Source organism: Zea mays, chromosome 3, assembly GCF_902167145.1.
Source record: "Zea mays cultivar B73 chromosome 3, Zm-B73-REFERENCE-NAM-5.0, whole genome shotgun sequence".
Lineage (NCBI taxonomy): Eukaryota > Viridiplantae > Streptophyta > Magnoliopsida > Poales > Poaceae > Zea > Zea mays.
Genome location: NC_050098.1, coordinates 215,954,179 through 216,025,441, shown reverse-complemented (window position 1 = coordinate 216,025,441; position 71,263 = coordinate 215,954,179). Strand labels below are relative to the sequence as shown.

The window sequence follows — 71,263 nt, the reverse complement described above, 5'->3', positions numbered from 1 at the left end:
TCCCGGTGATGGTGTCATACCAACGTTTGTCATGCTGATGTGCTTGAAGAAGACGGTCCCGAACCTCTGCCAGGAAATTGTCTCGGTCTTGTAGCAGGTCTTCCAGGGCTTGGGACTGTGCTGTGCCCTGCTGATATGGTACTAGTGCTGGAGGTTCACGTCCGTAGACCAATTTGAATGGTGTAGTCTGCAGTGCTGAGTGGAAGGACGTATTATAACAATATTCCGCCCAGGGAAGCCAATCGAGCCAGGAACTGGGTCGATCTCCTGTGATGCAGCGTAAGTACATATCAATTGTGCGATTGACGACCTCCGACTGACCATCTGTTTGGGGGTGTAACGCAGTGCTTAACCGGAGTTTGCTGCCAGCCAATTTGAATAAGTCCTTCCATAGATGGCTAGTGAAAACTGGGTCCCGATCACTCACAATGGATGATGGGATTCCATGAAGACGCACAATTTCTGCAAAGAAAACCCTGGCAACAGAAGCTGCGGTGTAGGGGTGACTGAGTGCAATGAAATGGGTGTATTTGGAGAATCGATCCACCACTGTCAGGATTACAAATTTTCCATGAACTCGCGGCAATCCTTCAACAAAGTCCATTGAGATATCGGCCCACGCCTGTGAGGGAATGTCCAATGCCTGTAAGAGGCCTGCTGGGTGCAGATGCTCTGTTTTGTTGTGTTGACATCTTGTACAGGCCTTAACAAAGTCTCGAACTCGAGATTTGTCCTATGGGATATAGAAGTCAGCCCTTAGTCTGTTAAGTGTCTTCTGACCCTCTTCATGCCCCGCATTGTGCACCATTTGCAGCAGATCTGGTAGACAATTTGAGGATGGGGGTACATAAATGCGTTTACCATGGAGAATGAGACCATCCAGGAATCACCACGGAGGGGGTAGTGTCCCGTCTTGAATCTGTGTGTGCATAGTCTGGCAGCCAGCATCCTGGGCAGTGTCCAAGTGAAGGTCATCATAAAGTGCAAAAGTTGGTCCTGATAGTGCTGCAGTGAAGGGGCTGTCAGCATCTCGCCGTGATATGGCGTCAGCTACTGTGTTGAGATGGCTGAATAGAGAAGTCAAATCCAAGGATTTTACTAATTCACTGGTGCTGCGGGATTGTCGAGAGACGCTGGTCTAGGAGGTACTTGAGGGTATAGGGGTCTGTCCGGATGATGAAGTGGCGACCCCACAAATATGGTCGCTAGTGTCGCATTGCTTGTACAAGGCCAATGAGCTCTCTTTCATAAGCTGCCAGTTTGAGATGTCTTGATGCAAAAGGGCAGCTAAAGAATGCAATGGCTCCTGTGCCCTGGTGAAGAACTGCCCCAAAGCCTGCGTAGGACGCGTCACAATCTACCACAAACTCCTTAGTAAATGCTGGCAGCTGTAGAACAGGGGCTGCTGTTAAAGCAGTTTTGAGGGCTGCAAATGCGGTATCTGCGGCATCAGTCCATTTGAATAATTCTTTGCATAAGAGCTGTGTGAGGGGTGCTGCGATTGTGCCGAAATTGTGTATGAACGTGACTGTGGCCAGGTGGTTATTGCCTGTACCTTGTCAGGGTCCATAGCCACCCCTTGTGCTGATATCACATGCCCCAAATATGCAATGGAGCTAGCCCCAAATATGCATTTGGAGCGTTTGGCAAATAGACTATGGACACAAAGGGTGTCGAGGACTGCTGCAACATGACGTAAGTGCTCTGTCCAAGTGTTGCTGAAAATCAGTATGTCATCGAAAAATACTAGCACAAACTTCTGCAAGAATGGCCTGAGTACTTCATTCATCAAGCCTTGAAATGCTGATGGGGCATTGGGCAATCCAAAAGGCATCACCAGGAACTCGAAATGATCATGATGGGTGCGGAAGGCTGTTTTTTCCACATCTCCTGAATGTACTCGTACCTGATGATATCCAGACCGGAGATCCAACTTGGTGAAGTATTGTCCTTTACCGTGCAGTCATTTAAGGCTCTGTAATCGATACAAAAGCGCCAAGAATTATCTGCCTTTTTCACTAAAAGGACTGGGGCAGAGAATGCAGATGTACTGGGTCGGATAATTCCTTGTGCGTGTATAGCAGTGCACTGACGTTCCAATTCATCTTTCTGCAGTTGTGGATACCTGTATGGTCTAACAACCACTGGTTGTGTCCCTAGTTTCAGATGAACCCTGTGATCGCAATGGCGGGCTGGAGGAAGGCCCTGTGATTCTTGAAATACTGATTCGAAGGACTGCAATAGTTGCTCCATCATCTGAGGGTTCACCACCTGTAGTGAACGAGTGGCTGGTTCATGGATGTCATTGCGTGGTGATCCAAGTCCTTTCCAAAAGACCCGCCGGCCTCCATGCCAGAATGCCATACGGAGGTTGTCAAAGTTCCATAGGATTGGACCCAGCGTCCGGAGGAAGTTAACCCCTAGGATGACGTTGAAATTGTCAAATTGAATGGCGTAGCAGGGGATTGCAAAATGCTCTTGTCCGATGACGACTGGAATGCCCTCTATGAATCCCTTGTAGATCACTTTTTCACCATTAGCGACAGTCACCTGACGGCTTGGGCTTGGTCCCAGGATGATGTCCAGTCGCTTCAATGAGGCTAGGTCGAGGAAATTGTGTGTGGAGTCCGAATCTAGCAGTGCTGTCAGGTGATGGCCATGTATAGAGATCACGATCTGCATTGTGTCTTCTGTCCGAGTTCCAATTAATGCATGGAGTGAAATCGCCGGTTCCAATGCTGATGGGCCTTCTTCTTCGGCAGTCATGTCCTCATCATAATATGAGACCTCAAGATAGAAGAGACGCTGACAGCGGTGCCCTCGAACTTATTGCTCGTCACAATTGTAGCAGAGGCCTTGCTTGCGACGCTCGGCCATCTCCGTGGGTGTCAGACGTTTGAATCTCTGTGTCGACTGCTAGGGGGGTTGAGCTGGCTGACTGATCTAGAACATGTGTTCCCGGAGCTGCAGGGCGGGGTGTGGGCTGTGGCTGCTTTTGTTTCGCTGGCAGAGGTCCCCATTGCAAGCTCTGTGATCGGCACTCGTATGCCCGTGCTGTTGCGAGTGCCGTATTGAGGTTAGGTGGATTGAGCAGCTCCACGTTGATGTTAATCCGGTCAGGGAGTCCCGCTGTAAACAGCTGCACTTGCTGTTCCGACGCTAGGGGAGCCACATGGCAGAGCAGGGCCATGAAGCGATCTTGGTAGTCTTCCACAGTCGTCCGGAAGGATAGCCGAGCCAATTCGCCGAGGGTGTTCTGTCGGAGGGCAGGACCAAACCGCTGGCGGCAAAAAATCTTGAAGCGTGGCCAGGACAGGGAAGGCTCCTCGCGCTCCAACAGATGGTACCATTGTTGTGCTGCGCACGTCAGGTGATAGGAGGCTAACCAGACCTTATCTTCAACCGTGCGCTGGCCGCGAAAGTACTGTTCGCATCGATTGAGCCATCCTAGCGGATCCTCTTTGTTGTCGAAGAGAGATAGTTCTAGGTTGTGGAATTGTGGAGTACGGGGCAACGGCGGCACGTGGCAGTCGGTCGTGGAAGTGAGGTGGCGAAGATGGGCAGCGGTGAAGGTGATGGTGGATGGGGACGGTGGATGTGGTAGGGGCTGCGAGGGCGGTGGTCGGCGGCGAGGTAGTTCTTGGCGGCGTGTCGCCGAATCCTGGCATCCCATACGGAAAACCTGGAGGGTTGTAGGATGAGGCCCCTTCCATGGCAGCCATCCGAGCCGTTAGGGATGACATCTGTTGCACCATCTGATGATGGAACTCCGCCATCATCTGCTTCAGATCCGCCATCTCGCTAGTCTGGGAGGCTGTCGGCGGAAGATCCGCTTCCACGTCCGTGACGGTGGGTGCTGGCGGCGCCTCTGAGCCCGGCATCTCCGATACCAGGTTGGTATGGTGTGTGCTGCACAGGTTGTATTGATGGGAAACTGGAGGCCTGAGCGTGGTGGTTCGTCGTCTGGAGGATGGTCCAGGTGCCGTGGCTAGCAGAGATGAGAGACAGGTATGTGTACAAGGGGGCAGGAAGCAATCTTTTCTTTATTACTTCTTTGCCTACTCGGCAGATTACAAAAGTGTTGCTTATATAGGCCTATAGCCAACTGAAATCTCCTAACAAATAGGCTGATCTAGGCCCTGTTTGGAAGCACCCAATTTCTAAGAAACTGGTTTATAGAAATTGAGGTGGTTCCAAACATACTACTATACTAGTTTATGACTCAGTTTATAGAAATTCTCAGTTTATTAAAAACCAAGAAGTTGGCCTCTACTAGCTAAAAGATAAAAACTGGGTTGCTTCCAAACAGGGCCCTAATCAGCTTGAACCCCTATCTTAACAAACTATCCTATAACAGACTTATCCCTTCAGGCGTCCTGGGGCTTGCCATCCTTATCCCTTCTCTTGTAGGTCCTTCCGGTAATAACAGGCTCCCTGCAGGGAGGGGGTGGGGATGGACAATGGAATATTTGGCTGGATACCATGTTGGATAGAATGGAATCCTAACCCTAATTGGGTAGGGGGTGTATTGATATATAGTGGCAGTACATAGGTTGGGCCAACCCCATTACAATAGAGATAAGCACACAGTCATCTAACAGTTAGGTCTGTAGCAGACGAGGCTGTACTGTGGTGTTCAGATGGAGCTCCAAGCTGCTAGTCGGGTTAATCCAGTAGTGCCTCTTTGTTGTTCGTTTTATCTGTTTGTGGTCAATGTGGTGTACCTCTTGTAAGAATATATGTTTGAACTAGTTTGTGTTTTTTTTCTACAACTACATAGCTCTCCTATGTATTTGAGAGAAAAAATGAAACCGTGAGCAAGGTCTGTCATTGAAGACTTAGTCAGAATAAAACCTTCCTTGGATTGTTGAATGGAGGGAGTATTTAGCTGTTTAGCATGCTATTATTTCCCTAATATTTCCCATTTTTTCACTTGTAGCCTTGTAGTCGAACAGAAGCCTGCATATTTGATCATCGGAAGTTTCTTATAGCCTGCAACGATCATCGCCATCTCTTCCAACCCCAAGGAGATAAATATGTTGAACTGCTCAGGAAAATGAAGATAAAAAAGATGAAGGCCGATATCAGAAAGGTGTCACATGATGCATGGAGAAAAGACAGAGAGGCTGAGGAGAAATGGTTAGAGAACTGTGGGGAAGATGAGGAGTTCTTGAAACGGGAGGGCAAGAGGCTAAACAGAGATCTTTTACGAATTGCACCTGTTTATATAGGAGGCTCCTCTGAAAATGAAAAGTCATATCGTGGTTGGGAATCTGTTGCTGGGCTAAGTGATGTTATTCAGAGCATGAAGGAGGTGGTGATGTTACCTCTTCTCTACCCTGAGTTCTTTAGTTCTCTAGGTCTTACTCCTCCAAGAGGTGTTCTGCTGCATGGCCACCCTGGTACTGGTAAGACACTTGTTGTAAGGGCACTCATAGGGGCATGTTCTCAAGGTAACAGAAGAATTGCTTATTTTGCTCGAAAAGGTGCTGATTGTTTGGGTAAGTATGTTGGTGATGCTGAGAGACAGTTAAGACTTCTTTTCCAGGTAGCTGAACGATGCCAGCCTTCTATCATATTTTTTGATGAGATAGATGGTTTAGCACCTTGTAGATCCAGACAACAAGACCAAACACATAATTCAGTTGTGGCAACCTTGCTCTCGTTGCTTGATGGTTTGAAATCACGAGGCTCAGTCGTAGTGATTGGGGCTACAAATCGTCCTGATGCTATTGATCCTGCCCTTAGGAGACCAGGAAGGTTTGATCGTGAGATATACTTTCCACTACCAACCTTCGAGGATAGATCTGCTATTCTGTCACTGCATACAAAAAAATGGCCAAGTCCTATTTCAGGTGCATTCCTGTCATTTGTTGCTAGCCAAACTGTTGGATATGCTGGTGCTGATCTGCAGGCAATTTGCACACAAGCGGCAATAAATGCTTTGAAAAGGACATGCCCATTACATCAAATTTTACAATATGCCGAGAAAGGAGTTCCTCATGGGCGAGTTCCTCTACCAACAGTTCTTGTCGAGGATAAAGATTGGCTAGCTGCTCTTGCAGCTGCTCCGCCACCTTGTTCAAAAAGGGAAGCAGGGATTGCTTCAAATGATTTGGTTTCCACTCCTCTAGATTCCTGTTTTGTACCAAGCCTTTTTAAACCATTGGTACACCTTCTTATTTCTATGTATTTGGATGAGCGTGTATGGTTACCTCCATCCCTTCTTAAGGCATGTTGCTCTATAAAGGAAGTGGTATTCTCATCCATGGAAAAGAATACTGTACCCCACACTTTATGGCCAACTTATCTTAGTTCTTTGATCCAACAAAAAGATATTGCAGATAGAATTGGAACAATCTTGTCAAGCTGTGGCCTTATATCTGCACAACTAGGAAATCGTGGTTCAATGTTGCTGAGTGATGTTAAAACACAGGAGAATTTTTGTGGCAGCAGATTAAATCCCACTGGTTTGCATATGAAAGGAGGGCTGCCACATAAGTTATCAGGCTTTCGAGTTTTAGTTGCTGGAGCACCAAGATCAGGCCAACAACACCTAATTCGTTGTGTTCTTCATGGTTTTATGGGCCAGATTGTAATACACAAGCTTGACCTTGCAACTATGGTGCAGGAAGGAAATGGTGATATCCTTAGTGGTCTGACACACATTCTCTGTAAGTTACTGTGTTTCCCTTAGTTTCATTTACTTTGAAAATATTTACTACCAAAACAAAAATTGACTCGTAATTTATATTTTTCATGCAAATCTGGTGATAATACTTTCCACCTTAAATTTTTTGTTTATTTTCTTTATGCTGTCTATGCACGTGAATATATCTGACGTACGAATGTGAAAATGAATGTCTATGAAAAAGAATCTTCATACAACCAAGTACAACTCAATTTAGTGAATGTCTATGAAAAGAATCTTCATACAGGAACCAAGTACAACTCAATTTAAGCTTTAGTTTAGATGAAGTTGGAGATACATTTTGTTGTTGTAAAAGCTGATTGTCTAAGGACCTACAATTAGATGAAGTTGGAGATGCATGCATACTATTTATTTATTCTGTTTACCTGAGCTTCCTCTTATTCTTGGAGAGTCTATTGCAGAGTTGAAATGACTTGCATTCATTATCTTTTTCCATGCGTTTGGGTTTAGTTACTGTGTATCTCGTCTATAAATTTTAACGAAACTTCACATATGCTTTGAAGATTCATCCCCCACACAAGTCATGATGTTTTCATTGGTTTAGTTGAATTATGACCTATATTCCTATATCTAGGGTCATGTGGCTCCTGCACGCTAGCTTTACAATGGTTTTGGTATGCTGCCACATATATGTTCCCAACACTGACAGGCTTATTTTAGTTGAAGTATGTTAACTGCACCACATGAGAAACGTCAACATTGTACGGCTGTTGATATAGTGGTGATACATTAGTTAAATTCATACAACACAGTAACATATTGAACCTAAGCCTTTTTATTGTCACAAACAACGAAAGTGATTTTTTTCTTTTTCCTTTCCTAAGCATTCAAAATATCTGACACACATGATCTGAAAATTGTTGCAACACATAAATTATGATTCTTTATGGAATGAATGAAAGAAAGACCGACCTATTTCAGACTTAGTTTAGCTTAACCAGTGTCCTATTTCAGCCATACTGTCGGTTTACAAGCAAGTGCGATTGATATAATTGTGACACGCTGATTTAAATTTATGCCAACACATTGAACTGCAGATCCTTTTATGGATGTTATCTGCCATTCCTATTTTTTTTTTCTCGAAAACGCATGAGGACTGCGTCTCATTATATTAAGTGCCATTCCTTTTTTAATTGATTGGAAATAATTTATTGACTCTATGTTACTCTTATGCTAAAATTCTTAATTTCTTATGAGTTTATTGATATTGTCTTTTGTTTCCCCCTTCTCTTGATCAGTGAAATGTCTAAACCTTGGAAGATGCATCATCTACATGCCTAGAATTGATCTGTGGGCAGTTGATAAGGCCCATAATCAAATAGAAGATAATATGCTCAATACTGGGTCAGGTCGTTTAGCATCCTCCACCGCTGATCACAAAAAATGTTCAGAAGTTTGGAATGCATTGATTGAGCAAATGGATTCATTGTTAGCTTCTGTATCAATAAGTGTTCTGGTAAGTCTGATATACCCCACACCACATGTTTCTTCGTTGTTTTTGTGTAATTTAGTGTCCTTTTTTCCCTGTAAAATGTAAAAAAAGAATTATTCATGGTGAGCTGATAGGAAAAATACTTTATTAACATGTTGGTGATTAGCATCGACTGAATATTACCACTGCAATTTTTTTTTTGCAATATAATCACCTACTACATCCCGATAAAGATCCGTTTCTAGTTCCCTTCTCAGTCAAAGTATCTAAAATTTGACCAAGTTTATAGAAAAAGTATCAATATTTATGACACCAAATAATTATATTATGATTGCATGAGGAATTTAATGACACTTATTTGGTATCATAAATATTGATATTTTTTTAATATAAACTTGGTCAAACTCAATGTTTTTACTAGGTGCTTGCTAGGGTTGCATTCTTTTCAGGATGGAGGCAGTAGTTTGTAATTTGTTCTTTTTGTTTGAGGTATATGATAATTATCTTGGCAGCTATTTTTCCATCTAAGGTTCTGTTTGGTTATGCATTTTCAGCACATAATGAGTTCACAATGTGAACACATAGTGTTGCTAACCGTTTGGCTATACTACTCGGCGATCCATTACAACATAAACCAACCAAACAAAATGTGCTTTTAGTTGCACCATAATAGCTACACTGTCAGCAGGTCACTTTCTTGTTGCACCTCCCACATTTGAACCAAACAGCACCTAAAAGGTATCTATGCAAATGTTTTATCTTCTTGTTTTAGGCAAATTTTGGTACCTATTGTAATACTGATGACATGTGATCATGGATTGTTTCTCATGAATACTAAGGGCTTTTGATTCTGTGGAAAGTGATTTTATGAGAGAGATGGTTAGTGATTCTCTAGGAAAAACTCTATTGTGGAAGTGATTCTATGGAAGAAGTGAATCAGGATAAGCTAATTTTTTTCGGTTCCCGCGCCCTTAGTTCATTTCAGAATCAGCCTAGAATCACTTTACTTCTATGTAAAGTTGTAACTATAACTATCAAGCTCTGCCAAACAGGCTGTGCATATTTTCTTTTTGAACAAATTCTGTTTTCTCACCTCTATGGCAGCATTGATACCTACATTTCCAAAAAAAAGAAAAGAAAAGATAACATCGGATGACAAGCTAACATTTTGTTTTATAGTCCACCAGTGACATGAGGTTTCAAGATCTTCCCAGTGGAGTAAGAGGTTTCTTCAGCACACATGTTGTGGATCAGTGCCTTGTTTCTTCAGAACATACAATACCTAGATTTTCTGTGAATATTGACAACCACTCTAATTGGGATGAGATGGTTGATTCATGTGCTTTGCAGTTATCACATGACTTGATTCGACATCATGTTCAATTTTTGCATGATGAATCTCATAAGAATGATAATCATCAACAAAAAGAAGTGTTTGCTTCCATGAATATTAGTGCAGAAGGTGAACTTAAGTCCAGTGAGAATGAGCGACCCTTGTGTGGAGTTGCTTCTAAGGAGAATCCAATTCAGCTGGCTGCAGGCAGAGCTCAGCAAGAGCCTCCACCATCCAATGTGGAAGATAAAGTAGAAAATGATCAATTTTTTTTTGAAGGCATAGTTCAAAGAAATCCTTCTAGTAGACTTGTAAAAGGCAGCGAGTCATTTGCTATTGTTGCTTTTGGAATTCAGATACTGCAGCATCCTCAGTTCTCAAAACTTTGTTGGGCTACGTCAAAGCTACGGGAAGGCCCCTGCACTGATATAAATGGACCATGGAAAGGCTGGCCATTTAATTCCTGTTTGTTGCAGAGCAGCACCTTACCTGGTAAATCACTAAATGGAGGGGACAATGTTGTAAAGGGAAAGGAAAAGTCTGTCTGTGTGAGAGGGCTGGTTGCTGTTGGCTTATTAGCTTATAGAGGTGTCTATGGGTCTGTTATTGAAGTTTGTGCTGAGGTGAGAAAGGTGTTGGGACTGTTAGTCGGACAGATTCAAACTAAAATTTTGGAAAAGAGAAATCAATTCCGGTATTTTCGAATCCTATCTCAAGTAGCTTATCTAGATGATATTGTGAACAGTTGGGCATACACCTACCAAAGGTCGGCCAGAGCTTTATGTTTTTTTTTATTTCTGTTGATTCTGTCACTCCTTTCTTACTGCTTAAAATCAGCAAAAAAATATTGGTGCATGATGCTGATGTAGATGATTGGCGCAATTGTGTTAACATTTTTATTTATTTATTCCAATCTACAGAACACATGTTGATACCCGGACAGGAACATCCCGCATGAAGAGTTCAAGTGCCAAAGAATGTCAAAGGACCAAGTATGCTGCAGGAACCAATGTACAAGTTGCTCCTGTTGCCATCCCTGCTGAGGTTCAAGACATTCCAGCCCAACACACTCAGGATCATGAAGTTGTTCCTGGTCCTACTGAGGTGCAAGGCAATCCGGTTAAGCATACTGCAGAACAACCTGGAAGCTATTCGATGGACTGTGACCTTGATAATCATGTGAACTCTGTTTCCAGCAAGGATGCAGTAGAACACGATCATGTCCATTCAGCTTTACCTGATGTGCATAGGGGCAATACACATGCAGATACAGTAACAAATGACGGAGAACCTATTGGAGCAAACAACAATGGGAAAGTGTCCAGGTTAACCTACGGTGAAGATAAATTCAGACCAGGTATTCAAAGATCTGAAAACCACACAGAATCTATGGAAGGTTTAAGCTGTTTGCAAAGGGCAGGAGATTCCGTTGGATCCCCAGCAAGTATTAACAATACAGAATTACCAAAGAACAATGTTTCTTCTGAAGCTCATATTGATGATAATGAGTTGAGGAGAAATGATCTTGTGAATGATGTTGAATCAAATTCGATCGATGGTAAACATGACACCATGATGAATCTTTCAGTTCCAAAAATTTCATGTCTCTACAAATGTTGTTCTCCATGTTTCCAATCTATTTATAAGATGGTTCATGGTATTATTTCAAATACTCTAAGGCCTAATCTGCATTGCTTAACAGCTGATGATATGCATGACATTCTGTCATCATGGTGCTTGAATCTATTAGGGTCTGTTAGAAAGTTGTACAGCTCACATGATGAGGCCAGCTGCACAGAAGTTTTTGTTAGAATGTCCAATAAAGAAACCCACTTAGAGCATTGTGCTTGTCAGAGTGATATCTATCTTTCAAGAGAATGTGTATGCCACTTGGAAAGCAATGGGGATGTTGAAACTGCAAATACTGATTGTCATCCTCTATCAGGACAAAGCTTAAGTTTTTTCTTTAAAGATGGTGTATGGATGCCGTTGGATCTCACTGCGGAAACAAAACTTCATTGCAGCTTCAGGAGATTCTGTGTTTGCTCGATATTAGGAACAGTTTCTATGCTCAGCTAGATCCTCAGTTCATGATATTGTCTGATGCAGTTGCAAAAGTACATATAGTACTCTAATGCTCTAAGTGTGGCTCCAGTTGTGCACATAACACAACATCATCAGGATGTCTTTGGTTGATTGGAACTTCTCATCCTTGATGCAACTTTTGGGCAAGCTTTTATTGCACATAAATTGCCTCTACCTGTTATGGTCATTAGTGGAAAACTGGCTGTTGTAGTTGCTTCGTAGACTGAATATTTAAAAAGAAGCTAAGATATTAGTCTTCATTTTTTTTCCAACGAAGTTACCCATGTAGGTTGGACTGTTGTTGCTGCTGGAAATTTCACGGTTAGATGATGACTGAGTGACTGACGCCATTTCAGTTCTCATTGTAATATGTATTATGGCCCAATTAAGCATCAAGTTGAAACATGATTGAATCTTATACTCACATTTTGTGTTGTACCTCTATTCTGGTCAGTGGTATGCTTTCTAATGGACAACTGACATTCAGCATGATAAATCTTTATAGGTTATATAAGAACACACTGTTTAGATGAGGTTGGAATTATATTTTTGTACCTGCTTATAGGAGTGTGAACTGTGAACAAGTTTTTAGTAGAGGCCATTGGCAATAGAAATAAATTTCTAATTGCTGTTGGTTGTTGTTATTGTATTGTGACTTGGCATGACCTTTAGAGTTTTACCTCTAAGATTTATCTCTTTTTTTTTGGAAAAGTATACAGATAAGGCAGTGAACTAAGCTGAAATTTATTTAGATGTTTAAAGGTTTAGCATATTATTGAATAATTCATATATTATTTGTTCTACTACATTATCTACACACATAATTATCTCTACATTTGCAACGTAAATCGCAGTAGTGTTTGCTAATGCTACGTTTGAGGACATTTTTTTTATATTTTTGAGGGATACACAATAAAGTCTAAAGTGATTTAGAAAATGCCGCGCTAGGGGCGGTCAATCTCTACTTAGCTTCTCGGTTTCAATTTATAATTCATTTAACCTTAAGTTTGATCGACCCGTCTTATTAAATTTTTTTCATAATTATTGTTAATTTTTACTGTGATGTTGTTTAGCATATAATATACTTAAACTTTGTTTTTTTTCTTGTTTTTTTTTCAAAAAAATTGAATAAGACGAGTCAAGCATGGCAAAAAAAATCAAAACAAATTATAATTTGGGACGGAGGGAGTAGATGTTATCTAGCCAGTTGTACCATTTCCATGCAGTAATACGATGTCTCCGCTCGGAGTCTACTTGACTTCGCTAAATTAAGAAATATAAATTTGGTAACATTTTTGTATTTGTAAGCATTATGATATAATTAATTATAATGCATCACTAACATGAATAAACTAGCGAGAATGAACAACTACATCATGTTGTATAATCACTTTACGTCGTCGATATCTGCGAGTACTTCAATGAATGCATATGAGTTTTGCCTGCATACTATAAAGGGTATGGAGCCACATCGTATCCCTGCTTGGACAACGTACGATGCTAAATGTATACAAGTACGGTCGGACCATAAAATCACGACATAACTTCAAATTCAAAAGAATGATGCAATATGCATGACATGTCGAAACAATACTTTACCTTATATAATACAAACTTCAATCAATACTTCAACTTCATTACAAGATGTGAATCAGCCACATATACCATACTCGAGCCATCGTCATCATTAGTAGATAATTGAGCATCAATATAATATAATCATATAAAACCTCATCATAGGGTTTAATTATTGCATTAAATACTTCTGAATATTAGAGTGTAGGCTATAAAAACCACAAGTTAAAATGGTAGCAAAAAACAACTACATTTACTTGCCTTCACCTGAGGAGCCAACAAGCACTAGGAATAATATAAACCACTACCACATGTTGTAGAGCATACAACTTAGTACAAATGTTCCATAAAACAAATACAAACAATGCATATGACGTTTCTATGGCACCAAACCAAAATTCGATGAGAAATTGCACAAATCTAAATGATGACAACAACACTACTACTTTTTTTATATATAATTTAGTTATGATGCCCAAAAATTCCCAACTTTTTAAATCAGAAAGAAAACGTAAAAAACAACTTTCTAGTTATAAAAATGTCGAGGAAAATGATTAAGATTGATTAATCTTGAGGTGAACTAAGATCTGACAATCCGAAAGAGTCTGCAGAACAGTCCTATTAAAACAAACATAACTCGAGCTCCAAAATTCACATGAATACAATTATCGGGGACCATAATTAGGGGTACCCCCAAGACTCCTAATCTTAGCTGGTAACCCCATCAGCACAAAGCTGCAAAGGCCTGATGGGTGCAATTAAGTCAAGGCTCGGTCCACTCAAGGGACACGATCTCGCCTCGCCCGAGCCCAGCCTCGGGCAAGGGCAGCCGACCCCGGAGGATTCACGTCTCGCCCGAGGGCCCCCTCAAGCAACGGACACACCTTTGGCTCGCCCGAGGCCCAGTCTTTGCCAAGAAGCAACCTTGGCCGGAACGCCACACCGACCGACCGTATCGCAGAAGCATTTAATGCAAGGATGGCCTGACACCTTATCCTGACGCGCGCCCCTCAGTCGACAGAGCCGAAGTGACCGCAGTCACTTCGCCGCTCCACTGACCAGCCTGACATGAGGACAGCGCCGCATGCGTCGCTTCGACTGCTGTGCCACTCGACAGAGTGAGGCTGACAGCAGCCAAGTCTGGTCTCAGGCGCCATAGGAAGCTCCGCCTCGCCCGACCCTAGGGCTCGGACTCGGGCTCGGCCCCGGAAGACGACGAACTCCGCCGCGCCCGATCCCAGGGCTCGGACTCGGCCTCGGCCCCGGAAGACGACGAACTCCGCCGCGCCCGACCCCAGGGCTCGGACTCGGCCTCGGCCCCGGAAGACGACGAACTCCGCCTCGCCCGACCCCAGGGCTCGGACTCGGCCTCGGCTCCGGAAGACGACGAACTCCGCCTAGTCCAACCCTAGGGCTCGGACTCAGCCCTGGCCTCAGCCGACGGTCTCCGCCTCGCCCGACCCGGGGCTCAGACTCGACCTCGACCACGGAAGTCAGACTCGACCTCGACCTCGGAGGAGCCTCCGCCTCGCCCGACCCAGGGCTCGGACCGACCACGTCACAGGGGGGCCATCATTACCCTACCCCTAGCTAGCTCAGGCTACGGGGAACAAGACCGGCGTCCCATCTGGCTCGCCCCGGTAAACAAGTAATGATGGCGCCCCGCGTGCTCCGTGACGACGGCGGCTCTCAGCCCCTTACGGAAGCAAGGAGACGTCAGCAAGGACTCTACAGCCCCAACAGCTGTCCTTCCGCAAGGCTCCAGCGCTCCTCCAACGGCCACGACATCACATGAACAGGGTGCCAAAACCTCTCCGGCTGCCACGACGGCATGTACTTAGGGCACTAGCGCCTCTCTGCTAGACACGTTAGCACACTGCTACACCTCCCATTGTACACCTGGGCCCTCTCCTTATGCCTATAAAAGGAAGGCCCAGGGCACTCGCAAGGAAGGTTGGCCGCACGGAGAGGACGGGACGGCGCGTGCAAGCCTCTCGCTCCCTCCCACGCAGACGCTTGTAACCCCCTACTGCAAGCGCACCCGACCTGGGCGCGGGACAACACGAAGGCCGCGGGTTTCCCCTTTACGCCTGTCTCCCTCTGGTTTCCTTCCTTCGCGCTCCGTCTCGCGCCGACCCATCTGGGCTGGGGCACACGACGACAGTTTACTCGTCGGTCCAAGGACCCCCCGGGGTCGAAGCGCCGACAGTTGGCGCGCCAGGTAGGGCCTGCTGCGTGTTGACGAACAGCTTCCCGTCAAGCTCCAGATGGGCAGTCTCCAGCAACCTCTCCAGCCCGGGACGATGCTCCGTTTCGGGAGTCTCGAGTTCATGTCCCTCGACGACAGCTACGACATGATACTCCTTCCCCCGCCGCGCGACAGCGACAATGGCGGCCGACAACCCGCCCGCCGGCGGCGGAATCGACGACGCCTTCCCCACGTGGCGGAAGAACAACATTCGGGTTTGTCCCGTCGCCTCCCCCACCGACGGAGGAGGAGGCGGCACCTTGTCGGCTGTCGAGCGAGTCGACGGCGCCGACGCCCCAACGAGGGACACGTCGAGCGTCGACCTCGCGTCTGAGACGAAGACGAGCGCCGTTTCCCCGCAACACGCCAACTCCAAGCGGACGGACGACGCCAGCACGCTCACAAAGGACTTGCTGGGCGTCACCCTCGTACCCGAGACGACGGTGCAATCTGCCCCTGACGCGACTCCGTCACCGCCCATCGACCAGGAGGTACCGACCGATTCCCATCTCGTACCTTTTGGATTCAGCCTCGACCCACAAAGCGACTTCGCTTCGGTGGAAGCCTTCATAGAGGCGTGTCCAAACCCTCCAGGGTACGGTGTGCGGTCACCCTGGGACCGGCTGACAGCCGTCTCGACCTACGGGCCCTCGGGTTCCGAGGAAGATGACGAGCCCGACTTTAGTTGGGATTTCTCCGGACTTGGTAACCCCAGTGCCATGCGGGACTTCTTGACCGTGTGCGGCTACTGCCTTTCCGACTGTTCCGACGGTAGTCGCAGCTTCGGCGACGAGGACTGCGACCCAAGTCGTGAATGTTTCCACGTCGATCTAGGGGGTCCCGGCGAAGGCAACCATCTTGGTATACCGGAAAACGGTGATCCCCCTAGGCCTGCGCCTCGCGTTGACATCCTTCGGGAGCTAGCTGTGGTCCCAATCGCTGCGGGGGGTCAGGACTCATAGCTCGAGCAAATCCGCGAGATGCAGGCCAGGCTCGACGAGGGAGCAGGAACACTTGAGCCGTTCCGCCGGGACATCGGGCAGGAATGGGCAGGCCAAGTTCCGGCCGAAGAAGCGTGTCATCTACCCCAGGGCATCCAACACCGCATCGCCGACGATGTCAGGGCAAGGCCGCCACCGGCTTCCAGTGGGGTCGGCCAGAACCTGGCTGCAGCAGCGATACTTCTCCGCGCGATGCCAGAGCCATCAACTACCGAAGGCGGCGTATCCAGGGAGAGCTCAAGAATCTCCTGGAGGATGCCGCGGTCCGACGGGCCGAAAGCTCTGCCTCCCGAAGGCAGGGGTACCCCTCGGAGCATCGCGCCGCGACTTCCCGATTCATGCGGGAAGCCTCGGTCCACACCGGGCGCACGCGCAACACAGCGCATGCGGCCCCGGGTCGCCTCGGCAACGAGCACCACCACCGCAACCGTCGAACCCACCTCGACGAGAGGGTGCGCCGAGGCTACCACCCCAGGCGTGGGGATGCTACGACAGCGGGGAGGATCGGAGTCCCTTGCCCGAACCACCCGGTCCGCAGGCTTTCAGCCGGGCCATATGACGGGCGCTGTTCCCGACTCGGTTCCGAACCCCGACTACTATCACGAAGTACTCGGGGGAGACGAGGCCGGAACTGTGGCTCGCGGACTACCGGCTGGCCTGCCACCTGGGTGGAACGGACGATGACAACCTCATCATCCGCAACCTCCCCCTGTTCCTCTCTGACACCGCTCGAGCCTGGCTGGAGCATTTGCCTCCGGGGCAGATCTCCAACTGGGACGACCTGGTCCAAGCCTTCGCCGACAACTTCCAAGGCATGTACGTGCGCCCTGGGAACTCCTGGGATCTCCGAAGCTGCCGCCAGCAGCCGGGAGAGTCTCTCCGGGACTACATCCGGCGATTCTCGAAGCAGCGCACCGAGCTGCCCAACGTCACCGACTCGGATGTCATCGGCGCATTCCTCGCCGGCACCACATGCCGCGACCTGGTGAGCAAGCTGGGTCGCAAGACCCCCACTAGGGCGAGCGAGCTGAAGGACATCGCCACCAAGTTCGCCTCTGGCCAGGAGGCGGTTGAGGCCATCTTCCGGAAGGACAAGCAGCCCCAGGGCCGCCCGCCGAAAGATGTCCCCGAGGCGTCTACTCAGCGCGGCACCAAGAAGAAGGGCAAGAAGAAGTCGCAAGCGAAACGCGACGCCGCCGACGCGGACCTTGTCACCGCCGCTGAGTACAAGAACCCTCGGAAACCTCCCGGAGGCGCCAATCTCTTCGACAAGATGCTCAAGGAGCCGTACCCCTATCATCAGGGGCCCATCAAGCACACCCTTGAGGAGTGCGCTATGCTTCGGCGCCACTTTCACAAGGCCGGGCCACCTGCGGAAGGTGGCAGGGCCCACAACAACGACAAGAGGGAGGATCACAAGGCAGAGGAGTTCCCCGAGGTCCACGACTGCTTCATGATCTACGGTGGGCAAGTGGCAAACGCCTCGGCTCGGCACCGCAAGCAAGAGCGTCGGGAGGTCTGCTCGGTAAAGGTGGCGGCGCCAGTCTACCTAGACTGGTCCGACAAGCCCATCACCTTCGACCAGGGCGACCACCCCGACCGCGTGCCGAGCCCGGGGAAATACCCGCTCGTTGTCGACCCCGTCATCGGCAACGTCAGGCTCACCAAGGTCCTCATGGATGGAGGCAGCAGCCTCAACATCATCTACGCCGAGACCCTCGGGCTCCTGCGGATCGATCTGTCCTCGGTCCGGGCAGGCGCGACGCCTTTTCATGGGATCATTCCCGAGAAGCGCGTCCAGCCCCTCAGACAACTCGATCTGCCCGTCTGCTTTGGGACTCCCTCCAACTTCAGAAGGGAAACCCTCACGTTCGAGGTGGTCGGGTTCCGAGGAACCTACCATGCAGTGCTGGGGAGGCCATGCTACGCCAAGTTCATGGCCGTCCGCAACTACACCTACCTCAAGCTCAAGATGCCGGGCCCCAACGGGGTCATCATTGTCGGCCCCACGTACCGACACGCGTACGAATGCGACGTGGAGTGCGTGGAGTACGCCGAGGCCCTCGCCGAATCCGAGGCCCTCATCGCCGACCTGGAGAGCCTCTCCAAGGAGGCGCTAGACGTGAAGCGCCATGCCGGCAACTTCGAGCCAGCAGAGACGGTTAAGTCCGTCCCTCTCGATCCCAGCAACGACGCCTCCAAGCAGATCCGGATCGGCTCTGAGCTCGACCCCAAATAGGAAGCAGTGCTCGTCGACTTTCTCCGCGCAAACGCCGACGTTTTCGCGTGGAGTCCCTCGGACATGCCCGACATACCGAGGGATGTCGCTGAGCACTCGCTGGATATCCGAGCTGGAGCCCGACCCGTGAAGCAGCCTCTGCGCCGATTCGACGAAGAAAAGCGCAGAGCCATAGGCGAGGAGATCCACAAGCTGATGGCTGCAGGGTTCATCAAAGAGGTATTCCATCCCGAATGGCTTGCCAACCCTGTGCTTGTGAGAAAGAAAGGAGGGAAATGGCGGATGTGTGTAGACTACACTGGTCTAAACAAAGCATGTCCAAAAGTTCCCTACCCTCTGCCTCGCATCGATCAAATCGTGGATTCCACTGCTGGGTGCGAAACCCTGTCTTTCCTCGATGCCTACTCGGGGTATCATCAAATCAAGATGAAAGAGTCCGACCAGCTCGCGACTTCTTTCATCACACCTTTTGGCATGTATTGCTACATTACTATGCCGTTTGGTTTGAGGAATGCGGGTGCGACATACCAAAGGTGCATGAACCACGTGTTCGGCGAACACATTGGTCGAACGGTCGAGGCTTACGTCGATGACATCGTAGTCAAGACGAGGAAAGCCTCCGACCTCCTTTCCGACCTTGAAGCGACATTCCGGTGTCTCAAGGCGAAAGGCGTAAAACTCAATCCTGAGAAGTGCGTCTTCGGAGTCCCCCGAGGCATGCTCTTGGGGTTCATCGTCTCCGAGCGGGGCATCGAGGCCAACCCAGAGAAAATCGCGGCCATCACCAACATGGAGCCCATCAAGGACTTGAAAGGCGTACAGAGGGTCATGGGATGCCTCGCGGCTCTGAGCCACTTCATCTCGCGCCTCGGCGAAAGAGGCCTACCTCTGTACCGCCTCTTAAGGAAGGCCGAGTGCTTCACTTGGACCCCTGAGGCCGAGGAAGCCCTCGGGAACCTGAAGGCGCTCCTCACGAACGCGCCCATCTTGGTGCCCCCCGATGCCGGAGAAGCCCTCTTGATCTACGTCGCCACTACCACTCAGGTGGTCAGCGCCGCGATCGTGGTTGAGAGACGAGAAGAGGGGCATGCATTGCCCGTCCAGAGGCCAGTCTACTTCATCAGTGAGGTACTGTCCGAGACCAGGATCCGCTACCCACAAATTCAGAAGCTGCTATACGCGGTGATCCTGACGCGGCGGAAGTTGCGACACTACTTCAAGTCTCATCCGGTGACTGTGGTGTCATCCTTCCCCCTGGGGGAGATCATCCAGTGCCGAGAGGCCTCAGGTAGGATTGCAAAGTGGGCGGTGGAAATCATGGGCGAGACAATCTCGTTCGCCCCTCGGAAGGCCATCAAGTCCCAAGTCTTGGCGGACTTTGTGGCTGAATGGGTCGACACCCAGCTTCCAACGGCTCCGATCCAACCGGAACTCTGGACCATGTTTTTCAACGGGTCACTGATGAAGACAAGGGGCAGGCGCAGGCCTGCTCTTCATCTCGCCCCTCGGTAAGCACCTACGCTACGTGCTGCGCCTCGACTTCCCGGCGTCCAACAATGTGGCCGAGTATGAGGCTTTGGTCAACGGGTTGCGCATCGCCATCGAGCTAGGGGTCCGACGCCTCGACGCTCGCGGTGACTCGTAGCTCATCATTGACCAAGTCATGAAGAACTCCCACTGTTGCGACCCAAAGATGGAAGCCTACTGCGATGAGGTTCGGCGCCTGGAGGACAAGTTCTACAGGCTCGAGCTCAACCACATCGCCCGACGATACAACGAGACTACGGACGAGCTGGCTAAGATAGCCTCGGGGCGAACAACGGTTCCCCCGGACGTCTTCTCCCGAGACCTACATCAGCCCTCAATCAAGACCGACGACACGTCCGAGCCCGAGAAGGCCTCGGCCCAGCCCGAGGCACCCTCGGCTCAGCCCGAGGCGCCCTCGGCTTAGCCCGAGGCACCCTCGGCCCTCGAAGGTGAGGCACTGCGCGTCGAGGAAGAGTGGAGCGGGGTCACGCCTAATCGAAACTGGCAGACCCCGTACCTGCAATATCTCCACCGAGGAGAGCTGCCCCTCGACCGAGCCGAGGCTCGACGACTGGCGCGGCGCGCCAAGTCGTTCGTCTTGCTGGGGGACGAGAAGGAGCTCTACCACCGCAGCCCCTCAGGCATCCTCCAGCGATGCATATCCGTCGCCGAAGGCCAGGAGCTCTTACAAGAAATACACTCGGGGGCTTGCGGTCACCACGCAGCGCCCCGGGCCCTTGTTGGAAATGCCTTCTGACAAGGTTTCTATTGACCGACCGCGGTGGCCGACGCCACTAGAATTGTCCGCACCTGCCAAGGGTGTCAATTCTACGCAAAACAGACCCACCTGCCCGCTCAGGCCTGCAGACAATACCCATCACCTGGCCGTTTGCTATGTGGGGCCTGGACCTCGTCGGTCCCTTGCAGAAGGCACCCGGGGGCTACACGCACCTGCTGGTCGCCATCGACAAATTCTCCAAGTGGATCGAGGTCCGACCCCTACACAACATCAGGTCCGAACAAGCGGTGGCATTCTTCACCAACATCATCCATCGTTTTGGGGTCCTGAACTCGATCATCACCGACAACGGCACCCAGTTCACCGGCAGAAAGTTCCTGGACTTCTGCGAGGATCACCACATCCGGGTGGACTGGGCCGCCGTGGCTCACCCCATGACGAATGGGCAAGTAGAGCGTGCCAACGACATGATTCTGCAAGGACTCAAGCCACGGATCTACAACGACCTCAACAACTTCGACAAGCGATGGATGAAGGAGCTCCCCTCGGTGGTCTGGAGTCTGAGGACAACGCCGAGCCGAGCCACGGGCTTCACACCGTTCTTTCTAGTCTATGGGGTCGAGACCATCTTGCCCACGGACTTAGAATACGGTTCCCCGAGGACGAGGGCCTACGACGACCAAAGCAATCGAGCTAACCGAGAAGACTCACTAGACCAGCTGGAAGAGGCTCGGGACATGGCCTCACTACACTTGGCGCGGTATCAGCAGTCCCTGCGACGCTACCACGCCCGAGGGGTTCGGTCCCGAGACCTCCAGGTGGGCGACTTGGTGCTTCAGCTGCGACAAGACGCCCGAGGGCGGCACAAGCTCACGCCTCCCTGGGAAGGGCCGTTCGTCATCGCCAAGTTTCTGAAGCCCGGGACATACAAGCTGGCCAATAGTCAAGGCGAGGTCTACAGCAACACTTGGAACATTCGACAGCTACGTCGCTTCTACCCTTAAGATGCTTTCAAGTCGTTCGTACACCTCGTTCACACACAAAGTCTAATCATCAAGGAAGGGTCAGCCTTGCCTCGGCAAAGCCCGACCCTCCCTCGGGGGCTAGAAGGGGGGGAACCCCCTCCACGTCAAATTTTTCCTCGGAAAAGTTCTTTTCTGCCAGAACGTCTTTCGTGCTTTTCGACTACTTCGAAAGTGGGATCCTGAAAACGACGGAGTACATGTAAGCAGCCAAGGCTGACCGAGCCGAGGGACTCCTACGCCTCCGAGATACGGATACCTCACTCATCACCTTCTGCGATAAGTAACTCACGCTCGGATAAGTGATTCCGCGGACCGAACAAGTCTTCACGCTCGAAAACTCTTCTGCCGAAACGATTTTTTGGGCCTTCTCGACTATATCGATAGCAGAATCCTACAAACAAGTAAGAGTACACGTAAGCGGCAAGGCCGACCGAGCCGAGGGACTCCTACGCCTCCGGGATACGGATACCTCACTCATCACCTTCCGTGAAAAGTAACTCTTGCTCGGACAAACAATTCTGTTACCGACAAATAAGTCCGGATACTCGAAACAAGAGGAAAAGAAACACAACTTTACAACACGACGACAGTATGTTTGGGCCTCGGCGGCCGCAGAAAACATACGCACACTACAAGATAAACCGATCCTGCAGGCTCGGACCTTGACGGAGGGGGAGCAGCAGCACCCTCGGCGTCAACTACACCTTCGACGAAGTCCGACCGAGCCTCGGACGGCAACACGGTCGGAGGATCTCTGCTCCGAAGGACGACATCAGCACCGCGCCCGGGCCATCGCCGCCAGGGTCTTCTCTAGGAACCCGGCCCGAGCACACGGCTCGGCCGGCCACCCCGAAGCCTCAGCCAGCTGTCCCCCGAGGACATCAGCCCAACTCATGGCCTTGGCAACTTGACTCCGGCGCTGGTCCTGCCAGTGGACGGCCCGGCCACGCTCCGGCCAACGAAGTCTTCTTTTCGAGCCAACTCTGCCTCTGTCCACATTGACACCGCTGCCTTCGGCTTCGGCTCATCGAAGAGCGGCCGAGGGTTCCTTTAACTAAGCAAGAGAAGCCTCGGGCGGCAAGGTCGACCGAGCAGAGGGACTCCTACGCCTCCGGGATACGGATACCTCACTCGTCACCTTCGCACGAGGCAACTCACACTTGGTTAAGCGGTTCAGTTGGCCGACAGGCGAGTCCTAGTGCCCGAAATGAGGAAAAAACACGGCTCCGTGCCAAAAATATATACATGTTCAGGCTCCGACAGCCACAGTGAACAAGACACCGGCACTCAAGGTGCCATTACAAACGGAACTCCGGTTCCGTCCCCGCAGGTAAGAACAACCTCCACACCGGAGGGCCTGCGGGGCGACAAGCTCCGGGCGACTCGCCAGCGACCTCTGCAACAGCAGCCATGGTCCCAGGACGGACGCAGCCACCGGAAGGCTCTCGTTCGCGTCCCCACTCAAGGGACACGAACCAGATATTAAAGCCAAAGAGCTGGGGGTCGGTCCGTAGGCGGCGCTGACGACCTCGGCGGTGGGGAAGCTTTCTCCAGCTGCCACCACGTCAGCACCGACGGCGGCGTCCGCCTGTCCACCAACGCCGCACCAGCAAGCGCGGGCCGCTCCAAAGCGCACCGGCAGGTCCTCGCTCCCGTCCTTGCCACGAAAGCGAGGACAGAGGACGGAATGTTGCACCTAGCTGGGCAGCAACAATTCGCCTTCCCCGGCATGGCTGGAGGACGCCTCCTCCGCAGAGCTGGAGGATGGTTTCCACCACCAGAAGCTGGAAGAAGAGGTGGCCAGCCGACCCGTGCGGGAGGTAGAGCCCCGGCTCACCTCGCTCTCCGCCCCAGCAAGGATGATGAAGATCCTTGAAGCTGAGGGCGGGACCAAGATCGCAGCCCGGCTCGCTTCTCCCCACCACCGAACTGGTGGTCACCGTCTTGGGTGACCACCGGTGAGGGGATGCGGCCGGGCTGCCTGATGAAAATCCTTGAAGACGAACGATGGCTGAAAGGTACCAACTTCCGCGAAGTTGCGTTCCTCCAACGACAAGGCGGAAGAACTGCGAGTGTTCCCCATCCGGGGGCTCGGAAGGTGGAAAGACGCGATGCATAAGGGGAGCGCGAAGACATGGTTGCCTTTCAAGGGGGCCACCCTCCTTTTAAAGGCAACTCTCCCCACTTGCGTGCTCAGCCATCGCGGGCTGAGTCTTCTCCAACACGCTCCAAGGTTCTCCCCCTACGACACGGGGGCTGGGTCCCACGCGTCATGCAAGCTGGCCTAGGGCAGAAGAAGCCGAACCGCCGCGCGTGGTGCGCGCAACTGCCCAGCGGTTACGAGCATTCCTCCACTTTCGCCCAGACCAGCGAGCGAAAGGGCGGACCGCCTTGCAGGCGGCATGAAACCGCACCAAGGGGGCGCACCCTTTCGACTTCAACGCGTCCAGCATGGAGGCCCAGGCCCACACATCATGTAACCGGCGCGCCGGTTGCTACGTGCAAGAAACTGCACCGCCACTCGCGCCACTACCGTGCCTCCTCGACTGCGGAACCAGTACCGCGACTCGAGGCAACCCTGCGCATGACCCAACAGTGCCAACTAGGCACATCGGTCACGGGCCAGTCAGCTGCGGGAGAAGGCGCGACGGGCGATACGGCCAGAAATGGGCCGACAGTAATGGCAGTGGCAGGCGGGCGGAAGCAGCAGTCAAGTTGTCAGCCAAGCTCACGTCCCCTCCTGGGACAGCGGGAGAACCCTCTCCCACGGCGTGAAGACGACGCGCCCGTGTTCCATTCCTCGAATGGCTCGCGCACGCGCAACGGCTGCCCCGCGAACCACTCGTCCCGTTGCATTAACTCTGCGGCAGGACAGGCGGCACCTTTGGCAGGAGAAGCAGGCGACGCTTCGCTTCCGCCATAATGACCGCGTCAAAAAAGGTGTGCCACGTCATTCGATTTCGTATCCTTTTCCTCTTCCTCTTTCTCTCTCTTACAACAGGGACCGGGAAAGGGGATACCCCGAAAGGGATCCTTCTCCGCGAAGGAAACGGGCCCCGAGCCCCCCTACTAATCAGAGGTTCGAAGGCTGGCCCCTCGGAAGGGTTCAACAGCCGCCTCAGAGCACTCGAGCTCCGCGCCCACTACTGGTCAGAGGTTCGAAGGTCGGCCCCTCGAAAGGGTTCAACGGCCGCCTCAGGCCACTCGGGCTCCGCGCCCATTACTGATCAGGGGTTCGTAGGCTGACCCCTGAAGGGTTCGACAGCCGCCTCAGACGCAGAGCGAGGGATGACCCTGGGTACGTTCGATACATAACCAAGGCTCGGGCTACGCTCCCGAGGTACCCTAGGACATTTCCGAGACCGACGGGAACGATTTTGTAACGGAATCCCACCAGAGGGAGGCATCGAGCCCTCGGACCCCGTCAAAAGGGGACCGGGTCTGGCAAATCACCTGCAGGTACTTTTGGAGCGCACCTCCGGGCCACTAGCCGACCCCTAACAAATGGGGCACGAGCATCCACTCGGATTACCCGTTAGCAACTCACTGCAGACACCATGTTCGGCGCCCTCCGAGGGCAACATGGCGCTTTCCCCCCTCCTCCTTGCGGAAAGGCGACGCAGGGGCGTATGAAAAAAAGTCGAGTCTGTCCTTGACCGTCCTCTCGCTCTGTGCGGGGGCTCGGGGGCTGCTCTCGCAAACTCGGCTCCGGCCAAACCGTTGACAACGTCAACATACCAGCCCGAGAACTTGGGACTCGACTGTGCACCCGGGCTACGGCCAGTTCGCATGAGGGAACAACCAGACCGACCGAAGCATCGCGAAACGCATTAAGACCTCGAAGGAGTCAAACCACTCCTCCGAGGCCTCGAGGGCTACACCCGGCAGGTGCGCTCGCGCGCACCCACCGAAACGAAATGCAACCGAGAAAGGCCGGTCCCCTTGCAAAAAAGTGCGACAAAAGCCTCCAAGCGAGTATTAACACTCCCTTTGAGGCTCGGGGCTACTGTCGGGGACCATAATTAGGGGTACCCCCAAGACTCCTAATCTCAGCTGGTAACCCCCATCAGCACAAAGCTGCAAAGGCCTGATGGGTGCGATTAAGTCAAGGCTCGGTCCACTCAAGGGACACGATCTCGCCTCGCCCGAGCCCAGCCTTGGGCAAGGGCCGCCGACCCCGGAGGATTCACGTCTCGCCCGAGGGCCCCCTCAAGCAACGAACACACCTTTGGCTCGCCCGAGGCCCAGTCTTCGCCAAGAAGCAACCTTGGCCAGATCGCCACACCGACCGACCGTATCGCAGAAGCATTTAATGCAAGGATGGCCTGACACCTTATCCTGACGCGCACCCCTCAGTCGACAAAGCTGAAGTGACCGCAGTCACTTCGCCGCTCCACTGACCAGCCTGACAAGAGGACAGCGCCGCCTGAGTCGCTCCGACTGCTGTGCCACTCGACAGAGTGAGGCTGACAGCAGCCAAGTCTGGTCTCAGGCATCATAGGAAGCTCCGCCTCGCCCGACCCCAGGGCTCGGACTCGGGCTCGGCCTCGGAAGACGACAAACTCTGCCTCACCCGATCCTAGGGCTCGGACTCGGCCTCGGCCCCGGAAGACGACGAACTCCGCCTCGCCCGACCCCAGGGCTCGGACTCGGCCTCGGCCCCGGAAGACGACGAACTCCGCCTCGCCCGACCCCAGGGCTCGGACTCGGCCTCGACTCCGGAAGACGATGAACTCCGCCTAGTCCAACCCCAGGGCTCGGACTCAGCCCTGGCCTCAGCCGACGGTCTCCGCCTCGCCCGACCCGGGGCTCGGACTCGACCTCGACCACGGAAGACAGACTCGACCTCGACCTCGGAGGAGCCTCCGCCTCGCCCGACCCAGGGCTCGTACCGACCACGTCACAGGGGGGCCATCATTACCCTACCCCTAGCTAGCTCAGGCTACGGGGAACAAGACCGACGTCCCATCTGGCTCGCCCTGGTAAACAAGTAATGATGGCGCCCCGCGTGCTTCATGATGATGGCGGCTCTCAGCCCCTTACGGAAGCAAGGAGACATCAGCAAGGACTCTACAGCCCCGACAGCTGTCCTTCCGCAAGGCTCCAGCGCTCCTCCGACGGCCACGACATCACATGAACAGGGTGCCAAAACCTCTCCGACTGCCACGATGGCATGTACTTAGGGCACTAGCTCCTCTCTGCTAGACACGTTAGCACACTGCTACACCTCCCATTGTACACCTGGGCCCTCTCCTTACGCCTATAAAAGGAAGGCCCAGGGCACTCGCAAGGAAGGTTGGCCGCACGGAGAGGACGGGACGACGCGTGCAAGCCTCTCGCTCCCTCCCACGCGGACGCTTGTAACCTCCTACTGCAAGCACACCCGACCTAGGCGCGGGACAACATGAAGGCCGCAAGTTTTCCCTTTACGCCTGTCTCCCTCTGGTTTCCCCTCTTCGCGCTCCGTCTCGCGCCGACCCATCTGGGCTGGGGCACGCGGCGACAGTTTACTCGTCGGTCCAGGGACCCCCCGAGGTCGAAACGCCGACAACAATCTTTACCAATCTGGAAATATTAAGAAATCGTCTATAACTTCTTTTGCTAACCAGAGGTCCAATTCCGTCAATAGGATTGCCTAAATACTAAGAGAACAAATTCTGCACATAATTACGAGACTGAAAATCGTCCCAATTAAACTCCAATTCCTCTCTGATCTGATGTCCGATCGAGGAGTTATTTACGGTCATGAAAAGATCTATAAATTATCTATGACTCATGGAATGGCTTAGTGAAAGAGAAATAGGGTCAAACCTTTTCCTAAATGATTTTGGTGGTTGAATTGCCCAACACAAATAATTGGACTAACAAGTTTGCTCTAGATTATAAGTTCTACAGGTGCCAAAGGTTCAACACAAACCAATAAAAAGTCCAAGAAAGGGTTCAAAAGGAAAGGAGCAAATGAAACCGAAGACTGCCCTGGTCTGGCGCACCGGACTGTCCGGTGTGCCACCGGACAGTGTCCGGTGCACCAAGGTGGATCAGCTCGAACTCGCCACCTTCGGGTTTCTAGAAATGCCACTCCGCTATAATTCCCCGGACTGTCCGGTGTGGCTCCGGACTGTCCGGTGTGCCAAGCGGAGCAACGGTCGCCAGCTCAACGTTCGATTTCAACGGTCGGCTGACACAGCTACAGTGCACGGACAGTTCGCGCAGAGTCAGAGCAGGCGCCAGAAGGCGCACTAGACAGTGAACAGTACCTGTCCGGTGCACCACTAGACTGTCTGGTGGCCCCACCTGTCAGAGCTCCAACGGTCGAACCCTAACGGTTGGGTGACGTGGCTGGCGCACCAGACAGTGTCCGGTGGCGCACCGGACTATCCGGTGCGCCCATCGACAGACAACCTCCCAACGGCCACTTTGGTGGTTGGGGCTATAAATACCCCAACCACCACACTTCAAGGCATCCTAGTTTTCAGACTTAACATTCAATACAAGAGCTAGTGCAATCAATACAAGACACAAATCAAATAGAATCAAAGCCTCTCCAAGTCCCATTTCCACTCCAAGCAAATAGTGACTAGAGAGAGTTTTTGCTCGTGTTCTTTGAGCTCTTGTTCTTGGATCGCTTTTCTTCTTCCCCATTTCTTGTTCTCAACACCTTTGTAATCAAAGCAAGAGACACCAAGTTGTGATGGTCCTTGTGAGGGGTCTAAGTGACCCGTTGATTAAGGAGAAGAGCTCACTCGGTCTAGGTGACCGTTTGAGAGAGGGAAAGGGTTGAAAGAGACCCGGTCTTTGTGACCACCTCAACGGGGAGTAGGTTTGCAAGAATCGAACCTCGGTAAAACAAATCACCGTGTCACATTCTTCATTTGCTTGTGATTTGTTTTCACCCTCTCTTTCGGACTCGCCTTTATTTCTAACGCTAACCCGACTTGTAGATTGTGCTTAAAGTTTATAAATTTCAGATTTGCCTATTCACCCTCGCTCTAGGCGACTTTCAATTAGTATCAGAGCCAGTACTTCATTAGAGTCTAACCACTCGAAGTGATGTCGGGAGCATCCGCCAAGAGGGAGATTGGGACCGGCGGCGACAAGCCCGCTACAAGCCACGGGAAGGCTCCATCGGGGGAGTCCGACAACAAGATAAAGGGACCCCTTCACACAACAAGTCGCATCGGAGCGGCGAGAAGAAAAAGAAAATGAAGAAGGTGGTCTACTACGAGACCGATTCTTCATCACCTTCTACATTCGGCTCCGACGCGCCGTCCATCACTTCTAAGCGCCATGAGCGCAAGAAGTATAGTAAGATTCCCCTACGCTATCCTCGCATTTCTAAACACACTCCTTTACTTTCTGTTCCATTAGGCAAACCACTAGTCTTTGAGGGTGAAGATTATTCTATGTGGAGTGCTAGAATGAAAGGTCATCTAACCTCACTCCACAAAAGCATATGGGATGTTGTTGAGTATGGAGCGCAGGTACCACAGGTGGGGGATAAGGACTATGACTCGGATGAGGCCGACCAAATACGGCACTTTAACTCCCAAGCAACAACTATACTCCTCGCCTCTTTAAGTCGAGAGGAGTATAACAAAGTGCATAGGTTAGAGACCGCCAAGGATATTTGGGATGTTCTCAAGATAGCGCACGAAGGAGATGAGGTGACAAGGATCACCAAGCGAGAGATGATCGAGGGGGAGCTCGGTCGATTCATGCTCAACCAAGGGGAGGAGCCACAAGCCATGTACAACCGGCTCAAGACCTTGGTGAACCAAGTGCGCAACCTCGGGAGCACAAAATGGGATGACCATGAAATGGTCAAGGTTATTCTAAGATCACTTGTTTTTCTTAATCCTACACAAGTACAATTAATTCGTGGTGATCCTAGATACAAGATAATATCTCCCGAGGAAGTTATAGGAAAGTTTGTGAGCTTTGAATTGATGATCAAAGGCTCCAAACAAATCATCGAGCGAGGCGCCACCTCCACACCCGAGGTGCAACCCGTCGCCTTCAAAGCGACGGAGGAGAAGAAAGAAGAGTCTACGTCAAGTAGGCTCCCCATCGATGCCTCCAAGCTCGACAACAAGGAGATGGCGCTCATCATCAAGAGCTTTCGCCAAATCCTCAAGCAAAGGAAGGGGAGAGACTACAAATCCTGTTCCAAGAAGGTTTGCTACAACTGTGGTAAGCCTGATCACTTTATTGCTAAATGTACATTATCTAGTGATAGTGACAGAGGCGACGACAAGAAGGGAAAGAGGAGAGAAAAGAACAGATACTACAAGAAGAAAGGCGGCGATGCCCATGTATGCCGGGAGTGGGACTCCGATGAGAGCTCCACCGACTCCTCCTCCGACGCCGTCAACATCGCTGTCAACAAAGGTCTCCTCTTCCCCAACATCGGCCACAAGTGCCTCATGGCAAAGGACGACAAAAAGAAGGTAAAATCTAGAGCCTCCACTAAATATGCAACATCTAGTGATGATGATAACTCTAGTGATGATGAAGATAGTTTGCTTGCTCTTTTTGCCAACCTAAATATGCAAAAAAAAAGAAAAATTAAATGAATTGATAGGTGCCATTCATGAGAAGGATGAACTCTTGGATAGCCAAGAGGACTTCCTTATTAAGAAAAACAAGAAGCATGTTAAGGTTAAAAATGCTTATGCTCAGGAAGTAGAAAAATGTGAAAAATTAACTAGTGAGCTTAGCATTTGCCATGACACTATTTTCAACCTTAGAAATGAGAATGCTAAATTAATTGCTAAGGTTGAGAACTTAAATGTTAGTGATGAATCTCTTGTCAACCTTAAAAATGATAATGCTAGTTTACTTGCTAAGATTGACAAATTAAATGAATCAATTTCTAGCCTTAAAACTGAGAATGATAAATTAATTGCTAAGGCTAAGAATTTAAATGTTTGCAATGATATTGTTTCCAATCTTAGAAATGAAAATGCCATGTTACATGCTAAGATTGATGAATTAAATGTTTGCAAACCCTCTACATCCACCGTTGCTCATGTTTCTATTTGAACTAGATGTAGAGATATTAATGTTGATGTTATTCATGATCACCTAGCTTTAATTAAACAACAAAATGATCACATAGCACAACTAACTAGCAAAATTAATGAGCATGACTTAGAAAATGAAAAATTTAAATTTGCTAGAAGTATGCTCTATAATGGGAGACACCCTGGGATTAAGGATGGCATTGGCTTCCAACAGGGAGACAATGTCAAGCTTAATACCCCTAAAAGATTGTCTAATTTTGTTAAGGGTAAGGCTCCCATGGCTCAGGATAACGAGGGCTATATTTTATATCCTGCTGGTTATCCCGAGCATAAGATTAGGAGAATTCATTCTAGGAAGTCTCACTCTGGCTCTCATCATGCTTTTATGTATAAGAGTGAGGCATCTAGTTCTAGGCAATTCACTCATGTTAAATTGCCTAAAAAGAAATCTCCTATTGCATCAAATGAACCTAATATTTCATTTAAGACTTTTGATGCTTCTTATGTTTTAACTAACAAATCAGGCAAAGTAGTTGCCAAATATGTTGGGGGCAAACACAAGGGCACCAAGACTTGTGTTTGGGTACCCAAGGTGCTTGTTTCTAATGTCAAAGGACCCAAGACCGTTTAGGTACCTAAGAACAAGGACTAAACTTGTTTTGTATGTTTATGCATCCGGGGGCTCAAGTTGGATCATTGATAGCGGGTGCACAAACCACATGACAGGGGAGAAAAGGATGTTCTCCTCCTACAAGAAAAACGATGATCCCCAAAGAGCTATCACATTCGGGGATGGAAATCAAGGTTTGGTCAAAGGACTTGGTAAAATTGCTATATCACCTGACCATTCTATTTCCAATGTTTTTCTTGTAGATTCTTTAGATTACAACTTGCTTTCAGTTTCTCAATTATGCAAAATGGGCTACAATTGTCTTTTTACGATACAGGTGTTACTGTCTTTAGAAGAAGTGATGATTCAGTAGCATTTAAGGGAGTATTAGAGGGTCAGCTATACTTAGTTGATTTCAATAGAGCTGAACTCGATACTTGCTTAATTGCTAAGACTAATATTGGTTGGCACTGGCATTGCCGACTAGCCCATGTTGGGATGAAGAATCTTCACAAACTTCTAAAGGGAGAACACATTTTGGGACTAACCAATGTTCATTTTGAGAAAGACAGGGTTTGTAGCGCATGTCAAGCAGGGAAGCAAGTTGGTGTTCATCATCCACACAAGAACATCATGACGACCGACAGACCGCTTGAGCTACTCCACATGGACCTATTTGGCCCGATAGCTTACATAAGCATCGGCGGGAGTAAGTACTGTCTAGTTATTGTGGATGATTATTCTCGCTTCACTTGGGTGTTCTTTTTGCAGGATAAATCTCAAACCCAAGAGACCTTAAAGGGATTCTTGAGATGGGCTCAAAATGAGTTCACCTTAAGGATAAAAAAGATTAGAAGCGACAATGGGACGGAGTTCAAGAACTCACAAATAGAAGGCTTTCTTGAGGACGAGGGCATCAAGCATGAGTTCTCTTCTCCCTACACACCTCAACAAATGGTGTAGTGGAGAGGAAGAATAGAACTCTACTTGACATGGCGAGGACCATGCTTGATGAGTACAAAACTTCGGACCGGTTTTGGGCGGAAGCAATCAATACCTCTTGCTACGCCATCAACCGACTCTACCTTCACCGAATCCTCAAGAAGACATCCTATGAACTCCTCACCGGTAAAAATCCCAATGTTTCATATTTTAGAGTCTTTGGTAGCAAATGTTTTATTCTTGTTAAAATAGGAAGAAAATCTAAATTTGCTCCTAAGGCTGTAGAAGGCTTTTTACTTAGTTATGACTCAAACACAAGGGCATATAGAGTCTTCAACAAATCCACTGGATTAGTTGAGGTTTCTTGTGACATTTTGTTTGATGAGACTAATGGCTCTCAAGTAGAGCAAGTTGATCTTGATGAGCTAGATGATGAAGAGGCTCCATGCGTCGTGCTAAGGAACATGTCCATTGAGGATGTGTGTCCTAAGGAATCCAAAGAGCCCACACAAGCACAAGATCAACCTTCATCTTCCATGCAAGCATCTCCACCAACCCAAGAAGAGGATCAAGCTCAAGATGATGAAAATGAAGATCAAGAAGAGCCACCTCAAGAGGAGGACAATGATCAAGGGGGAGATGCCAAGGATCAAGACAAGGAAGACGATCAAGGTCCAAGACCGCCACACCCAAGAGTCCACCAAGCGATACAACGAGATCACCCCGTGAACTCCGTCCTCGGTGATATTCATAAGGGGATAACCACTCGATCTCGTGTCACTCATTTTTGTGAACATTACTCTTTTGTGTCTTCTATTGAGCCATACAGGGTGGAAGAAGCATTAAGGGATTCAGATTGGGTGTTGGCTATGCAAGAGGAACTCAACAACTTCACGAGGAATGAGGTATGGCATCTAGTTCCATGTCCTAACCCAAATGTTGTAGCAACCAAGTGGGTCTTCCGCAACAAGCAATATGAGCATGGTGTGGTGACAAGGAACAAAGCCCGACTTGTGGCAAAGGGATATTCACAAGTCGAAGGTTTGGATTTCGGTGAAACCTATGCACCCGTAGCCAGGCTTGAGTCAATTCGCATATTACTTGCCTATGCTACTTACCATGGCTTCAAGCTTTATCAAATGGACGTGAAAAGTGCCTTCCTCAATGGACCAATCAAGGAAGAGGTCTATGTTGAGCAACCTCCCGGCTTTGAAGATAGTGAGTACCCTAACCATGTGTATAAACTCTCTAAGGCGCTTTATGGGCTCAAGCAAGCCCCAAGAGCATGGTATGAATGCCTAAGAGATTTCCTTATCACTAATGGCTTCAAAGTCGGCAAAGCCGATCCTACTCTCTTTACTAAAACTATTGCAAATGATTTGTTTGTATGCCAAATTTATGTTGATGATATCATATTTGGGTCTACTAACAAATCTACTTGTGAAGAGTTTAGTAGGATCATGATTCAGAAATTCGAGATGTATATGATGGGAGCGTTGAAGTATTTCCTAGGATTTCAAGTGAAGCAACTCCAAGAGGGCACCTTCATCAGCCAAACTAAGTACATTCAAGACATACTCACCAAGTTTGGAATGAAGGATGCCAAACCCATCAAGACACCCATGGGAACCAATGGGCATCTCGACCTCGACACGGGAGGTAAATCTGTAGATCAAAAGGTATACCGGTCGATGATAGGATCTTTACTCTATTTATGTGCTTCTCGACCGGATATTATGCTTTCCGTATGCATGTGTGCAAGATTCCAAGCCGATCCTAAGGAAGTTCACCTTAGGGCCGTGAAAAGAATCTTGAGATATTTAGTTCATACACCTAATTTGGTCTTTGGTACCCCAAGGGATCCACTTTTGATTTAATAGGTTATTCCGATGCTGATTGGGCAGGGTGTAAAATTGATAGAAAGAGCACATCAGGGACTTGTCAGTTCTTGGGAAGATCCCTGGTGTCTTGGGCTTCAAAGAAACAAAATTCAGTAGCTCTTTCTACCGCCGAAGCCGAGAACATTGCCACAGGCCATTGTTGCGCGCAATTGCTTTGGATGAGGCAAACCCTTAGGGACTATGGTTACAAATTAACCAAAGTCCCTCTCCTATGTGATAATGAGAGTGCAATCCGCATGGCGGATAATCCCTGTCGGCGTTTCGAGACAGGGGGGTCCCTAAGCCGACGAGTGAGTGTGCTGCGTGCCCCAGCCCAGATGGGTCGAGCGCGTGGGCGAGCGCGAAGGGGGGAGAGGCGAGGTGGCCGGAGTCGAGCGTGAGAGAGGTGGAAGTCCCGCGGCCTTCGTGTTCGTCCCGCGCCCAGGTCAGGTGCGCTTGCAGTAGGGGGATTACAAGCGTCCACGCGGGTGAGGGAAGCGAGCGGCCCCAAGAGAGCGCCTGTCCCGTCCTCGGTCCCGCGCGGCCAACCTTCTCTGAGAAGGCCCTGGTCCTCCCTTTTATAGTCGTAAGGAGAGGATCCAGGTGTACAATGGGGGGTGTAGCAGAGTGCTACGTGTCTAGCGGAGGGAGAGCTAGCGCCCTAGGTACATGCCAATGTGGCAGCCGGAGAGATCTGGGCACCCTGCTGGCGTGATGTCGTGGCTGTCGGAGGTGCGGCGGAGCCTGATGGAGGGACAGCTGTTGGAGCGGTCGAGTCACTGCTGACGTTGCCCTGCTTCCGTAAGAGAGCTGGGGGTCGCCGTCGTCATAGAGCTTGTGGAGCGCCATCATTGCCCCTCCGGCGGAGCTGGCCGGATGAGACGCCGGTCTTGTTCTCCGTGACCCGAGTCGATTCGGGGTAGGATGATGATGGCGCCTCCTGCTGACGTGGCGGTCTGTGCCCTAGGCAGGGCGACGTGGGGGTTCCTCCGAAGCCGAGGTTGAGTCTGCCTTTTGTTGCCGTGGCCGAGCCCGAGCCAAGGGGTCGGGCGAGGCGGAAGTCGTCCGGCCAAGGCCAGGGCGGAGTCCGAGCCCTGGGGTCGGGCGAAGCGGAGTTTCGTCGTCTTCCGGGCCTTAGCCCGAGTCCGAGCCCTGGGGTCGGGCGGAGCGGAGTTCGCCGTCTTCCGGGTCTTAGCCCGAGTCCGAGCCCTGGGGTCGGGCGGAGCGGAGTTCGCCGTCTTCCGGGTCTTAGCCCGAGTCCGAGCCCTGGGGTCGGGCGGAGCGGAGTTCGCCGTCTTCCGGGTCTTAGCCCGAGTCCGAGCCCTGGGGTCGGGCGGAGCGGAGTTCGCCGTCTTCCGGGTCTTAGCCCGAGTCCGAGCCCTGGGGTCGGGCGGAGCGGAGTTCGCCGTCTTCCGGGTCTTAGCCCGAGTCCGAGCCCTGGGGTCGGGCGGAGCGGAGTTCGCCGTCTTCCGGGTCTTTGCCCGAGTCCGAGCCCTGGGGTCGGGCGGAGCGGAGTTCGCCGTGGCGCCTTTGGCAAAGCCTGCCTGCCTGTCAGACTCACTCCGTCGAGTGGCACTGCAGTCGGAGTGGCGCAGGCGGCGCTGTCCTTCTGTCAGACTGGCTAGTGGAGCGGTGGAGTGACGGCGGTCACTTCGGCTCTGCCGGGGGCGCGTGTCAGGATAGAGGTGTCAGGCCACCTTTGCGTTAAATGCCCCTGCAATTTGGTTAGTCGGTGTGGCGATTTAGTCAAGGTTGCTTCTGAGCGAAGCCAAGGCCTCGGGCGAGCCGGTGATGTGTCCGCCATAAAAAGGGGGCCTCGGGCGAGACGGAAGTCTCTCGAGGTCGGCTGCCTTTGGCCGAGGCTAGGCTCGGGTGAAGCGTGATCGAGTCACTCGTGTGGACTGATCCCTGACTTAATCGTACCCATCAGGCCTTTGCAGCTTTATGCTAATGGGGGTTACCAGCTGAGAATTAGGCGTCTTGAGGGTACCCTTAATTATGGTCCCCGACAGTAGCCCCCGAGCCTCGAAGGGAGTGTTAGCACTCGCTTGGAGGCTTTTGTCGCACTTTTTTGCAAGGGGACCAGCCTTTCTCGGTTGCATTTCGTTCCGGCGGGTGCGCGCGAGCGCACCCGCCGGGTGTAGCCCCCGAGGCCTCGGAGGAGTGGTTACACTCCTTCGAGGTCTTAATACTTCGCTTAACGCTTCGGCTGGTCTGGTCGTTCCCTCATGCGAACTGGCCGTAGCCCGGGTGCACGGTCGGGGCCCAAGCTCTCGGGCTGGTATGTTGACGCTGTCAACGATTTGGCCGGAGCCGGTTTTTGCGAGAGCAGCCCCCGAGCCTCTGCACAGGGCGAGAGGACGATCAGGGACAGACCCAACTTTTTACATACGCCCCTACGTCGCCTTTCCGCAAGGAGGAGGGGGGAGTGCGCCATGTTACCCTCGATGGGCACCGAACATGGTGTCTCCGGTGAGCTGCAAGCGGGTAATCCGAGTGGACGTCCGTGCCCCGTTCGTTGGGGGTCGGCTAGGGGCCCAGAGGCACGCCCAAAAGTACCTGCGGGTGATTTGCCGGACCCGGTCCCCTGGCGACGGGGTCCGAGGGCTCGATGCCTCCCTCCGATGGGATTCCGTTACAAGATCGTTCCCGCTGGTCTCGGAAATGTCCTAGGGTACCTCGGGAGCGCAGCCCGAGCCTTGGTTATGTATCGAACGTACCCCTGGTCATCCCTCGCTCGGCGTCTGAGGCGACTGTGAACCCTTCGGGGGCCAGCCTTCGAACCCCTGATCAGTAATGGGCGCGGAGCCCGAGTATCCTGAGGCGGCCATGGAGCCCTTCGGGGGGCTGGCCTTCGAACCCCTGACCAGTAGTGGGTGTCGGGCCCACGCGATCTGAGGCGACTGTTGAACCCTTCGGGGGGACAGCCTTCGAACCCCTGATCAGTAATGGGGGGCTCGGAGCCCGGTTCTTTCGCGGAGAAGGATCCCTTTCGGGGCATCCCCCTTTCCCGGTCCCTGTTGCAAGAGATAGAGAAAGAGGAAAACGGAAAAGGATACGAAATCGGACGACGCGGCGTACCTTTTCTGACGCGTTTATTACGGCGAAGGTGAAGCGTCGCGCGCTCCTCCTGCCTGAGGTGTTGCGTGTCTCGCCGCGGAGTTAATGCGACGGGGCGAGTGGTTGGCGGGGCGGCCGTTGTGCGTGTGTGATCCGTTCGAGGAACGGGTCACGGGCGCACCGTCTCCACGCCGTGAGAGGAGGCTCTCTTGCTGTCTCAGGATGGGACGTGAGCCTGGCTGACGATGTGACCGCTGCGCCCGCCCGCCTGTCACCGCTATTACTGCCGGCCCACTTTCGGTCGCTTTTGACCGAAGCGCCAGGCTGGCGCTGTTGAGTCGCCTCGAGTCGTGACATAGGCTCCGCAACCGAAGAGGCGCGATGGTGGCACAAGTGGCGGAGCGGTTGCTTGCATGCAGCAACTGGCGCGCCGGTTGCTCGACGCGTGGGCCTGGGTTCCCAAGCTGGCGTGTCAGAAGTCGGAGAAGCGCGTCCATCTGGCGCGGTTGCATGCCGCCTGCACGGCTGCCCGCCCCTTCTGCCCGTTGGTCTGGGCGAAAATGGGGGGTCGCCTGTAACCGCTGGACGGTCGTGCGCACCACGCGCGGCGGTTTGGCTTCTTCTGCCCTGAGCCGGCTTGCATGACATGCGGGACCCAGCCCCCGAGTTGCAGGGGAGGGCCTTGGAGCGTGTTGGAGAAGACTCAGCCCGCGGCGCTTGGGGGCGCACGTAGGGAGAGTTGCCTTTAAAAGGAGGGAGACTCCTTTCGTAAGGCAACCATGTCTTCTTCCTCCCTTAAGCGTCGTGTCTTCCCATCTTCCAAGCCCCCGGATGGGGGGTATCCGCCGCCTTTCCGCCTCCTCGTTGGAGGAACGCAACTCCATGGGAGTTGGTACCTCTCAGCCATCGTTCGGCTTCAAGGATTTTCATCATGCTGCCCGGCTGCTCCCCTCCGCCGGTCGGTCACCTGAGATGGCGACCTCCGGCTTGATGGTGGGGGAAAGCGAGCCGGGCTGCGGCCTCTTCCCCTCCCTCAGCCTCAAGGATTCTCATCACCAGGGCTGGGGAGGGGAGTGCGCCGAGTTGAGGTCAGCCCCCGCGTGGGCGGCGGCCCGCTCCTTCACTCAGTGATTGGAGGGAGAGGCGGCCGTCGTCCGTGGCGCTGGCAGCTGCAGCGTGCCTGGCCTTCGGGCGCGAGTGGCTTCGGAGCCGCTCGCGGTGCCGGCATCCGCCACGGCAGCTTGAAGAGGTTCTGCTGCCGGCGAGATAGCCGGGGCCGGCCACGGGCTGACCTCCAACTCTATGGCCTTCTGCCCGTCCTTGCCTCACAAGTTTTGGCATGGGCGGGGGTCTCCTGGCAGCGGCATCGAGCCTGAGGTCGGCGTTGCCGCTGCTTGGTCCCTCGGAGCAGAAGGCGTCGTCGTCGCTGCTGCTGGAGCGGGTGACGGCGCACCATTCGTCGGCCTTCCGTTGCTCCGCAGGCCTTCCCCCTCGGAGGGGGGTTGTTCGTACCTGCGGAGGGGGAACCGGAGTTCCGTTTGTAATGGCACTTCGAATGCCGGTGTGTTTGTTCATTGCGGCTGTCGGGGCCTGAACGTGTATGTAACTTCGGCACGGAGCCGTGTTTTTTCCTCATTTTCGAGCATTAAGTCTCGCCTGTTGATTATCTGAACCGCTTTACCAAGCATGAGTTGCCCCGTGTCAAGGTGATGGGTGAGGTATCCGTATCCCGGAGGCGTAGGAATCCCTCGGCCCGTTCGGCCTTGTTGTCTGGGGCTCCTCTAGCTTAGTCGAAGAGACCCCTCGGCCGCCCTTCGGTGGACCGAGGCCAGGGGTAGCGATATCAGTATGAACAGAGGCGGAGTTGGCTCGAGAATGGGAACCTGGTTGGCCGGAGCCTAGCCGTGTCGTCCGTCAGCGGAGCCGACGCCAAAGTCGATCAGTCGAGGCCTCGGGTCGGGCTGGCGCCCTTGGAAGCCGGTTGACCGAGGTCCCAGGGGTAACCGGTTGAGCCGCCTGCTCGAGCCGGATTCCCGGAGGAGTCCCTGGATCGCGGCGCCGCCCGAGGCTGGGTCGGGCCTTGCTGAAGACGTCGTCGATGCCGAGGGTGCTACGGCTCCCTTCAGCGTGAAGACCCGAGCCTGCGGGATCAGATCATCTTGTAGCGTGTGCTTTCTGCGGCCGCCGAGGCCAGGAGAACACACCCTCGCCGCGCTTGCGAAGCTGCGTCTTTTTTCCTCTTGTTTCGAGCATCTGGACTCTGTCGGTAACAAGGATGTTTATGTGAGCGAGAGCTGCTTTTCGCGGAAGGGACGAGTGAGGTATCCGTATCCCAGAGGCGTGGGAATCCCTCGGCTCGGTCGGCCTTGCGGCTTACGCGTACTTTCACCCGTCCATGAGGCCCTGTCCCCGACCTAGTCGAGAAAGCTTGAAGGACTGCTTCGGCAGGAGAGCTTCCGAGCGTGATGACTCGTTCGGTCCACGGAGTCGCTTTATCCGAGCGCAAGTTACTTATCGCAGAAGGTGATGAGTGAGGTATCCGTATCCCGGAGGCGTAGGAGTCCCTCGGCTCGGTCAGCCTTGGCTGCTTACGTGTGCCTCGTCGTTTCCAGGATCCGCTTTTCGAAGTAGTCAAGAAGCACGAAAGAAATCCTGCTAAAAAGAGATCCTTTTTCGAGGAAAAATTCGACGCAGAGGGGGTCTCCCCCCTTTTAGCCCCCGAGGGAGGGTCGGGCTTTGCCGAGGCTAGGCCGACCCTTCCTTGACGACTAAACTTTGCGTAGGTGCGAGGTATATGAACAACTTGAAAAACATCTTAAGGGTAGAAGCGACGTAGCTGTTTGATGTTCCAAGCGTTGCCGTAGATCTCGCCTTGATTGTTGGCCAGCTTGTATGTTCCGGGCTTCAGAACTTTGGCGATGATGAATGGCCCTTCCCAGGGGGGCGTGAGCTTGTGCCTCCCTCGGGCGTCTTGCCACAGCCGAAGCACCAGGTCGCCCACCTGGAGTTCTCGGGACCGGACCCCTCGGGTGTGGTAGCGTCGCAGGGACTGTTGGTACCGCGCCGAGTGTAGTAAGGCCCTGTCCCGAGCTTCCTCCAGCTGGTCCAGCGATTCTTCTCGGCTAGCTTGGTTGCTTTGTTCGGTGTAGGCCCTCGCCCTCGGGGAGCCGTATTCCAGGTCAGTGGGCAAGATAGCTTCAGCTCCGTAGACCAGGAAAAACGGCGTGAAGCCCGTGGCACGACTCGGCGTCGTCCTTAGGCTCCAGACCACCGAGGGGAGTTCCTTCATCCATCGCTTGCCGAACTTGTTGAGGTCGTTGTAGATCCGAGGCTTGAGCCCTTGTAGAATCATGCCATTGGCACGCTCTACTTGCCCATTCGACATGGGATGAGCCACGGCGGCCCAGTCCACCCGGATATGGTGATCCTCGCAAAAATCCAAGAATTTTTTGCCGGTGAACTGGGTGCCGTTGTCGGTGATGATGGAGTTCGGGACCCCGAAGCGATGGATGATGTTGGTGAAGAATGCCACCGCCTGCTCGGACCTGATGCTGTTCAGAGGTCGGACCTCGATCCACTTGGAGAATTTGTCGATGGCGACCAGCAGGTGCGTGTAGCCCCCGGGCGCCTTCTGCAAGGGACCGACGAGGTCCAGACCCCATACAGCGAAGGGCCAGGTGATGGGTATTGTCTGCAGAGCCTGAGCGGGCAGGTGTGTCCGCTTCGCATAGAATTGGCACCCTTCGCAGGTGTGGACAATTCTAGTGGCGTCAGCCACCGCCGTTGGCCAGTAGAAGCCTTGCCGGAAAGCATTTCCGACAAGGACTCGGGGCGCTGCGTGGTGGCCGCAAGCCCCCGAGTGTACTTCTTGCCGCAGTTCCCGACCTTCGGCGATGGAGATGCACCGCTGGAGGATGCCCGAGGGGCTGCGATGGTAGAGCTCCTCTTCGTCGCCCAGCAAGACGAATGACTTGGCGCGCCGCTCTACCCGCCGAGCCTCGACTTGGTCGAGGGGTAGCTCTCCTCGACGGAGATATTGCAGGTACGGGGCCCGCCAATCTTGATCTGGTGTGGCCCCGCTCTCCCCTTCCTCGACGTTCAGTGCCCTGCCCTCGGGGGCCGAGGGTACCTCGGGCTGGGCCGAGGGTACCTCGGGCTGGGCCGAGGGTACCTCGGGCTGAGCCGAGGGTACCTCGGGCTCGGGCGTGTCGTCGAGCTTGACGGAGGGTTGATGCAGATCCCGGGAGAAGACGTCCGGGGGGACTGTCGTTCGCCCCGAGGCTATCTTAGCCAGCTCGTCCGCGGTTTCGTTGTAGCGCCGAGCGATGTGGTTGAGCTCGAGCCCGAAGAACTTGTCTCCCAGGCGCCGAACCTCGTCGCAGTAGGCCTCCATCTTCGGGTCACGGCAGTGGGAGTTCTTCATGACTTGGTCGATGACGAGCTGCGAATCACCGCGAGCATCGAGGCGTCTGACCCCTAGCTCGATGGCGATCCGCAATCCGTTGACCAAAGCTTCGTACTCGGCCACATTGTTGGACGCCGGGAAGTGGAGGCGCAGCACGTAGCGCAAGTGCTGTCCGAGGGGCGAGATGAAGAGCAGGCCCGCGCCGGCCCCCGTCTTCATCAGCGACCCGTCGAAAAACATGGTCCAGAGCTCCGGTTGGATCAGAGTCATTGGCAGTTGGGTGTCGACCCATTCGGCCACGAAATCCGCCAATACTTGGGACTTGATGGCCTTCCGAGGGGCGAACGAGATCGTTTCACCCATGATTTCCACCGCCCACTTCGCGATCCTGCCCGAGGCCTCTCGGCACTGGATGATCTCCCCCAGGGGGAAGGATGACACCACAGTTACCGGATGGGACTCGAAGTAGTGTCGCAGCTTCCGCCTTGTCAGGATCACAGCATACAACAGCTTTTGAACTTGTGGGTAGCGGATCTTAGTCTCGGACAGCACTTCGCTGATGAAGTAGACCGGCCTCTGAACGGGCAATGTATGCCCTTCCTCTTGCCTTTCGACCACAATCGCGGCGCTAACCACCTGAGTGGTCGCGGCGACGTAGACCAAGAGGGCTTCTCCGTCCGCCGGCGGCACCAAGACTGGCGCCTTTGTAAGGAGCGCCTTCAGGTTGCCGAGGGCTTCCTCGGCCTCAGGGGTCCAAGCGAAACATTCGGCCTTCCTTAAGAGGCGGTACAGAGGCAGACCTCTTTCGCCGAGGCGTGAGATGAAGCGGCTCAGGGCCGCGAGGCATCCCATGACCCTCTGTACTCCTTTTAAGTCCTTGATGGGTCCCATGCTGGTGATGGCCGCAATCTTCTCCGGGTTGGCTTCGATGCCTCGCTCGGAGACGATGAACCCTAGGAGCATGCCTCGGGGGACCCCGAAGACACACTTCTCAGGATTAAGCTTGACTCCTTTCGCCTTGAGACACCGGAATGTCACTTCAAGGTCGGAGAGGAGGTCGGAAGCCTTCCGCGTCTTGACTACGATGTCATCGACGTAGGCCTCGACTGTGCGACCGATGTGTTCGCCGAACACATGGTTCATGCACCGCTGGTACGTCGCGCCCGCATTCCTCAAACCGAAGGGCATGGTGACATAGCAGTACATGCCGAACGGCGTGATGAAAGAAGTCGCGAGCTGGTCGGACTCTTTCATCCGGATCTGGTGATACCCTGAGTAGGCATCGAGGAAGGACAGGGTTTCGCACCCAGCAGTGGAATCCACGATTTGGTCGATGCGAGGCAGAGGGTAGGGAACCTTCGGACATGCTTTGTTGAGACCAGTGTAGTCTACACACATCCGCCATTTCCCCCCTTTCTTCCTCACAAGCACAGGGTTGGCAAGCCATTCGGGATGGAATACCTCTTTGATGAACCCTGCTGCCATTAGCTTGTGGATCTCTTCGCCAATCACTCTGCGCTTCTCCTCGTCGAATCGGCGCAGAGGCTGCCTGACGGGTCGGGCTCCGGCCCGAATATCCAGCGAGTGCTCGGCGACATCCCTCGGTATGCCGGGCATGTCCGAGGGACTCCACGCAAAGACGTCGGCGTTTGCGCGGAGAAAGTCGACGAGCACTGCTTCCTATTTGGGGTCGAGCCCGGAACCGATCCGGATCTGCTTGGTGGTGTCTCCACTGGGGTCGAGGGGGACGGCCTTGACCGTCTCCGCTGGCTCGAAGTTGCCGGCGTGGCGCTTCACGTCTGGCACCTCCTTGGAGAGGTTCTCCAGGTCGGCGATGAGGGCCTCGGACTCGGCGAGGGCCTCGGCGTACTCCACGCACTCCACGTCGCATTCGAACGCGTGTTTGTACGTGGGGCCGACGGTGATGACCCCGTTGGGGCTCGACATCTTGAGCTTCAGGTAGGTGTAGTTGGGAACGGCCATGAACTTCGCGTAGCATGGCCTCCCTAGCACGGCGTGGTAGGTTCCTCGGAACCCGACCACTTCGAACGTCAGGGTCTCCCTTCGGAAGTTGGAGGGTGTCCCGAAGCAGACTGGGAGGTCGAGTCGCCCGAGGGGCTGGACGCGCTTCCCAGGGATGATCCCGTGGAAGGGCGCAGCACCTGCTCGGACGGAGGACGGATCGACGCGCAGGAGCTTGAGGGTCTCGGCGTAGATGATGTTGAGGCAGCTGCCCCCGTCCATCAGGACCTTGGTGAGCCTGACATCGCCGACAACGGGGTCGACGACGAGCGGGTATTTCCCCGGGCTCGGCACATGGTCGGGGTGGTCGGCCCGGTCGAAAGTGATGGGCTTGTCGGACCAGTCTAGATAGACTGGCGCCGCCACCTTCACCGAGCAGACCTCCCGGCGCTCTTGCTTGCGGTGCCGAGCCGAGGTATTCGCCGCATGCCCTCCATAGATCATGAAGCAGTCGCGGACCTCGGGGAACTCCCCTGCTGGGTGATCTTCGTTCTTGTCGTCGTCGCGGGCCCTGCCACCCTCGGCGGGTGGCCCGGCCCTGTGGAAATGACGCCGAAGCATAACGCACTCCTCGAGGGTGTGCTTGACGGGCCCCTGATGGTAGGGGCACGGCTCCTTGAGCATCTTGTCGAAGAGGTTTGCACCTCCGGGGGGCTTCCGAGGGTTCTTATACTCGGCGGCGGCGACAAGGTCCGCGTCGGCGGCATCGCGTTTCGATTGCGACTTCTTCTTGCCTTTCTTCTTGGCGCCGCGCGGAGCAGATGCCTTGGGAGCTTCTTCCGATGGGCGGCCCTGGGGCTGCTTGTCCTTTCGGAAGATAGCCTCGACCGCCTCCTGGCCAGAGGCGAACTTGGTGGCGATGTCCATCAGCTCGCTCGCCCTGGTGGGGGTTTTGCGACCCAGCTTGCTCACCAGGTCGCGGCAAGTGGTGCCGGCGAGGAACGCGCCGATGACATCCGAGTCGGTGATGTTGGGCAGCTCGGTGCGCTGCTTCGAGAATCGCCGGATGTAATCCCGGAGCGACTCCCCCGGCTGTTGCCGGCAGCTTCGAAGGTCCCAGGAATTCCCGGGGCGCACGTATGTGCCCTGGAAATTGCCAGCGAAGGCTTGGACCAAGTCGTCCCAGTTGGAAATCTGCCCCGGAGGCAGGTGCTCCAACCAGGCGCGAGCAGTGTCGGAGAGGAACAGGGGGAGGTTACGGATGATGAGGTTGTCGTCGTCCGTTCCACCCAGTTGGCAGGCAAGGCGGTAGTCCGCGAGCCACAGTTCCGGTCTCGTTTCCCCCGAGTACTTCGTGATAGTAGTCGGGGGTCGGATTCGGGTCGGGAATGGCGCCCGTCGGATGGCCCGACTGAAGGCCTGCGGACCGGGTGGCTCGGGCGAGGGACTCCGATCCTCCCCGCTGTCGTAGCGCCCCCCACGCCTGGGGTGGTAGCCTCGGCGCACCCTTTCGTCAAGGTGAGCCCGACGGTCGCGTCGATGGTGCTCGTTGCCGAGGTGGCCCGGGGCCGCAGGCGCGGTGTTGCGCGTGCGCCCGGTGTAGACCGAGGCCTCCCGCATGAATCGGGAAGTCGCGGCATGAGGTTCCGAGGGATATCCTTGTCTTCGGGATGCAGTGCTCTCGGCCCGCCGGGCCGCAGCGCCTTCCAGGAGATTCTTGAGTTCTCCTTGGATTCGCCGACCCTCGGTGGTTGACGGCTCCGGCATCGCGCGGATGAGCATTGCTGCGGTTGCCAGGTTCTGACCAACCCCGCTGGATGCGGACGGCGGCCTGATCCTGACATCGTTGGCGACGCGGTGCTGGAGACCTTGGGGCAGATGACGTATTTCTCCGGCCAGGGGTTGGCCCACCCATGCCTGTCCGACGTCCCGACGGATCGGCTCAAGCGCTCCTGTTCCCTCGTTGAGCCTGGCCTGCGCCTCGCGGACTTGCTCGAGTTGTGGGTCGTAACCCCCCGCCGGAGCGGGGACCACAGCTAGCTCCCGTGGGATGTCGGCGCGAGGCACCGGCCTAGGGAGATCACCATCCTCCGGCATGCCAAGATGGTTGCCTTCGGTGGGATCCCCTAGCTCGATGTGGAAACATTCGCGGCTTGGGCCGCAGCTCTCGTCGCCAAGGCTGCGGCTTCCATCGGAACAGTCGGATAGGCAGTAGTCACATGCGGTCATGAAGTCCCGCACGACACTGGGGTTGCCAAGTCCGGAGAAATCCCAACCGATGCTGGGATCGTCATCTTCCTCGGACCCAGAGGGCCCGTAGGTCGAGACGTCCGTCAGTCGGTCCCAAGGCGACCGCATGCGGAACCTCAGTGGGGTTGCACTCGCCTCAATGAGAGCGCCCGCCAAAACGAGGTCGTTTGGCGGGTTGAGGCCGAGTCGAAATGACGCAAGATGAGAGTTAGTCGGTACCTTTTGGTCGACGAGGAGCGACGTAGTCACATCGGGGACTGGTTGCACCGTCATCTCTGGTTCGAGGGCGACGTCCTGCAGGCTTTCCGCGAGCGCGCCGGCGTCGTCTTCTTGCTCAGGGTCAGCGCGCCGCGGGGGGACGGCGCTTGCCTCCGTCTTGAACGCGAGGTCGACGTCCGGCGTGCCTTCCGTCGGGGCATCGGGGGCGTCGATTCGCTCGACGGCCGACGAAGCGCGGCCTCCCGTCTGGCCTTGACGGCCCCGCCTCCTCCTCCGTTGGCGGGGGAGAGAACGGAGCGAGCCCGAATGTCGCTCTTCCACCACGCGGGGAAGAAGTCGTTGATTCCGCCGCCGGCGGGCGGGTTGTCGGCCGCCATTGTCGTAGTCGCGCGGCGGTGGAAGAAGTATCATGTCGTAGCTCCCGTCGAAGGACATGAACTCAAGAGTCCCGAAACGAAGCACCGTTCCGGGCCGGAGAGGTTGCTGGAGACTGCCCATCTGGAGCTTGACGGGGAGCTGTTCGTCAGCACGCAGCGTGCCCCTACCTGGCGCGCCAACTGTCGGCGTTTCGAGATAGGGGGGGTCCCTAAGCCGACGAGTGAGTGTGCTGCGTGCCCCAGCCCAGATGGGTCGAGCGCGTGGGCGAGCGCGAAGGGGGAGAGGCGAGGTGGCCGGAGTCGAGCGTGAGAGAGGTGGAAGTCCCGCGGCCTTCGTGTTCGTCCCGCGCCCAGGTCAGGTGCGCTTGCAGTAGGGGGATTACAAGCGTCCACGCGGGTGAGGGAAGCGAGCGGCCCCAAGAGAGCGCCTGTCCCGTCCTCGGTCCCGCGCGGCCAACCTTCTCTGAGAAGGCCCTGGTCCTCCCTTTTATAGTCGTAAGGAGAGGATCCAGGTGTACAATGGGGGGTGTAGCAGAGTGCTACGTGTCTAGCGGAGGGAGAGCTAGCGCCCTAGGTACATGCCAATGTGGCAGCCGGAGAGATCTGGGCACCCTGCTGGCGTGATGTTGTGGCTGTCGGAGGTGCGGCGGAGCCTGATGGAGGGACAGCTGTTGGAGCGGTCGAGTCCCTGCTGACGTTGCCCTGCTTCCGTAAGAGAGCTGGGGGTCGCCGTCGTCATAGAGCTTGTGGAGCGCCATCATTGCCCCTCCGGCGGAGCTGGCCGGATGAGACGCCGGTCTTGTTCTCCGTGACCCGAGTCGATTCGGGGTAGGATGATGATGGCGCCTCCTGCTGACGTGGCGGTCTGTGCCCTAGGCAGGGCGACGTGGGGGTTCCTCCGAAGCCGAGGTTGAGTCTGCCTTCTGTTGCCGTGGCCGAGCCCGAGCCAAGGGGTCGGGCGAGGCGGAAGTCGTCCGGCCGAGGCCAGGGCGGAGTCCGAGCCCTGGGGTCGGGCGAAGCGGAGTTTCGTCGTCTTCCGGGCCTTAGCCCGAGTCCGAGCCCTGGGGTCGGGCGGAGCGGAGTTCGCCGTCTTCCGGGTCTTAGCCCGAGTCCGAGCCCTGGGGTCGGGCGGAGCGGAGTTCGCCGTCTTCCGGGTCTTAGCCCGAGTCCGAGCCCTGGGGTCGGGCGGAGCGGAGTTCGCCGTCTTCCGGGTCTTAGCCCGAGTCCGAGCCCTGGGGTCGGGCGGAGCGGAGTTCGCCGTCTTCCGGGTCTTAGCCCGAGTCCGAGCCCTGGGGTCGGGCGGAGCGGAGTTCGCCGTGGCGCCTTTGGCAAAGCCTGCCTGCCTGTCAGACTCACTCCGTCGAGTGGCACTGCAGTCGGAGTGGCGCAGGCGGCGCTGTCCTTCTGTCAGACTGGCTAGTGGAGCGGTGGAGTGACGGCGGTCACTTCGGCTCTGCCGGGGGCGCGTGTCAGGATAGAGGTGTCAGGCCACCTTTGCGTTAAATGCCCCTGCAATTTGGTTAGTCGGTGTGGCGATTTAGTCAAGGTTGCTTCTGAGCGAAGCCAAGGCCTCGGGCGAGCCGGTGATGTGTCCGCCATAAAAAGGGGGCCTCGGGCGAGACGGAAGTCTCTCGAGGTCGGCTGCCTTTGGCCGAGGCTAGGCTCGGGTGAAGCGTGATCGAGTCACTCGTGTGGACTGATCCCTGACTTAATCGTACCCATCAGGCCTTTGCAGCTTTATGCTGATGGGGGTTACCAGCTGAGAATTAGGCGTCTTGAGGGTACCCCTAATTATGGTCCCCGACAATCCCGTTGAGCACAGCCACACTAAACACATAGCCATTCGGTATCACTTTTTGGGGGATCACCAACAAAGGGGGGATATCGAGATTTCTTATGTTAGCACCAAAGAACAATTAGCCGATATCTTTACCAAGCCATTAGATGAGAATACTTTTACCAAACTTAGGCATGAACTAAACATTCTTGATTCTCGGAATTTTGATTGATACCTTGCACACATAGCTCATTTATGTACCTTTGATCATATATCTTTCATTTGCTATGACTAATGTGTTTTTTAAGTGTATTTCTTGCTAAGTCATAGATTGAAAGGGAAATGGAGTCCTCGGCGAAGACAAGGCTTCCACTCCACTCCACTGTATTATTTACCATTCGCCATCACTCCGCATCGCTCTCCACTTTGGTATAATCCTTCACTCATATATTGTTTGCCCAAGGGGGCGAAAATTTAATAAGGGCTCTAAAGATTCCGTTTTTGGCGATTAATGCCAAAGGGGGAGAGAGTACTAGCCCAAAGCAAAAGGACCGCACGACCGCGCCAATTTTAAAATTTCAAAAAATTTCGAGACAAAGTTTTTAATGTTCTCAATTGGTATCTTTCAAATTAGTATTCCTCTAAGAAATTCTATCTCAATTGGTATCTATATTTTAAGGAGGAGTTTTAAAAAAATGGTATCTAAAATATTTGATCTTCTTTCAATTGGTAAAAAACCTCTTTAACACTAAGAGGAGAATTTCATTAAGGGGGAGTTTTGTTTAGTCAAAGGAAAAGCATTTGAAACAGGGGGATAAAATTTCAATCTTGAAAATGCTTCTCGAAATCTTATTCATATACCTTTGACTATTTGCAAAAAGACTTTGAAAAAGATTTCCAAAAGAATTTGCAAAGACAAAACAAGTGGTGCAAATGTGGTCCAAAATGTTAAAAGAAAGAAAGCAATCCATGCATATCTTATCTCTACTACTTATTAAGACGGTAAGGGTAGCCTGCCGTTCTGCCGTTCTGTGATCTCAGCCGTCCATTCTGTTGTTCTGTGATCTCAGCCGTCCATTCTATCGTGCATCCGATCCAAGCACCACGGCCGGACCTGTTCTGCCAAGTGGGCCCCCCAACTACAGTACACACCCTCCCACGCAAAAGCAAAAAGACACACCTCAGTGTAGCACTAGAGCTGGAGGAGTTGTGAACAATGGATGGTCCACAACAACACTTATAAGCCACGTTCCGTCTCTCTCAGTGGCCGATATGGTACTAATCAAACAAATCCCATACGAGCACCTATGTCCTGTCGTTCGTGTAGCCCAGCAATTGTACGTGCGGCCCAGCTGCCCAGTGTGCAGCCCAGCGCCCCTCCTCTCGCTTGTCCGACTGCAGCCGCTGCCTCCCCACATCCCCCACGCGAGCTGCCCCCACGTTCACTCCATGCGTCGGCCTCCCCGTGCGCAACTGCCCCACCTCCGTGCGTTCTCTTCTCTCTCGATGCGGGATCACCCTCCACCACCGACGCGAGCTCTCTCCGCCTCCCCTCCTCCCTTTGCCTCCACCGCCCCTCCCCCAACATCGTCGCCACCACCGCGCCACTCGCTCCCGCGGGATCCAGATCCGGTGGACGTAGCCCAGGGGCCTCGACGCAGGCAGCCTGGGATCGAGATGCTCCACCAATGGGGGATCGAGAGGAGGACCGCTCCCCACCGGCGCAGCCCAAGCCCAAGCACTGGAGATCCGTCCGCTCCTCTCCTGACCATGGAGGTGCGTGACCTCTGGCCGGCAGGGGTCCTTCAAACCGACAAAGCCCAGCAGTGTCAGCCCTTCGTCGTCGATCTTTGAGTGCTCGCTGTCGACATGTTTGTAGGCGAAGGCGATACACCGGAGGCTGGCGGCCGCCATCCCACTGATTATCTCTTGGAGCTTCCTCCTCTTGCCCGCGTCGAGTTCGCGTGCCGCGCCGTCTGAACCGACATACGCAGAGCAACTCGCCAAGACCATCTCCGCGGCGCCTTTCCAGTGCGCGGTCAGCGTGCCCGTCGCGTTGTCCCTTATCATCACGCAGCTGCGCTTCTTGTCGGAGTTGAACGCCTCGACGTGCAACACCTTGCAGCTCCTCTTGAGCGCGTCGGCGTCCATGCCGAGCTCCGCCACGGCCCAAGACAGCAGGGCCTTCTCTGTCGGGTTGCCCGATATCTCCGGTGGCGAGACGTTGTTCGGCTTGTACACGCTTCTAGTGGTGTTGAGCCCTGCTCCCTGGCGCAGAAAACTGACGACGGCGGCGGCGACCGTGGCCGCCGCCTTGGGTCGGTCGGTGCCGACCCAGAACTCCGTCACCTTCATCTGATTAAGTGTGAGAGTGCCTGTCTTGTCGGTGCAGATGGCGGTTACCGAGCCCATGGTCTCACACGCCGAGAGCGTGCACACCAGCGCGTGCTCCTTGACCATCCGCTTCATTGAGAAGGCCAGCGTGAGCGTGACCGCGAGCGGGAGGCCCTCGGGGATGGCCACCACGATGATGGTGATGGCCTACTGGAAGATGCCGACGAGCGCGGTGAAGACGATGTTGAAAGAGACGTGGTGCCTGTCGAACGTCGGGTTGCCCTGCTCATCCCTGGTGCTGCCCGTGAAGTGGCGTGCGGTGAGCACGGCGAAGACGAGAACCGCGACAGCGATCCCGACCTTGCCGATGCTGGAGGTGAGGGCCTCGAGGCGCTCCTGGAGCGGCGTGGGTTCGGTCTTCTCCCTGGTGATGCTGCCCATCATCTCGCCCCAGGCGGTGCCCGTGCCGACGGCGGTGACGAGCATGTGGCCGCATCCGTCGATGACCTTGAAGCCGGAGGCGAGGAACGGGCTCTCCTCGGCGTCGATGTCGACAGGGTGCGACTCGCCGGTCATGCTGGACTCGTCCACCTGCAGCGCGTGGCCCTTCATGAAGACGCCGTCCGCGGACACGGCGTCGCCGATGTTGAGCACCACGACGTCGCCCACGACGACGTCGAAGATGGAGAGCTCCTGCCTCCTGCCGCCCCGGACGACGGCGACGACGATGTTGTCGGACTCGGTGGCGAGCCTGTCGAAGCGCCTGGCCTGGCCGTGGTTGCTGACCGCGGACACGGCGGCGACGAGGAAGACGACGAGGAAGATGCCGATGCCGTCGTACCAGCCGTCCTTGAGGCCGTGCTCCTTGATGCCGAAGCCCAGCGTGCAGCCCAGCACTGGGATCTGAAGCTTGTTTAGTACAGTAACATATAAGGTCCAGCTTTATTCTGCTCATAATAATATAATTGGTCTCACTTTCCTTATAGGTACCTGAAATTCTTGGGGTATGAAGTTGAATATGTCCGTAATTTCACGGATATCGACGACAAGGTAATAGTTTCTTCACACTATTTTAGAGTTACATTTTAGTAGTTGAGAAGGAAGGAGAACTTCTTGATGTATCAAAATGGAAGGAGAATGATCTTATTTGGGACTGTCATTTGTGGACTAATTTGTTTCTGGGTTCAACTATTCTTGTGTGTTCCTCTTAGCTGTAGTGTTATCAGTGCCATTTCACCCCCAACAACAGTTCTTTTTCGCTGGCATTGTTCTTAGAGCAAACACCAGGATTTACAAAGTAGTTTTACTTTTTCCAGTGTGCTGCATGTTTAATACAACTGTTATTTTCCTTTCTCAATCTTTTGGCAGAAATTCAGTAAAATTATTTTCTTACCATTTTTGCAGATTATTAAGCGTGCAAATGAACGCGGTGAAACAGATACAAGTTTGAGTAGCCGGTTTATCAATGAATTTCTTCTTGATATGACTGAGCTCCAGTGTTTACCTCCTACCTGTGAGCCACGTGTAACAGAGCACATTGAGCATATTATAGAGTTAATAACCAAGGTACAGTATTGCTATGAGCTAAAAAAAGGGCAGACCCTATGCTCACTATTTAGGACATGTATTCGATATTCATGGTGGGGGAAAGATTTGATTTTTCCTCATCATGAGAATGAGCTTGCACAAAGCCGAGCTGCTTATCCTGAGAGTGAGGTGAAGTGCTGGATGCATAATGGCTTTGTTAACAAGGACGATAAAAAATGGCAAACTCAGATAATAACTTTTTCACGATTAGAGATGTAAGTGGTGAACACATGGCTCCTTTTTGTTTAGTCATCATGACTGGTTTCTACCTTTAGTTTTCCCTTCAGATCTCAAACTATTGCTTTCTTTAGTTCTTTGCATGGGTTTGAACTTTTAAGGTTTCTCTTGAGGTCATAACAATTGTTTTTGTCCAGATCACTGCTTTTTACCATCCATTGGCTTTAAGATTTTTCTTGATGCGCACTCATTATAGATCAGATGTGAACCATTCTGATCAAGCACTTGAGATTGCATCTGATCGTGTCTATTACATTTATCAGGTACTTGACTTACTTTAGGTTCAAATTATAGTCATTTTGTGACTTATTGGATTTAAATTTGAGCGTTAATTATCCTTTTGTCTTAATTCACTACACTTGCTTTTTTGTAGACTCTATATGACTGCGAGGAAGTATTAGCTACATATCGTGAAGAGGGTATTTTTTTCTCAGTGTCGTTCGAGGAGCAAAATCTGATTGATAAGCACCATTCAGAATTCTTGAAATATATGTCGAATGATCTTAAAACCATAGATGTTCTGGATCGTTGCTTCATGGAGCTACTGAAGGCCATAAACGGCAGTCTGAATGATTTGAAGGTATGGTGGTCCCTTGTGCTTCCAAGTTCCAAGGTTTTAGTGTTTTGAAATCATTGGTGGCACTATCATTTTTTCTTGTCTATAACACCATTTCTACTTTCAGAAACTGCAACAGAAAATAGAACAGCAAAAGAAGAAACAACAACAGCAGAAGAAGCAGCAACAGAAGCAACAACAATTGCAAAAACAACCAGAACATTATATTCAAGCTCTGATTGCAATGGAAATAGAACTTAAAAATAAACTGTCTATACTTGGTCTGATGCCATCTTCATCTTTGGCAGAGGTACTGAAGCCACTGTCTAGAAATAAAATAACTCTACTGTCTAGAAATGTATTTCTGTTTATGATGACCACCTACAGATTTAACGAGTAAACTGTTGGTCCAATAGGTATTGAAGCAATTGAAGGACAAAGCACTAAAGAGAGCGGGGCTGACTGAAGAAAAATTGCAAGAGCAGATTGAGCAGATAAACGTTGCAAGGAAGAATAAACAGTTTGAGATATCTAATGGAATTAGGAAAAACTTTGCTACCAAGGGCATCGCCCTGATGAATGAACCTTCTAGTACAGTGTGGAGACCATGCGAACCAGAGGGATATGAAGAGTCATGATTATACGCCACACCCACTCAACAAATGATGGTAAAATGAGATTTTTGTCTGAGGGCAGCTACACATTTTGAACTAACAAAATCACCATCTCTGGATGCAGTATTCTTCACTCAGGGGCAGGGGGATCTGAAGCTGACCCTTTTCAACTGCATCTACTGCATGGATTATACATGGGCGTCGTCGCAGCGAGCAGCCCGCCCCGCCGGTAACAATCTCCGGAATCCTATCATTTTCGTGGCTTTGTTCAGGGATCATCGTCAGTCACATGCTTTTGATGTATCAAAAGCGACCGCATAGATAGCACAGAGTGGCATATCCTCCCTTGGGGCAATTTTCAGAATTGTCTTGATATTTTAGGAACCATTTTTCTTTTGCATTTGATGATGCATTTATTGATTTCAGTTCAGTACTCTATTTGTACTTATGTTTGCATAGGCTACCATGCTCTAATTTCACACGAGATTTTGAGATACTTCTTGGCACTTGTATTTTTTTTGTCATTGAAGCCCATATGCTCTGTTGCTATGCCATAATGGACTGCTTGGATGATGCCGACCTTCCAGCTATTAATTTATATTTATCTATAAAAAACAGAAACATACTTGTGACAGTCTTGTCAGTAGAAGTATCTGCAGGTTTATTGTCCTTTTCCGATGGATGTTTCAGCTCATATATACCAAAAAGATTTCCCATGGTTAAAAAACAATAGCAGATTAAAGTTGTTCTCATGTATGGATGTGTGATTGGTTGCTCTTTTTCTTTCCATAGTTAGATGATATGGTGAATCGAGGATAAGTGACCCAAACTTAGACAGATTATGTGTTCTGTACTTTCTTATCGTGAATAGAGGACAAGCGACCCAAACTTTAGACATATAATGTGTTATGTACTTCCTTATCATGTACGTGTGTGTATTGTGGTGTTGTTGTAGCCTTAACAAGGGGTTATACTTTGATAATGTGTAGTAGTTAATGTCATATCTTTGGTTTATGTTCTCCAGGTCATCAAAAACCACATCTTTAAGTTCCTTGCCATGAAATTCCTAATTAGTTGAGCCCTAAAAACCGCACGGACACTTGACTTTTTTTTGGATCGTCATTTTTTTATTTTGCTTGTGAGGCTTGTTCTACAAATGTTTATTATACTATACTCTATTGGTTCAGATCCAAACATTTTGTAAACTTATACTTGAAAAACTAAAAAGAAATAAATTTGTGCTTTCATTGATGTAGTGGTAGGTACATGAACGGAAGAACACAAGACGATCATTATCAAGATCTCAAAGGTCTCGATCCCACTGTAATGGTGAAGCGATTTATAAAAACTAAATGTTAAATTATTTTTTTTGTAACCTACTTGGCATGTGAAATATAAAGACACTTAGTCTGAGATACTTCACTGTTGATTTTTTTCCAGATTTTCAGTTATACTATCAATTCTGAACACATACAACTTAACACTACTATTTTCTCTTAATTTTAAAAATATTTAAACTAACAAAACAAACTAAGATCATTTCACTAACTGTAGGTGCTCATTTGTTATGCTGTTTTGGTACATTCGATATGACTGTTGGACCACTGCATTGGGAGTTGCGACCTATTCGATTGTTAGGCACTTATTGGTTTAAGACTTAAGGGTTCTGTTCTGATATAGATTGGAGTGTATGGACATAGCTCGCTCTTTGATGTTGTATATCGTTTTCTTATATGTTTGCAGCTCTTGAACACCGAAGCTCCTGACTTGTACATAAGGCAGAATCCTGTTCCAAATGCCTACACCTTAGCAATCAACGGCAAAAAACCATTCATTGTCGTTCACACAAGCCTTGTGGAGCTGCTTACTCCAAGGGAATTGCAGGTACTGTTGTTTACTCTAAACAAACTCATCGGTTGGTATTGCCTAGATGAACAATCAAAACAAGAATTATTATTTGCTTACCTACTGCCTGAATGCATTGATTACTCATCATATTGGATTTGTTTCAATTAGGCTGTTTTGGCTCATGAGATGGGTCACCTCAAGTGCGATCATGGTGTTTGGCTCACTTTTGCCAATATACTCACAATGGGAGCATACACTGTCCCTGGTAGACCATCTGACTACTTGAACTCTCATTAGATTGGTGGGCTATGTACCTAAATACACTTCATTTGAACTACATCTCATGGTAAGTACATGCACTTTTATCAGGTTTTGGCATGGTTGCTGGCTTTCTGGAAGAGCAGCTATATAGATGGCTACAAGCTGCAGAGCTGACTTGTGACAGGGCAGCTCTTCTTGTGGTGCAAGACCCGAAGGTACCTTTACTGCCTTAACTCCGAAACTACCTCAATTTTTAAATATAAGATTGATTTGTATTGAACATAAGATCTAGCAGAATAAATAGCTCTATTTTTTTGTCTTTGCTTTTGCTCTTGAAGTGGATTTTTTGCATGGTCTGGCCACAAATTATATATGACTCCAAGAAAAAGTAGAGGTTTGTGTAGTTTTCAATTCATCTTCCAAGTAACAATCTTTAGTTCATAGAAAGAGCAGTTGTTCTCCAATTTTGAAGAATTGGAGATGCAGCTTGTAGTTTTAACATATAATGGATACATGCTTACTCTACAAGTTGGTATCATCACCTAATATTGAACTCCTAATTATCGTGAGGTGGTCATCTCTGTTCTTGGCTGTCTGAAAATAGGAACGCCTTGTTGTGTGTTGTAATGCTTATCCTACAAGTCTGTCATCACTTGATACTTATTCTTGATTGTCAAGAGGTAGTCATCTCTGTTCCGATGAAATTGTCAAGAGGTACTTGTCTGTTCTAAAACACAAAACATCTTGAGATGTTCTTGTTTAACTGAGTATGTTTACCACTCCTTGTTCCTTATATTGTCTACCACTCAGGATGTATCCGTCCAGAATTTATATTTAGTTCCTGAGCAGTCCTGTTATTTATAATTGTATTGTTTTTCTAAGATTTACTTCTTAATTACATTGAAACCTATGGCAAAGTAAATCATAACTGAATTTGATGGTACATATCATACTACGAAGCCATAAATAGAACTATGCATTAAATTTTCAGCCCTTCGGCCCTTTTTCGTTTTCCACTGACATGGTACTCAAGTTCACATATTTATACTTTTGAGTAGTCTAAATTCAAGTATTAATTTACTGTCTATCACTTGGAGTATAAACTTTCCATGGAATACTTATATGATTGTATTTATTATTCATTAGGTTACAGTTTTTTCAGATTCTCCTACAGCCACGGGATGGTGGCGGCCTTCGCGCGGGCAGCGTGGCTCAAGGAGTACCACGAGAAGGTGCTGGTGGAGATCTACAGGTCACCTCTCCTTCTCTCTGCCTAGATCCAGATCCATCCTATACCTCTGCAGCGCCACCCCTCTCTTTGCCTCGACGCAGATATATCCCATACCTCCACGGCGCCACCCCTCTTGATTTTTACTCTCTTGATTTTTCACTATATGATGTGTTTTTAAACTATCTACTTGTCCCAACATCATATATGCAAAACATGAGGGAGTATCTACTTTTTTGAAACTTATCGGTTTAATTTTTTTCTTTACCACATCAACTTTAACTATGTGAGGTGCGGAATTCAAGATGCATATGCCATTTTAGACATACTATGAGTTAGTTTTGTTTATACAACATGTATGGTTAATTTGAACTGTCTAAACCCGTTAGTTTAGCATATAGACTCCAGAAGAGGGACAAGGCATCAAAGTTCCTAAAACCGTTAGTTTAGCATGATTATAATTTGAACTGTCTAAATCATCCATTTTTAGTGTGATGAACTGTTATTTGGAATGGTGCTACAATAGTTTGTATATTTGGTGATGAACTATCAAAGGTTTGTTCATGTTGAAGGACTCGACCTGTCATTCCTGAATGAAGGGTTGCTCAAGAATAGAAGAGGGTTCAAACTTTTCTATAGTATCATCTTTGGGGGCACAGCTATACATGTATTTTTTTTCTGAAATATTCTTTGCATAATGTATCTGCAATTCAGATTTCTAAAGCATTGTGTGTGGCACAAAACTGCATGGACAATTAAATTAGGCTACTTGTTTAAGATATGTGCCTCGAATTTGTAACCATTAATTGTTGTATTGTTCTTCAGGTTAGCATGACGCTGAACATTTTGGCCGACCTTTCACCTCTTTTCACGTGGGACACAAAACAGGTAAACACATATTTCTGGCACTTCAGACCATTTCCTTCATGGTCGTCGTTCCTGGTTTCCACTAATTTTTACTGCACAATAAAGTGTGATTTTATCTTGATGTACAAGGTTAACACTGAAAATAAGGAATCCCCGAGCAGAGGAGGTACCTCTCGTTAATGTTCGAGTCTTTTAGCGAATGAGAATTTAAACCTGAGTTTTGGGTAACTGTATTAGAGTGTTCTCAATTTGCAAAATGGTTTTTCATTAGAAAATTTTAGTCTATCTTGATACATCAGTGCAACTGAATCTCTTATGAACCTTTTTTATTGTGTTATTCATGCGAAACTTTAAAATATTGTTGCTTAACTTTGCTTTTATTGCATGCTTTTAGGTGTTTGTTTTTGTGACAGCAGAGTGTGAGACTCCACATGATGCTTTTATTCAAGTAAGTTTGTCAGTTATTATTCTTCATGAGTCCATATATTACTTGTGGTCTTGTAATGTAGGTCATTATTATAGTGGCTTAGATGATCGTTAATCACTATTAGCCTCCAACAATTGTCCATAAAAGCATGAGTTTTCTGCTTGGGACTATAGTGCAATCTCATGAAATTGCCACTTGCTTGAGGGTTGCAGTAATGATGTCATATAGCTTTTCTCTTGGTCTTCAACTTACATTGAGAGTTGTTGCAGATGCATATAGTGGTTTTGGAAAGTGAATTTTTACTTTGTTGTGGGTTGTGCCAATTGCCAAATCTTTCAAAGCTACACAATCTGACCTAACCCATTAGACATGTCCATGTGTTATTCATGGGATTTTTTCACCAATATATGTAAATCTAGATGAACAACAATTGAGTATATATTATGGGAAAACTGAAGTCTGTAGGTTAATTAATCCACGTCCTTGTAGACCAGCTAGCTAAATCTGGTTCAAGGAACATCAATAGTTGATAAAAAGAATGTAGTTTGATTGCAACAGGCCAGAACAACATTTTAGAACAAGGTAAACAGTGCCCTTGATGTTAGCTTGATAATTTGCATAACTATTGCTGGTTTTCCAATCTTTTGGGTAGCAAATTGAGACTGCTCTTTGTATTTGTGTGATATAATCTTGGACTTAATGGATACATGTACCAGTATGTCATTTGCACAATTACTGTTGTTTTTACCTTCAAAGCTGTTTATGCTTCTATTGTTAATGTTCATTGTACATTCACTCTTCTGGCACAATTGTGTTTGACTACTTGTGTGTGATTGATTAGCTTAGTAATTGGTTAAACTGATTAAGTTTTGCAGGCAAACAATAAGCTATACATTTACTTGTCGCCATTATGAAAACAAAGAAATAAGTTATGTGCATTAAATCGTGGGATTTCTTAAAAAACTATGTTGCTGCTGTAATGGTGGGAAATTACATGCTCATGTGTTTTTGCAGTTGTGTTCAAATACGGAAGTGGTTTGATTATCGTAGCCATATTTGTATTGTAAGTATAATGCATGATTTTTAGAATTTTCCCCAACCTGTCAAGTAGACATTGGGGGTGAAATCAATCAATAAATTTCAATGAATGAACATGTTTGTGAGAAACTTGGCCCAAATTTATATGAATTTCTGTAGAAAACTGACATCTGTGAAGGAAAAGTCCCTTGGGCTCCTCACCCAGAATTTTGTCAAGCTCTTCTTCACCATGAAGGTTAGAGGACTAAATTCACACTGTGTGGTTATGGTTATTTCTCTTTCGCACTTAACTATAATGGGGCTTGTATTTTGTGCAGGTTGAGACAATCTCACTTTGACGAAGGTGCAAGGCTTCTCCTTGGAGACGGACATGTAGAGAGCAACATGAGAAGTTAGCGCATGCATTCCTTTTGTTTAGTTCCATGTTTGTGTTAAATGCCTTTTCTATCCAAATAGAACACACAATGGACACATGTAAGCAGATATATACTCCAATCTTTAGATTTTCGTTGTTAAAACACTCTATTTGTTTAATGATGTTATTGTCAATTAAACTAGGATCAGTGGTCTTCTCTATAAAGGTATATGTTGATAGATGCCTTATTTTCATTTTTATTTATATTAATACCCTATATTGTTTTTTTGTTTTGAGGAATGAAGTGCATAGGAATTTTGTAGTGTGGGCGATGATGCTTATCTTATTCTGTGGGATGCTCAAACTGGCATTGGCTCAATTAATTTGATGCTTGTCTTATTCTGTGAATTTTAAATTTTTATCATAATATGTTCTTCCGTAGCAACGCACGGGCATTTACCTAGTGAAAGTATAAATTGGTTTAATTCCAAGCAACTTTTGCACTTACCTTAGGCAAACTAGTTCAATTCTGCACTCATATATTTGCTTTGGTTTGTGTTGGCATCAATCACCAAAAAGGGGGAGATTGAAAGGGAAATAGGGTCAAACCTTTTCCTAAATGATTTTGGTGGTTGAATTGCCCAACACAAATAATTGGACTAACTAGTTTGCTCTAGATTATAAGTTCTACAGGTGCCAAAGGTTCAACACAAACCAATAAAAAGTCCAAGAAAGGGTTCAAAAGGAAAGGAGCAAATGAAACCAAAGGTTGCCCTGGTCTGGCGCACCGGACTGTCCGATGCACCACCGGACAGTGTCCAGTGCACCAGGGTGGATCAACTCGAACTCGCCACCTTCGGGTTTCTGGAAATGCCTCTCCGCTATAATTCACTGGACAGTCCGGTGTGGCACCGGACTGTCTGGTGTGCCAAGCGGAGCAACGGTCGCAAGCGCAACGGTCGAGTTCAACGGTCGGCTGACACAGCTACAGTGCGCGGACAGTTAGCGCAGAGTCAGAGCAGGCGCCAGAAGGCGCACCGGACAGTGAACAGTACCTGTCCGGTGCACCGCCGGACTGTCCGGTGGCCCCACCTGTCAAAGCTCCAACGGTCGAACCCTAACGGTTGGGTGACGTGGCTGGCACACCGGATAGTGTCCGGTGGCGCACCGGACTGTCCGGTGCGCCCATCGACAGACAGCCTCCCAACGACCACTTTGGTGGTTGGGGCTATAAATACCCCCCAACCACCACACTTCAAGGCATCCAAGTTTTCAGACTTCACATTCAATACAAGACATAAATCAAATAGAATCAAAGCCTCTCCAAGTCCTATTTCCACTCCAAGCAAATAGTGACTAGAGAGAGAGTTTTTGCTCGTGTTCTTTGAGCTCTTATTCTTGGATCGCTTTTCTTCCCCATTTCTTGTTCTCAACACCTTTGTAATCAAAGCAAGAGACACCAAGTTGTGGTGGTCCTTGTGAGGGGTCTAAGTGACCCGTTGATTAAGGAGAAGAGCTCACTTGGTCTAGGTGACCGTTTGAGATAGGGAAAGGGTTGAAAGAGACCCGGTCTTTGTGACCACCTCAACGGGGAGTAGGTTTGCAAGAACCGAACCTCGGTAAAACAAATCACCGTGTAACACTCTTCATTTGCTTGTGATTTGTTTTCGCCCTCTTTTTCGGACTCGCCTTTATTTCTAACGCTAACCCGGCTTGTAGATTGTGCTTAAAGTTTATAAATTTCAGATTTGCCTAGTCACCCCCACTAGGCGACTTTCACTTAGTTTTTTGAGGCTATTAATATCTTGTAAAACTAGCATGAACAAAAACTGTCGAGTATGTCATTCTATAGAGACTAATTATGAGATCAAAATCTTATCCCATCTAATCCAACGAAAAGGGCTAATTGTATTGCCTAAATCTCATCCAAAATAAGTAAAAACATCCATGGATGCTCACCTAGGGTTTCCACTTGAAAACAATAGGGCAACGACGATGGCGACGACACCTACAATGATCCCCGTTCGGTTCCCTTCCCCTTAGTGACGAACATTGCTAAAGCCTCGTCGATTGCCACAAAACTACACCACACACGACAAAACCACCATGAACACTGAGGTAACTCCATCTAGTGAGAAAAAACAGAGAGAGGGAAGGAAATCCAACCAATTTTTGAAGAGAAACGACGACGGGCAACAGTGTGCCCTAATCTCCCTTCATTATTCGCCCTTGTTCTTCTCTTCCCTTAAGGCATTAAAGAAAGAGGGCGGTGACCGTAGAAATGGGATTTGATGCTTTAGGGTTGGGGGTATTATAGCTCATGGAGTTGTGTACCGTAGCACACAATTACTGTAGCACTTTGGGTGAAATCTCGTACTACCATAACTTTGTGATCCAATATCCAAATGAGTCAAGTAAGTAGTCAAATGGAAAGGATTCAACGAGATCTACGCAACTGCGATCTCTGATCCTTCATCCAAGGAACGATTACAAATGTTAATTTTTGGGTCAACTTCGAGCATTTAAGAAAAAATAGTTTGTTTTTATTTGGGATATTACAAAAATGACATGTTCAAACAAAGAAATTGGCATTATCGTGAAAATGGCCACATTTTATCTCCCTCCATCTTCATTTATCTAACTTTTGTGCATAGCCTAAGCCCTAGATAACCCTAGTAGGAAACTCCTACTCATTACCGCCAAGGCGCCTGGTAACAACCTGTTTCTAGATTAAATAATCTGGACGTATCTGTTTGGCAACCTATCTTATTAGATATTTGATTATTTATTTTATTCATGTGTTATGTAACAGGAGCAAGAAAAATAAAAAAAAATGTTCTTTGTGTGCAAAGTGTCAATGACGGGTCATTTCTCCTGAAGTTGCCACAAATAGTGGATCTTTTGCCAAAAATAATCTCAAATAAACACGTCTTAAGCAAATTATGAGATTATGATAGTCTGACCTCCAAATTATATAGTATAGCATAATAATCTATCTGTTTATTTCCCATATAGTTTATTTCCCATACAAATAGTGGGTCAAAAATCCGTAGGTGTTTGACTTCGGTATTATTGAAAATGGTCGTTCATACTATTTTCGACAAAAATGGTGGTTGTGTGGCCATTGATCATCGAGTAGAGGCTCGTTCACCTCACCCCACATATGTTTCCTAGCCATATATCACAATCTTAGATTTCTGGTGGAGACCATTTCTTGGTAAAAAATCCGTAGGTGTTAGCCTTCGGTATTATTGAAAATGATCGTTTATGCTATTTTCGACAGAAATGGGGGTTGTGTGGCCATTGATCATCGACCAGAGGCTCGTACACCTCTCCCCACATATGTTTTCTTTCCATAGATTGCATTCTTGGATTTCTAGTGGAGACCATTTCTTGGTCAAAAATCCGTAGGTGTTAGCCTTTGATATTATTGAAAATGGTTGTTCATGCTATTTTCGACAAAAATGGAGTTGTGTGGCCATTGATCATCGACTAGAGGCTCGTAAACCTCACCCCACATTTGTTTCTTTGCAATAGATCGCATTATTGGGTTTCTGATGGAGTCCATTTATTGGTCAAAAATCCGTAGCTGTTAGCCTTCGGTGTTATTGAAAATGGTCATTTAATGCTATTTTCGACAAAATATGTGGGCTGTGTGGCCAATGATCATCGACCATAGGCTTGTACACCTCACCCCACATATATTTCCTTGCCATAGATCACATTCTTGGATTTCTGGTGGAGACCATTTCTTGGTTAAAAATCTGCAGGTATTAGCCTTCGGTATTATTAAAAATGATCATTCATGGCTATTTTCGACAAAAATGAGGGTTGTGTGGCCATTGATCATCGATCATAGGCTCGTACACCTCACCTCACATATGTTTCCTTCCCATAGATCACATTCTTAGAATACTGGTGGACACCAGTTCTTGATAAAAAATCCGTAGGTGTTAGCCTTTGGTATTATTGAAAATGGTCGTTCATGGCTATTTGCGAAAAATGGGGGTTGTGTGGCCATTGATCATCGACCAGAGGCACATACATCTCACACACATATGTTTCCTTGCCATACATCACATTCTTGGATTTCTGGTGGAGACCATTTATTGGTTAAAAATCCGCAGGTGTTAGCCTTCGGTATTATTGAAAATAGTCGTTAATGCTATTTTCGACAAAAATAGAGGTTATGTGGCCATTGATCATGGACCAGAGGCTCGTACACCTCACCCCACATATGTTTCCTTGCCATAGTTCACATTCTTGGATTCCTAGTGCAGACCATTCCTTGGTCAAAAATCTGTAGGTGTTAGCCTTCGATATTATTGAAAAGGTCGTTCATGCTATTTTCGACAAAAATGGGGGTTGTGTGGCCATTGATCATCGACCAGAGACTCTTACACCTCACCCCACATATGTTCCCTTGTCATATATCACATTCTTGGATTTCTGGTTGAGATCATTTCTTGGTTAAAAATCCGTATGTGTTAGCCTTCGGAATTATTGACAATGGTCGTTCATGCTATTTTTGACAAAAATATGGGTTGTGTGGAAATTAATCATCGACCAGAGGCTCGTACACCTCACCCCACATATGTTTCCTTGCCATAGATCACAATCTTGGATTTTTGGTGGAGGCCATTTCTTGGTTAAAAATTGCCATTCTTTCGTTCTTTAGGCCATTTTTAACCAAGAAATGGCCTCCACCAGAAATCCAAGATTGTGATCTATGGCAAGGAAACATGTGGGGTGAGGTGTACGAGCCTCTGGTCGATGTATAATGGCCACAAAACCCCTATTTTTGTGTGATCTATAGCATGAACGACCATTTTCAATAATACTGAAAGCTAACACCTACGGATTTTTAACCAAGAAATGGTCTCAACCAGAAATCCAAGAATGTGATCTATGGCAAGGAAACATATGTGGGGTGATGTATATGAGGCTGTGGTCGATGACCAATGGCCACACAACCCCATTTTTGTCGAAAATAGCATTAACGATGATTTTTAATATTATTGAAGGCTAAAACCTACGAATTTTTGACCAAGAAATGATCTTCACCATAAATCCAAGAATGTGATCTATGGCAAGGGAATATATGTGGGGTGAGGTGTACGAGCCTCTGGTCCATGTTCAATGGCCACACAACATCTATTTTTGTCGAAAATAGCATGAACGACCATTTTCAAAAATACCGAAGGCTAACACCTACATATATTTTACCAAGAAATAGCTCCACTAGAAATCCAAGAATGTGATCTATGCCAAGGAAACATATATGGGTGAGGTGTACGTGCCTCTGGTCGACGATCAATGACCACACAACCCCCATTTTTGTTACAAATAGCCATGAATGACAGTTTCAATAATACCGAAGGCTAACACCTACGATTTTTTTACTAAGAACTGGTCTCCACCAGAAATCTAAGAATGTGATCTATGGGAAGGAAACATATGTGGGGTGAGGTGTACGTGCCTCTGGTCGATGATCAATGGCCACACAACCCCCATTTTTGTCGAAAATACCATGAACGATCATTTTCAATAATATTGAAGGCTAACACCTACGGATTTTTGACCAAGGAATGGTCTAAACCAGAAATCCAAGAATGTGATCTATGGCAAAGAAATATATGTGGGGTGAGGTGTACGAGCCTCTGGTCCATGATCAATGGCCACACAACATCTATTTTTGTCGAAAATAACATAAACGACTATTTTCAAAAAAAATACCGAAGGCTAACACCTACGTATTTTTAACCAAAAACTGGTTCTACCAGAAATCCAAGAATGTGATCTATGCCAAGGAAACATATGTGGGTGAAGTGTACGTGCCTCTGGTCGATGATCAATGGCCACACAACCCCCATTTTTGTCGCAAATAGCCATGAACCACAATTTTCAATAATACCGAAGGCTAACACCTATGATTTTTTTACCAAGAACTGGTCTCCACCAGAAATCTAAGAATGTGATATATAGCAAGGAAACATATGTGGGGTGAGGTGTACATACCTCTGGTCGATGATCAATGGCCACACAACCCCTATTTTTGTCAAAAATAGCATGAACGACCATTTTCCATAATATCGAAGGCTAACACCTGCAGATTTTTAACCAAGAAATGGTCTCCACCAGAAATCCAGGAATGTGGTCTATGGCAAGGAACCATATGTGGGGTGAGGTGTATGAGCCTCTGGTCGATGATCAATGGCCACACAACCCACATTTTTGTCGAAAATGGCCATGAACGACAATTTTTAATAATACGGAAGGCTAACACCTACGCATTTTTGACCAAGAAATGGTCTCCACTAGAAATCCAGGAATGTGATTTTTGGCAAGAAAACATATGTGGGGTGAGGTGTAAGAGCCTTTGGTCGATGATCAATGGTGAAAGGGAAATGTGCCCATGGGCCATTTCTAAGTATTTTGGTGATTGAGTGTCAACACAAGTGCTTAAATGTGAATCTATGCCCATGGATGAACAAAGTGCAAATCACAAGTAAAGGTATGTTTCTAAGCCTGAGTACAAAACCGGTTTTGTGTACTAATATATTTGTCTAAGTGTTAGAAACAGAGAGAAGAAGAAAAGGAGAATGTTGGCTGTGTATAGCCAACAGGCTGTTTCGGTCTGGGGCACCGGACTGTCCGGTGGTGCACCGGACAGTGTCCGGTGCGCCAGGCTACCTCGACCTGAAGACGCCGCTCTCGGAAATTTGCCGACGGCGTACGGCTAAAATTCACCGGACTGTCCGGTGTGCACCGGACTGTCCGGTGAGCCAACGGTCGGCCGAGCCAACGGTCGGCCGTGGAATCTGCGCGTGACACGTGGTCTGGCCAACGGTCAGAAGGAGGCACCGGACTGTCCGGTGTGCACCGGACTGTCCGGTGCGCCAGATCTGCAACGGTCGGCAACGGTCGGCTGCGCCTGTTAAGGAAAGAAATCGGGCACCGGACAGTGTCCGGTGTGCACCGGACTGTCCGGTGCGCCCGACGACAGAAGGCAAGGATGGCCTTCCAGATTTGTTCTCAACGGCTCCTAGCTGCCTTGGGGCTATAAAAGGGACCCCTAGGCGCATGGAGGAGGACACCAAGCATTCCTACAACCTTTCTAAGCACCAAGACATTGATCTCGCGCATTCGATTCATTGTGATAGCATATAGAGCTCTTGTGGAGTTGTGTACTCTTTGAGTTGTGTTGCGAGCTCTTATTGCTGCTTGTGTGCGTATTGCTCTGATCTTTTGAAGTCTTGTGTGCGTTGCTCATTCCCTCCCTTACTCCGCATTTCTTTGTGAATCTCAAGTGTAAGGGCGAGAGACTCCAAGTTGTGGAGATTCCTCGCAAACGGGATATTGAAAGGAAAAGCAAAACACCGTGGTATTCAAGTTGGTCTTTGGACCACTTGAGAGGGGTTGATTGCAACCCTCGTCCATTGGGACGCCACAACGTGGAGTAGGCAAGCGTTGGTCTTGGCCGAACCACGGGATAAACCACTGTGTCCTCTCTGTGTTTGATCTCTTGTGGTATTGTGTTTTGTTGAGACTCCTCTCTAGCCACTTGGCAATAATTGTGCTAACACTTAATAAGTATTTTGGTGGCTATAATTTTAAGTTTTACAGGATCACCTATTCACCCCCCCCCTCTAGGTGCTCTCAAATGGCCACCCAACCCACATTTTTGTCGAAAATAGCATGAGCGACCATTTTCAATAATACGGAAGGCTAGCACCTACGGATTTTGACCAAGAAATGGTCTCCACTAGAAATCCAAGTACACAATCTATGGCAAGGAAACATATGTGGGGAGAGGTGTACGAGCCTCTTGTCGATGATCAAAGGCCACACAACCCCTATTTTTGTTGAAATTAGCCATGAATGACCATTTTTAATAATACCGAAGGTAACACCTACGAATCTTTAACCAAAAATGGTCTCCACATGAAATCCAAGAATGTGATCTATGGCAAGGAAACATATGTGGGGTGAGGTGTACGAGCCTCTGGTCGATGATCAATGGCCACACAGCCCCTATTTTTGTCGAAAATAACATGAACGACCATTTTCAATAATACTGAAGGCTAACACCTACGAATTTTATCCTAGAAATGGTCTCCACCAGAAATCGAAGAATGTGATCTATGGCAAGGAAACATATGTGGGGTGAGGTGTACAAGCCTCTGGTCGATAATCAATGGCCACACAAGCCCCATTTTTGTCGAAAATAGCATGAATGACAATTTTCAATAATATCAAAAGCTAACACCTATGGATTTTTGACCAAGGAATGCTCTCCACCAAAATCCAAGAATGTGATCTATGGCAAGGAAACATATGTGGGGTGAGGTGTACGAGCCTCTGGTCCATGATCAATGGTCACACAACCCCCATTTTTGTGGAAAATAGCCATGAACGAGTATTTTCAATAATACCGAAGGCTAACACCTTCGGATTTTTGACCAAGAAATGGACTCCACGAGAATTCAAAGAATGTGATCTATTGCAAGGAAACATATGTGGGGAGAGGTGTACGAGCCTCTGGTCGATGATCAATGGCCACACAACCATCATTTTAGTTAAAAATAGCATGAACGACCATTTTCAATAATACCGAAGGCAAACACCTATGGAGTTTTGACCAAGAAATGGTCTCCACTAGAAATCTAAGAATGTGATATATGACAAGAAACATATGTGGGGCGAGGTGTACGAGCCTCTGGTCGATGATCAATGGCCACATAACCCCCATTTTTGTCGAAAATAGTCATGAATGACCATTTTCAATAATACCGAAGGCTAACATCTACGGATTTTTGACCAAGAAATGGTCTCCACTAGAAATCCAAGAATGTGATTTATGGCAAGGAAACATATGTGGAGTGAGGTGTACGAGCCTTTGGTCGATGATCAATGGCCACACAACCCTCAATTTTGTCGAAAATAACATGAACGACATTTTCAATAATACAGAAGGCTAACAAATACGAATTTTTGACCAAAAACGGACCCCACCAGAAACCCAATAATGCGATCTATGGCAAAGAAACATATGTGGGATAAAGTGTACGAGCCTCTGGTCGATGATCAATGGCAACACAACCCCATTTTTGTCGAAAATAGCATGAACAACCATTTTCAATAATATCGAAGGCTAACACCTACGGATTTTTGACGAAGAAATGGTATCCACCAGAAATCTAAGAATGCAATCTATGGCAAGGTAACATATGTGGGGAGAGGTGTATGAGCCTCGGGTCGATGATCAATGGCCACACAACCCCCATTTTTGTCGAAAATAGCATGAACGACCATTTTCCATAATATCGAGGGTTAACACCTACAGATTTTTGACCAAGAATGGTCTCCATCATAAATCCAAGAATGTGATCCATGGCAAGGAAACGTATGTGGAGTGAGGTGCACGAGCCTCTGGTCGATGATCAATGGCCACACAATTCCTATTTTTGTCGAAAATATCATGAACGACCATTTTCAATAATACCGAAGGCTAATACCTACGGATTTTTAACCAAGAAATGGTCTCTACCAGAAATCTAAGAATGTGATCTATGGCAAGGAAACATATGTGGGGGTGAGGTGTACGAGCCTCTGGTCGATGATCAATGGCCACACAACCCCCATTTTTGTTGAAAATAGCTATGAAGGACCACTTTCAATAAAACCGAAGGCTAACACCGTCGGATTTTTGACCAAGAAATGGTCTCTACCAGAAATCCAAGAATGTGATCTATGGCAAGGAAACCTATGTGGGATGAGGTGTACGAGCCTCTGTTCGATGATCAATGGCCACACAACCCACATTTTTGTCAAAAATAGCACTAACGACCATTTTCAAAAATAACGAAGGCTAACACCTACGGTTTTTTAACCAAGAAATAGTCTCAACCAGAAATCCAAGAATGTGATCTATGGCAAGGAAACATATGTGGGGTGAGGTGTACGAGCCTCTGGTCGATGATCAATGGCCCCACAACCCCTATTTTTGTCGAAAATAGCACGAACGACTATTATTGAAAAATTCATAGGTGTTAGCCTTCGGTATTATTGAAAATGGTCGTTCATGCTATTTTCGACAAAAATGGGAGTTGTGTGGCCATTGATCACCGACCAGAGGCTCAGACAACTCAACCCACATATGGTTCCTTGCCATAGATCACATTCTTGGATTTCTAGTGGAGACCATTTCTTGGTCTAAAATCCATAGGTGTTAGCCTTCGGTATTATAGATAATGGTCATTCATGCCTATTTTCGACAAAAATGGGGGTTGTGTGGCCATTGATCATCGAGCAGAGGCTCGTACACCTCACCCCACATATGTTTCCTTGTCATAGATCACATTCTTGGATTTCTGGTGGAAACCATTTCTTGGTCAAAAATCCGTAGGTGTTAGCCTTCGGTATTCTTGAAAATGGTCGTTCATGCTATTTTTGACAAAAATAGGGGTTGTGTGGCCATTGATCATCGACAAGAGGCTCATACACCTCATCCCACATATGTTTCCTTGCCATAGATCATAATCTTGGATTTCTGGTGGAGGCGATTTCTTGGTTTAAAATCCGTAGGTGTTAGCCTTCGGTATTAATGAAAAATGGTCGTTCATGGCTATTTTCGACAAAAAAGGGGGTTGTGTGGCCATTGATAATCGACCAGAGGCTCGCATACCTCACCCCATATATGTTTCTTTGCCATAGATCACATTCTTAGATTTCTAGTTGAGACCATTTATTGGTCAAAAATCCGTAGGTGTTAGCCTTCGGTATTATTGAAAATGGTCGTTCATGCTATTTTTGACAAAAATGGGGGTTGTGTGGCCATTGTTCATCGACCAGAGGCTCGTACACCTGACCCCACATTTGTTTCCTTGCCATAGATCACATTCTTGGATTTCTGGTTGAGACCATTTCTTGGTTAAAAATTCGTAGGTGTTAGCCTTCGGTATTATTGAAAATGGTCGTTCATGCTATTTTCGACAAAAATAGGGGTTGTGTGGCCATTGATCATCGTGCGTCGTTTCTTCTGACCACCCTCATTTCCCCAGTCGCCGAAGTAGTCTTCCTCTCTTCTGCCGCACCTTGTTCAACCCCCTTCTCCTTTGACTGCAATAAGCTAGTCAGATCTGACCCTAGGGGACTTAGCATAGCAAACGGGAAGGGTTCAGTCATTACCTTCAGGATTTCTGTAACACCGATAGGAGAGGACGAAGAGGTGCCAACAATCTTCTCTAGTGGATCTTGTACCTTTGCCTCGGTAGGGGCCAAAGTTGAGGACTTTCGCTTTTTGGGAGCCGAAAGCTTTGGCTCCACTGATTTTTTTGTTCTTGGAAGCATCCCTCTATTTGTCTTTTTCAATGGATCGCATTGCCTGCCTTTTCAAAATACTTACAATTCTCTTTTTCTTTGTTCCCCCAGCTTCTTTGTCAAGCCTTTCGTAGTCCGGATACTCAAAGTCAAGGGCGTCCATTACCC

General features: G+C 50.0%; 2 protein-coding genes, 1 long non-coding RNA gene and 2 pseudogenes across 5 annotated transcripts in view; all 5 read left to right on the top strand.

The window, feature by feature from the left end:
• Nucleotides 1–12,092, top strand: part of LOC103652548 (uncharacterized) — a 16,385-nt gene extending 4,293 nt beyond the window's left edge. The window contains exons 3-6 of the mRNA XM_020550519.2: nucleotides 4,940–6,674; nucleotides 7,951–8,168; nucleotides 9,324–10,243; nucleotides 10,398–12,092. Of these exons, the coding sequence (XP_020406108.2) occupies nucleotides 4,940–6,674; nucleotides 7,951–8,168; nucleotides 9,324–10,243; nucleotides 10,398–11,556 (4,032 nt within the window). The 3' untranslated portion in view covers nucleotides 11,557–12,092. The remainder of the gene's footprint in view (nucleotides 1–4,939; nucleotides 6,675–7,950; nucleotides 8,169–9,323; nucleotides 10,244–10,397) is intronic.
• A 38,151-nt stretch (nucleotides 12,093–50,243) lies between these two features.
• LOC109945210 (uncharacterized) lies at nucleotides 50,244–52,322 on the top strand. Its single transcript, XM_020551048.2, has 2 exons — nucleotides 50,244–51,805; nucleotides 52,160–52,322. Exon 1 carries the CDS (start codon nucleotides 50,814–50,816, stop codon nucleotides 51,660–51,662), a length of 849 nt encoding a protein of 282 aa, XP_020406637.1. The 5' UTR covers nucleotides 50,244–50,813; the 3' UTR covers nucleotides 51,663–51,805; nucleotides 52,160–52,322.
• Nucleotides 52,323–52,722: 400 nt separating this feature from the next.
• LOC103651378 (cysteine--tRNA ligase pseudogene) lies at nucleotides 52,723–53,773 on the top strand (annotated as a pseudogene). Its single transcript, NR_161352.1, has 4 exons — nucleotides 52,723–52,842; nucleotides 52,953–53,159; nucleotides 53,263–53,445; nucleotides 53,552–53,773. The product of NR_161352.1 is annotated as a cysteine--tRNA ligase pseudogene (transcript).
• Nucleotides 53,774–55,493: 1,720 nt separating this feature from the next.
• On the top strand, nucleotides 55,494–56,073 carry LOC118476767 (uncharacterized). The gene is made up of 3 exons (XR_004857379.1): nucleotides 55,494–55,633; nucleotides 55,766–55,862; nucleotides 55,967–56,073. It is a non-coding gene; the product is annotated as an uncharacterized lncRNA (long non-coding RNA).
• A 3,198-nt stretch (nucleotides 56,074–59,271) lies between these two features.
• LOC109945341 (Catalytic domain of the Dual-specificity protein kinase - E2F/DP family winged-helix DNA-binding domain protein pseudogene) lies at nucleotides 59,272–59,976 on the top strand (annotated as a pseudogene). Its single transcript, XR_002268493.2, has 3 exons — nucleotides 59,272–59,443; nucleotides 59,578–59,653; nucleotides 59,736–59,976. The product of XR_002268493.2 is annotated as a Catalytic domain of the Dual-specificity protein kinase - E2F/DP family winged-helix DNA-binding domain protein pseudogene (transcript).
• Nucleotides 59,977–71,263: the final 11,287 nt, after the last annotated feature.

What these genes read in the sequence shown, in the direction of transcription:
- LOC109945210 (XM_020551048.2), top strand. Translation starts at nt 50,814, where the DNA reads ATGGCGGTTACCGAGCCCATGGTCTCACACGCCGAGAGCGTGCACACC.